Source organism: Aulonocara sp. 'chitande type north' Nkhata Bay, linkage group LG23 (genome assembly GCF_057382095.1).
Source record: "Aulonocara sp. 'chitande type north' Nkhata Bay isolate Kocher_YH1m ecotype deep benthic linkage group LG23, A_spYH_male_GT1.1, whole genome shotgun sequence".
NCBI lineage: Eukaryota > Metazoa > Chordata > Actinopteri > Cichliformes > Cichlidae > Aulonocara > Aulonocara sp. 'chitande type north' Nkhata Bay.
The window spans coordinates 16,102,870-16,174,958 of record NC_141365.1 but is presented as its reverse complement, the minus strand read 5'-3'; the positions used below and the strand labels follow the sequence as shown (position 1 = coordinate 16,174,958).

Genomic DNA, 72,089 nt, shown 5'->3' with positions numbered 1-72,089 from the left:
AGAAAAAGATTACAATTTTCCCCCCATGTTGTGGTGGCAGAGCTGCCAGCGAGAGGCTGAGAAGAGCAGCGAATGTAATGGTTGTATTACTGCACTCGGCGATGCATTATTAATGCAAACGTGATCAAGGCAGGTGGACAAGCCCAGGAGAGATAGCGCTGCTTAATGAACAGCCCCCTCTCTCTCGGCAGAACAAGGCCTGGCAGCTGTTAGTGTTGCACTGTGAGGTGTGAGCTGCTGTACCTATGTGGTTAAGGTAGCCCCTATTTAATTAACAAATAATCTGCAGCCGCTCCTAATTGACTCTCTTCATAGACCGGTGCGCGTGTCAGCGCCGTGGTCATGCCCACCTGCATTTTAAATGGAAACGGATGTTTAGTGCCGTTCATCATTTGTTTTTTCTCTTAAATCATTCATGCGGCACAAAGTGTGTGTGAGAGCATACGGAGTAAATTGGCTGAATATGTATATTTAAATATAAACGCCCATAAAAAGCATTTTGTGTCATACTTTAAGCGTACAATGTGACGTTAAAGGTATTTCTTGGATGCACCGGTTAGGCCCCCGCAGCCGTATATTTTATAATATAAAAGTTGTAGATTAAATGTGTGTGTATATATATATATATATATCTATATAGATATAGATATATATATCATTAATTGCACATTTATCTGCATCTATGTGGGGTCCATATGTTCTAAAAACTGACTTCTTACTTACAGTAGAGCCTGAAACAGAACAATATCTATAACTGCAGCCACTAATCCTGCTGAGATGCTACGCTTCTTTTGAAAGGAGTGCATGTATGGAGCCTCATTGAGAGCCGTATGATTATTTAGAGGCTGTTAAATTCACACGCAGTATACACGGCTTGTGGAAGCGTTGCTCATATGTGCTGTAAGGACTGCTTTTATAGAGAATAACATCGATTTGACTTAAAATTTTCATTTAATTTTTTTGGAGCGCGCACGCGGCCCTGTCAAAGCGCCGGCTTCCTTAGCGGATGTTTTCAAGTCACATACTGCCCCCTGCTGCGTGCGCAGAGTATTGCTGCACATCAGTTCCTGGCAGTCTGATCCTCTGGGAGAATCTGCTGGATTTAGAGATGCATTGTGGCAAACATGCAGTGAATAGGGTTAGGGAAATGCATGATTGTCCAAAAAGTGTTTTTGTTGTTGTTTGTGTGTGTTTGTGTGCTTCTGAAAAATACCACAATAGCAGCCTTTTTAAGAGGGGAAAGCTTGTCAAACTGAAGATTTTTTTTCTCCCCCAAATCTACTTTTATTGCAGTTAAACTCTGTTGAATATGTGCTGTGTCTTAATAAAAGGTAAAAGTCAGGGTTAGGATTGTGTAAATATTACGTTTAGGATGCGCTAAAAGTTCACAGAGTAAATGGAATGCAAAACCATTTTTTAATAATTATGCTCTACTGTATTTAGTAGCATGTACATATTTAATACACATTTAATACACTGTGGTGTTTGTAATAAATTCCTTTGACCCCTAAGGTAATGATGGTTCCAAGTAGGTGAACACCCCCCACCCAGAGCATCATAACCTGTGTTGTTTTGCAAGAAACTGCAGCTTGCAAAGGGCCTACATGGCCCTGCAGTAAAGAAGGAAAGATGTAAGGGCGTACATCCACAGCCAGTGAACACTTTAATAGGGATCTCAGTTCTTGTTTACAACAGGCTTATGAGGACCTGGCAGCAATAATGTAAAAACTAAAAAGCTGGTTGTACAGGTAGATTTCGGTCCCATTTGTCCAGGTATGATAAATTAACAGATCAAAGACACAAACAGACACACGGATTTATCCGTGTTCAGCTCTTCAGACCGGGGTTAATGGAATACTTATGGATGTAGTGCGTCTGAGGCTGTGGGAAAGATTGAGGTGGAGGTGGGATTTGGGGTCGCAGTGCAGATCACCGCCTCAGTGAAGCCCTCGCTAACCGTCAGAGCGCATCCCTTCGTCAGGCTGGATTAAGAGCATGTCAGGCTAGATGGAGCAGATAGCCGGGTTTATATATCACGAAGGACGGACATACCACAGCGACACTGACACACACATCCTGCCCTTTTACAGAGGATTTTGTCACGTAACAGTTATTTATGACTGTGGATATGAACAGACATATGGGCAAATTATTCTAGGATTACATAGATGATGCTTGAAAGCCATCATTGTTATGAATTTGAATTAGGCGATAATATATTTGGATGTGATGGGGTATTATTTTATAGAGGTGGGGATAGAGCAGTAATATGTTGCAGCTGTTAGCTCAGATGTGCGGGATTTGCAGTCTGGAGTGATTTGAATGGTTCAAATTGGGAGTGCGATTTGTATGTTCAGTTCTACAATAGGCTAAAGAAACCATGAGAATCCTCCACATTCCTCCATTTGTAATGAACAGCGAAGACTCAAAGTGTCAGTGTTTAGAACTTGTTTAGATTTGATCAGCTCTGAACTCATCCCAAACCAAGGTAAACCTAACTGCAGCGTCTGTAGCACCAACGCGAGCCAAGGGTACAATTGTATCTCAGAACGACTTGTCATTATACTTGGGCTGTGCAAAAATAAACATTTGGATACCGTGAAGCCAAGAATTGATTGTGGCTTTGGGGAGGGTAACATTGTAGCCCATGTAGCTTTGCCTGAGGCTGAAGCTTACCAGTGCTTTTATACATAGCTTATTCCTACCTGTTCTCTCTCCATGTCTTGGACCTGTATGATAGTATCTGCTTCAATTCCCCAGTCTGAGCAATCTGTTTGAATCCACAAGGTTGTGAATAAAACAAACCTGCTCTCCTGCTCAGCTTAGTGTATAATGCAGGACCTCGCCATTGGTCATGAATTGACAAAGTCCACGTAGAGCTATATCCCGCACCCTTACCTGCTGGAAATAGCCATACAGCAGATATGCTAGTATCAAGCAATGAGGTGGGAGGTATTGCATGACGGCAGAGCAAATTCCCATTGAGTAGGGAAGGGAAAACCGAGAAGATGAGCAGAAAAAGGGACATTCTTTTTGGAGGGAGTAGACTCCTGAATTCACCCCCTGAGGACCTCGGTTCAAGGTGCAGAGTGGACACTGGACAGGAGTGCGGGGTGAGGCATGCTAACAAAGCCACAGCCACCAGCCTGGTCTCAGGGAGGCACTAAGCCTGAATATTTCATGGCTCCTCCAAGCACAAAAAGACTGCAAAACTGACCCAGCTCATTTGGAGCCGTGTGCTTGCTGAAGGTCAGGACCTGAAAACAGAAAGGCAGAGGCAAAAGACTTGTTTGAGAAAAAGGCCAACTATCAACCATACTGCTCAATGATATAATTTTGTTTTTGCATTTTGGTTGTTTCTCTATCAGTGTAGATTTACAGCTGAGAACATCAAGTGCATGTATCATTGTCGAGCACTTGAGACTCGCGTTCTCTCCAGAATAAATCGAGTTGGTTCATTAGATTGATGTATTTTTCTTCTAGTTGTAAATGCATAAAGTTGCTTTTTTATTATAGGGAGCCTTGACAAGGTGGGCGTAAAATTCACATTCACTCACTTCTCCTAACAACACAAAAGAGAAAACAATGGGGTGGTTTATACCCCGCAGACCCTAAAGGGAGGCGTTTAGCTCCTTGTGACTTTGTGTGCAAAGCAACCCAAACTCCCCGCGCTGGTGCATGGCAGAGAACAACAGCAAGAACTCAAGGGCTGTCTCTGACAAAAGGGAGCAGGATAGCGGTGTCTGAAACCCTCGTGTACCTCTTCTCCTATTCCCTCCCTAATCAATATCAAAAGCAACAAAAACGCAGGCGCGAGGAAGACACAAAAAAACACACGCAAAAGCAAACAAATGCCTGTTCAGTGGGGGGAGAGAATTAGAGCATGGCGCCATCTCCTCGTCTTACCTGTCATTATCTGCTTTAGCTCTTAATGAGTGCTCCTCAACACTTGGTCACATCACATTTGTTTTATACAAGTCCCTTTGAACAGCTGAGAGATATTGAGCCTCCTTTGATCATAGAATCCGTCTGAATTTCAAATCAGAAATGAACCTCCCCCCATATCTCGAGCTAGGTCGTCTCCACATTTTCAGTCACTATTTTATTTGTTTATACTCCAGCAAAGGAAAAAACAGCGAGTGAAATAAAAAGAAAGAAAGAAAATGTGATAAAGAAAAACTGAAGATGTGGGAGCCGGCAGCATGTGGGCTGTATACATTTTGTTATTATTAATTAATGTTTATGAATTTAACAATGAAATCTTAAAAGAATGAAACAGAAGCGCTGCCACAAGATGCTGCCTATATATATATATATATATATATATATATATATATATATATATATATATATATATATATATATATATATATATATAATTTTTTTTTTTTGCTTTTTGCTTTTTTTGAAGGCAGCCGTCCTCTAATGATGACCCTTGGCATGCTGTGGCACCTGGGACCTCCCCTAGCACAAGGGAGGCTGATGAAAATTAGCCCATTCACATTTCAAACAGAATTCGGCCTGGCCCCTGATCACAGTGCTGGGGCCCCCCTCACGGTCCTGCAGAGAGAACACGCACCACCAAAAAAGATCTCCACCCGGCCAGAGCCTCTCCCCTGGCGATCATTGCGGGAACACATGGTGACATGACTGTGGGACGCGAGGGGTCTGGATGTACTCCGGCTGTTATTCCCTGTTAAAAGATTTAAACCATTGGGGTATGATAGGTCCCTTTGATGTTTGCTAAGCATAGAGCTAGGGAACAAGGAAGAAGGAGAAAGGGGGAGAGAGGTGGGGTGAGGTACAGTGGTGATGGTAGCGGTGATGTGGGGCAGAGGCTTGTTACTAGAAGGCAATCATCTTTGTGGAGTCACACCAGAGGAGGGAGGAGACGCGCAGAATCTCTGTTTCAACGCTGCTACGCCGACAAAGGGAAGATAAAAGACAGAGGTTGAAGCCGAGGCCAAGACCCACTGTGAAGCCAAGATTACTGCCAGCACAAAGTTTTGGCACTTCTACCACTACAGCAACTTTTACGTTCCTAATTGCCCCAATTTGGCTCTTGTATAGAAGTGGGAAAGGGTAGCAGACATCACAGTCATAGTGATATTTTTTTAAACTACAGGAAGAGTCCTCATTGGCTCTTCAGATCAGTATCAATTTCAGGTATGTACGTTTATGGTAAACCGTTACAACTTGTTGTTCTTGATTGTGTTGGGGAAAAAAACAAGTTCAGTGGGACTAATTATTCAACAGGTTGTAAACAAACATTTAGATTCATCTGGTTTATTTGGAAAAGTGGAAAAAATGGTAAAAAGCAGAGTTATTAGTAAAGTTTTTGTGCACCTCACAATTGAAAGCAAAATGTATTGCTATAAGTAAATGTTTCAGGGTTTTTTTTTTTCTATTTGTGAACTTTTGTTGGCAGTAGAACTCTAGCTTTGCAGCTATGCTGTCATTTTAATTTTTACTCAATAAGTTAAAAGTCTGCAGGTTTCGGGTATATGTCTTATCACAGTGTGCCATAAAAAATGAATCATTATATATAAATTTTTAAATAAATGTAGTTTTCATAATTTGTGTGGTTTAAATAACATTTTAGATCTCAGCAGTCAGTTAATGTAATATAACCATAACCCATAACCCAATCAGAAGCCTGGTTTCAGCACAAAAATGACTAAAATTAGTGCACTACTGCAGGCATCTAAAAGTGATTGTTGAAAAAGCTGAGTGTATAAGCATGTACAGCTGAGTTCAGCTTTTCTATAAGTAAGAGCTAGAATCAGAATGTGCTTCAGGTTTAGAAGAGGGTGGGTTTAAAAAAACAATCTCACCCACCAACACATCTAAGGCTGAATAATTCACACGGTGCATCTTGTTTAACTTGTGTATGAACAGAAATGTCAAAACATTCATCTGTGGTGTGTTCATGGTCAGGCCAGCGCTGTAGTTAGGCTAAGAATGTCACGACTTCAAAATGTAGAAAATACCCATATGTTCAGAACTGTTTGAACATAGTGTCAAAACTGGGTATCTGTGTTAATCTGTGTGCTAATTATGCAGCAAATCATGAATAAAGGATTTTAAAGTGTTATCGTCTTCTTCATTTGAAGTTCAGGTTCGTCAAAATTTATTCCAAGTATAGAACTTTTTTTTAAATGCTGGTAAAAAAAAAAAAATATATATATATATATATATATATATATATATATATATATATATAATGCCAGTTTGCATCCATTACAAGTTGGTTTGTCAAGGTAGCGAGCTTTTGGTGCTTAAAATGGTTAAGAAGAATAGGATATAGGAAGACATAGTCATTAGAAGAGCAGTAATTTTACAAAGAATGGAAATGTGATGGAAATGTTGGATTTGTGATGGTTTCTTGTTTCAGTCTGCTGCTATATTTTGTCTTCCAGGTGAAACAGATTACAAGAAATCCATATATCCACGAATTTACAAATGCGTATAAAAACACATATGTATACATATATACATGCCCATATTTATGCTGCAGACCCTACCATATCTATCAGCTAAGGTCCTTAAATGCAACACGAACCCTGGTTACAGGTAATTGATTCATATTTGGAATTTGTTCTTAATGATGCTCCTGTGCTAATGTGACGAGAATTAATCAAAGACGATGTGTTTGTCATCTGATCTTTAGCTTAACAGCCAATTAATAGTTGATATATTTATATCAGTAGGAGAACTTTACTCTCTGATGAATGAGTAGATCATAATTATTGGAGCCTTACATTTGTCCTGTGTGTATGCCAGCATGTGGTTGCATCCCCCTTCCCTTCATGGTGCAACGTTTGGGAGACAGATGGAAGACGGTCTCAGCAAAGGGAATACTAAAGATCTGAAAGCGTTTTAGGAACAATTAAAATCTTTGATGGTTTAATCTGTTCACATCAAAAGCACCAATCCCTCTGTTTGATTTTCTTTTGATGACACAGTATAAAACCGATTAAGCCAACGGTTAGCAAACACTTTTGTCAACCACAGACTGAGAAGAGAAATGCTATACAGTATACAACCATGGCGCAAACTAAACCATGTTGTAATCTGAAAAAAAAGATCATTTAATAGACAATAGATGCTTAAAACTAGAATTCCTTTAGCAATTTTCAAGTAGAAAGTCAACTTAAAGTACAGCACCATGGACTTAAAGTGATGTAAGTGTTTTCTTTTTTTTATTATGGATGCGTGGATGATCTTTTGGTTAAATGTTTGGCTTCACCGGACGGGTGGAAGAATTTTGAATGTTCACAACATCAGAGGATAAGGATCAGGAGCCTTATCAAACTGCCTAAGAAGCATTATTCTGACCTATTTCATTGCTGTCTTTGTGCATGTTCATTAGACAGTTAATCACAGGAGGGAGTACTTCATAGGCAAAGGGATTAGTTGAGTCAAGGAGGCTTTTTGACTTTCTGACAGAGCTCCACCAGGTCACACCTCCTCACTTTCCTCCAGAAACTTAGCCTCATTTGTTCCCGTGATACCCTCTCAATTTAACATTCTCCAGAAAAAGAATTCATTTACTCATTTCTAAATGAACAAGGCAGTCATTCTATACAGATATGAATGTGTCATTTTCTCCATGCGTGGATGCCGGTTTCAATGCAATCACATCGCTGTCATCAAATTACAGTCCAGTAAGAACTGTCAAACCAAAAGTGTTTTCACAGCTATTGTTTTGCGAATTTACTTTTCATAAAACATGTCTTTTCCTTTGTAATTTACACATTCTTTAGTTGAAGTCATATCAGATTCCTGCTTGTCTGCGTCAGATGACCTTAGACCACTGAGATTTGCACTTGTGCATTGCATGTGGTATGTTTACATTTGTCTAAAAGCAGTGTAAATTGAATTCTGCTGTATGTTCCCGACACTGACTACAAGTGTAAAGTGGTGTGTACAGAGATGTACATACCACTCCTCTGGGGCCCAACCCTCCCTCATTGTTCCATCAAGGCTCAGGATGATGGCTCTGAGAGCAGGAGGAAAATAATCAATAACTCACATGGCATCCTGCATCCAGGAAGACTCTGCTGTAAATTAACTTGACAACGGGGATGAAAAAGGAGAGAAAGCTCCTCTGGATATCTGTTTGTCTGCTCTCTTCCTCACAAGCGGCGGGGAAAGAACTACCAAACGGGGAGCAATTGAATGCAAAGTGCTCGTTTTCTCGCCGACTTTTCTGCAAGCGCAGCCTACCCCCCGACCCCTTGAGGCGAGACCAGCAGAAACCCGCATCAGATCAGAAGGTGACATATCAAAAACCATGTCACAAAAAAAGTCAGTAATGGTTGCCAAAGATGTGGCAGCAGTTCTAGTTTTCCACTGGGCTCTTTCTATTGCTCCCCTGTCTATTGGGGTTGTATGGTATCAGAGGGAAACGCACTCTCAGGCCTGCCATGTAGAAGCGGGATTTGATCTTGATGGCTTTGTGACAGTTTGGGATGAGGGATAGCGGTTAGTGCTGAACAAGAGACTCTGAGCTGATCAATGGGACTTTTCAGACAGGCCTATGTGCAGAGAAGTTATGGGATGGTACCTCTGTGCTGCTAGAAAGCTCCCTTTTCCACTTTCTCACTTGTTAATAACCACTCTATCTCTCTTCCTTCAGTTTTTAAGAGCACAAGAAGGCAACATACACAGGCAGCAAGTGACCTACTGTCCGCTTCTATTAAAAATTAAAAATAGGAAGCTTATGTTAATGACAGATGTAAAATAAAAGATCCTATCATTTAAAGAAGTAACATAGAGATATTAGTTGCATCATTATAAGAACAAAGGCTGTCACAGAAAGCATAGTTGGTCACGTTCAGTGGCTGGTGGTAGCTAGTAGCTAGCTGTAGTTTGGTTTAATTAGCTAACAGAAATTCAAACTGCTATGCTTCACAGTAGCATTTACCTGAAGCTTATTCGACAGTTGATAAATGATAACTTGATAAATATTTCCTGTTTTTAAGATTTCTTCCTAAATTTCATCAATACTTTACTGAAACAAACTGGTGCTTGGACACGTCTTTCACCCTCTGCTGGCAGTGGACAGATACAGTAGTGACCCTGTTTCATCCTCAACTGTGACTCATGAATAAATTACAATAGGAAGATGTTCTGTGACCAATAAATAAATGCATAAAAGTTCATATTTTCCATTTTTTTAATAAGATTGTGCCATCTTAGGAAATATTTGAAATAAAAAATGGGATATTCTTATTTTTAAGTCTACAACCAATTCTCTTGATATTAATTTTGCCACAAGGCAAAAAAAAAAAAAAAAGAAAAAAGAAAAAAATCAATTCTGCTAATATTTCTTTTTTTGCCTGTAAGACAAAAAAAAAATGCTGTGACCAATGAAGTGCCATAGATAGATGACATATCAAATATGACACAATAAATCATGCTCATAAATTATTCAAATTTTCTATTTTCTCATAAACAGAAAAAAAAGAGTGTTCTGCCCTGTATGTGTCAGAGCACATACAGCGCTCTGTAAGTACCTGCATCATTTTACATTTTTTCATGAATTCTTTCATGCAACATACAGTGGGGCAAAAAAGTATTTAGTCAGCCACCGATTGTGCAAGTTCCCCCACTTAAAATGATGACAGAGGTCAGTAATTTGCACCAGAGGTACACTTCAACTGTGAGAGACAGAATGTGAAAAAAAAATCCATGAATCCACATGGTAGGATTTGTAAAGAATTTATTCGTAAATCAGGGTGGAAAATAAGTATTTGGTCACCTCAAACATGGAAAATCTCTGGCTCTCACAGACCTGTAACGTCTTCTGTAAGAAGCTTTTCTGTCCCCCACTCGTTACCTGTATGAATGGCACCTGTTTGAACTCATCATCTGTATAAAAGACACCTGTCCACAGCCTCAAACAGTCAGACTCCAAACTCCGCCATGGCCAAGACCAAAGAGCTTTCGAAGGACACCAGGAAAAGTATTGTAGACCTGCACCAGACTGGGAAGAGTGAATCTACAATAGGCAAGCAGCTTGGTGTGAAAAAATCAACTGTGGGAGCAATCATCAGAAAATGGAAGACATACAAGACCACTGATAATCTCCCACGATCTGGGGCTCCACGCAAGATCTCATCCCGTGGGGTCAAAATGATCATGAGAACGGTGAGCAAAGATCCCAGAACCACACGGGGGGACCTGGTGAATGACCTGCAGAGAACTGGGACCAAAGTAACAAAGGTCACCATCAGTAACACACTACAACGGCAGGGAATCAAATCCCGCAGTGCCAGACGTGTTCCGCTGCTGAAGCCAGTGCATGTCCAGGCCCGTCTGAAGTTTGCCAGAGAGCACATGGATGATACAGCAGAGGATTGGGAGAATGTCATGTGGTCAGATGGAACCAAAGTAGAACTTTTTGGTATAAACTCAACTTGTCGTGTTTGGAGGAAGAAGAATACTGAGTTGCATCCCAAGAACACCATACCTACTGTGAAGCATGGGGGTGGAAACATCACGCTATGGGGCTGTTTTTCTGCCAAGGGGACAGGACGACTGATCCGTGTTAAGGACAGAATGAATGGGGCCATGTATCGTGAGATTTTGAGCCAAAACCTCCTTCCATCAGTGAGAACTTTGAAGATGAAACGAGGCTGGGTCTTCCAACATGACAATGATCCAAAACACACCGCCCGGGCAACAAAGGAGTGGCTCCGTAAGAAGCATTTGGAAGTCCTGGAGTGGCCTAGCCAGTCTCCAGACCTCAACCCCACAGAAAATCTGTGGCGGGAGTTGAAAGTCCGTGTTGCTCGGCGACAGCCCCAAAACATCACTGCTCTCGAGAAGATCTGCATGGAGGAATGGGCCAAAATACCAGCTACTGTGTGTGCAAACCTGGTAAAGACCTATAGTAAACGTTTGACCTCTGTTATTGCCAACAAAGGTTATGTTACAAAGTATTGAGTTGTATTTTTGTTATTGACCAAATACTTATTTTCCACCCTGATTTACGAATAAATTCTTTACAAATCCTACCATGTGGATTCATGGATTATTTTTTCACATTCTGTTTCTCACAGTTGAAGTGTACCTCTGGTGCAAATTACTGACCTCTGTCATCATTTTAAGTGGGGGAACTTGCACAATCGGTGGCTGACTAAATACTTTTTTGCCCCACTGTACAGAATAACACAAATACCAATCTGCAGTTATGGAATTATGATCATATAAAATGACTGTTAGTACAAAAAATTATTTATTTCCATTGAAATGATGGCACCACCAGCAGGTGAAATTTCTGTATTCTGTTTACGTGGGAGAAGGTACTCTTTGAATTACGGCAAGGTTAGTCTTCCACATTAAGGTCACAGGCTTGCTCCTCAGAGATGAGGTGGTCTTAAAGGTCCCTCCTACCTGTTCACAACACCTAATCAAAGAGCCACAGACAAAGCCACAGATGAATGAACCACGTAGGGCACCCAACTCCAGTGCCATGAAGGCAGGTCAAAGAGGTGAATGGTCACCAAAAGAGAAAACGCGTTAAGGATCAAATGCCAGTGACCACGTGAAATCAAAGACAAAGACATACAGGAAGGCACCTTTTACCATTTAGAAGCATCTGCAGAGGAAGTGCAGGTTTCATTATGGATGTAATGGAGAGCGGGCCAAGGTCAGAAAGCAATCATCATTCTGACACCTCACCCAGCAGGCAGCGCTACTCCTCAGAGCACTGCCATGCAGCGCCGGGAGAGCCATCTTACACATAACAACAACAGACGATGGAGGCCAAAGGCAATGTCACAGGCCACCCTTCCATCGATAGCACTGCAAAGGACCCGTAAGAGAGCTTTCTCTTAGCAGAAAATAGAGTCTGTCAGCGTGCAAAATTCTGGGGCTTCGTGTCAGAGATCTCAGTCCAGTAAGTTATTTTAGGTGCGGATATTTGTTGGCTTGACATACTGTACATCTGAACTAGCTGAAGAAGCAGCGAGTCAAGAATAAGTGCCTCTTTTATATAACCACATCAGAGCTCGGCATATGGCAGGGCCTGTGGTGGTGTAAAGTGAAGACAGGAGGCAGAAGAGTGCAAGCCTTGTCCCAGGCATGAGCTGACATCCCTGTAGAGGAGCCCTGTAATTAGCAAGGCTAATGAAGAATAGGGCCGAGACTAATGTCCCCGCTGACCTCTGAGCCCTGTTGGCAGGGCGAGAGGGTGGACTTCAACAGAGAAGAACATGATACTATGCTATAGCCATTAACCCTGACCCAGCACTCCCCTCAGACTTACATCTGGTGCAGGACTGGATCGGTACCAAGTCTCAGTGGGCAACAAGACTGAATACTTGGGTCCACAGGTAATGAATTGCCAGATAGGTCCTATTATATCTCATCTGCTCCAGTTCACTAACTGTAAATTCAACCTTTAGAAGACAGTGTGTTATTACCAGGTTGTGCTTTTCATGCCGCTGCTGTTGACTTAAAAACGCAATTCAAAAGTCCATCCGAGGCATCCTCAAGAGTGCTTGTTTAAAGTCTGCACACCGTGGGTATTCCATCATTATAAAAACTGCTGTTGTCTGTTTTGCACAGCATGGGTCCTCACACTGTGATTACATACCGGAGGAAGACACCTGTCACATGGAGCTGTTACTAGCTGTTACTAGCTGTCATGGCTTCTTACAGATTGGTTGCTGCTCATATGAATGCGTGGAGAAAAACTTACGACAAAGTGATTCTTGAAAAGTATTATTTTGTCTTTGTGAATCAGAAACAAAATGACAAATTCTAAAGAGGCAAAGCAATTACGGGGGTTTCACATCATCCCAAGTTTTTGGTTGAGGCTGTAATGTTGCTTGATTGATGATGAGATACAGAAGCTATACAATGCTGAATGAAAGGGCTGTCCTATATTATACATTCCCATTACATTAGTTGTGGTGATGCATTTAAACAACAGCAAAGCAACATGACTGACACCAGACACCATTACAAACAAAAGTCCCAGCTGATGTGTTTCAAGCTTTCCATCTAGAAGAAAGATAAACTTTGAACAGTGTAAAATAATTCTAGTAGGAAGCAGTATAAAGTCGTGATAGTTATTATGAGAACACCTACCATCGAAAAACATATGAAAAAGTTAATATTTTAATCTTACATAATGTTGCAATAGTCCATTTACTCCATGGAAAAACCTCTCATTTTGACCCCATCTTTAAAAATTTCGTTTTTTTCAAAGAAGAAGGTGATATTCACTCATTCCATGTTTTATTTTGGACTTCCCTTATACACATAGGCCCTAAACATATTGGAGTTTTAATTTATCAATAATGCAGTAATAATCGTTTCTTATTGTGTAATAATGTCTGCACAGGCAATTGGCTGTGTGCACTGCCCATGTCTGTATAGATTCACTGCTAATTGGGTAACAGCAAAAGAAAGCAAAGTACTTTAAAAACTGTTGCCCACTTTTTCACACCATTGCACACAATTTCAAAGAAACCGTCTAAAAAGTTGCACAACATTTTCAGGTTTTAACATTCTCCAGATGTGTGCACATTCATATATATATATATATGGAGAGAGAGAGAGAGAGATACCAGACAAAAAATATCATGCTATGTTTAAAAAAAAAGGTTAATCTCTGATTTAATAAGGTTATTTGCTTTAAAATATTCTAACAAACAGTAAGAGAATTAAAAGAAAATGGTATTATTAAAATTGAGTTTAAAAGTGTGCACACTTTTCCCATTTTTAACCTTTTGCTATTGAATATAATGAATTTAAAGAGGTTTTTTGTGGTTATTGTTATAATTACAGCTGCACTTTAAAGTCTTTAAACAGCGGCATTATGGGAAAGAAAAAATATTGGAGGATAATGAAGTTTGAAATAGAAATACATATAATGTGAAATAAGGCTAAAAAACACACTAGCTTTGTCTGTATGTCTGATTGATTAGACCAAGTTGAAGAAAAGGACGGATAAATATTGTATAAACGAATTTATTGTGTAATGTGAGCAATCAAATTAATTAAGGGGTCCACAGCTGTTGGAGGCGAATAAGGCCATAAATTTTTCAGTGCTACCACTTCTCCCTAAGATTTTACAATAAATATTTCTGGAGGTCTTGGATGAATTTTTCATGGCTGAGTGGGGGAGATGAAAGGCGAATGAGGGATCCAGGGGACGGGAGCTCTCTGCTGCTGACACACCACAGAGAGGTGCATCGGCTCCAATCTTTATCAATGAAACCCAACCCGGCAGTATTGCTTTAATTACCCTCCTTTGTCAAGCATTCCACTATCAATAAAGAAAGGCTAGGCCGCGCGGACGGCTAAAGGAGGAGCAGGAGGGGGAGGAAGAGGATGAGAGGGGGTGATATCATGAGTTCCTCTTGTTTTCTTGCCCTCCCACTTTAAGAGAGGAAATGATGTAACTGAGCAGTGATTGAACAGACAAACCTAGACCACCTCGTCATGCCACTGCAATACAACTGCAACCTTTTTGTTTTGGTGAGATTTCCTTGCGGTCATTTAAATCCCAGCAGTGTGGTGTCAAAAACAGCAGCAACAACTTTAATTCAAGTCACAATCATTTATTTATCTATGATATCTTTACAGGAGACAAATCAATAAAGCATGCAATTGCCATATATAGTATACTGCTGTATACTCACTGTATACTTTATACCATAAATGAGTAACAGATGCCATTGATTTTCATGCTGTTGTCTAGGCATGAGGTATAGCCTGGATGAATAAATCAGAACTGGGCACAACTTGTATCTTCCCCCTCATTTGGTATTCAGCGAGGCTCCAGAGGTAACTAATTCAGGGGAGACATCTGTTTGGTGGGCAATACACCAGCAATATTCCACCTGGAATCGCATCCATAAACAGCATCCTCATTTTCCCCCTGAACTAAAATACGCAGAGCAGCATGTGGCGGTAGTGGCAACAGTGTAGATTATATCCATGTATGCCCAGGGTATGACACTTATACCAGGTTTTTTAAAAAAAACAACAAAAAACCCATAGATTTTGAACATCTTTATGTGGAAGTAAAGGGGATGTCTGGTATCCAAGAACAGCAATTGGTGTTATTTATTATCATAAGTAACTACATTACAAATAGTACAGTACCTGCTGGAAATATGTTAAATCTTGTAGACTTTAGGTCATGAATATTTTTTCATAGTTTGAGCTTGGTGTCTTAGTCCCTGTTATGGGAAACTGCATTATTTGCTTACTTGGGGCTAAGTACGTGTTAGCAAACAATAGCCCTTTGTATGAGGCTATCAAGGAGAGAAACGTTAGCATTTTTTAGAGGCAACTTGAGTGAAAGATTCTTCAGTTATCTAGACTGCATATAAAAGATAGACAGAGCTGCCATGATAGCACCCTTTCATTTGTGGACAACCATGAGGCTTGGTTAGCAAGGTTCATCCATAAACTCTATGGTCACATCAAACAGATATAGATAAGTGCTAATTAGTGCTAAAAGGGTAACATTCAGTGCTAGAATGATACAAGTTCTGTAATCAGAAGTGAAGTAAATGTTGGATGGGCTATCACGGTTAACCCCAGTGTGAGCCTTTTAATCGTAGGGCAAAAATAATACAAACAAGAGGTCCAGATTAGTGACTCTTTTCCCAAGGTGATGCACGTCAGATAGCTAGCAGTGCCTTCCTATTATTCAAAGCAACCATACCCCTCACTAATGTATAGCTTTGAGTCTCAATAAAATTTAACTAGGTGACCCAGGATATATGCATGTTGATTTGGTAAAGTTGGACATTTTAACATGGGAGACTATGGAGATTAACTCCTTTTTGGAGCGAGCCTCAAGCGGCCATAGCAGTAAATTAATGCTCTCTGTGTGAAGTTTGGATTTCCAAATACTTTCTAACACATACCAGTGTATGGAAATTATATGCCAATAAGGTGTTCTACTTGCAATGGTGTTTTCTCTCCTATTAATAGAAAAGAAAGCAGGCTTACAGGCAGCTTCTTTCAGTAGCGAGGAGGACCGATTGTTTAATTCTGTTATATTCTCACCAATCAATGCATTCACTTCAAAGCGATGGGAAACGCTTGCATCCAAAGTAGATTGATCAGTTCTAATACAAGTCATTAACATACAAGTTGTTAACAAGTGAGGCCTCTGTACTGTATCTAGGAATCAAGAGAGTCATCGATAAAGCCAATTTAAGACTTTTAGCGTCTTAAAAGCGTGAGTACGCACTCCTCCACTCCACAACAGGATCAACCACTGTTAAACCGTTTTCTTCCTCTCTCGCTCTCCGTTTTTCTGTCTGTCCTTCGCTCACTCACTCAGCCTCAGCCACTTAGCTTGAAGCCTGTACTACTGCATGAGACCACTGGTATACTTTACTGATGTTAAATTTATAAGCCAAACTGAGGGGAAAGTATTAAACAACCTTGTGAATAGCCGGGGTGTGCTTTAACCGAGGCGGCGTATCTTTTTCATCAACAAAAATAACTCTTCAAAGGCAGTAAAAGCATGCTTAGAAAGTAAAAGGCCATTTTAGCAGACGAGTCCAGCAGTGGGAGGAGTGAAAACAGAAACAATTTAGTTCCTGATAGCCCCCCACACCCCCACTCCAGTCCTCCCTCCACTCCCTGCCATCCACAAACCCTGACCGCAGCACTAGCAACGCGGCACATATCCCACCCCTTAAAAAGCTAAATCAAGGCTTTGAAAAACATACAGTGTCTTTAATAATTCAAGCATTGGTGGGTTTGAATAGCCTCTTTAGCATGGAAATATACAGACTCCTGATATAAGATCAGTCCCTCAGGGGGCTCCCTCACCATCTTACTGCATTGCGCCCTTTCTTAACTGCAACTACCTGTCTGATTACATTAAACAGAAAAATGTAAGATACGGGATTGTACGGAGTGTACCAGCAGTTTGAAAAATATATATTTTTAATGGGTGTACATAATTTTTTTTAAAGGAAAGCATTCTGAACTTGTATAACACTCTGAATGCATGAATCAAGCTCAAAGTTTTGCAGTAAGGCAATTATTGCAGTTGACTAGCATTTTTACTGGGGTTGTGGACTAACACAGGGTTGTAAATATTTAACTATCTTTGCACCCAATGCACATTCATATTTCATCAGGTTTCTCTCAGTTTATTCTCAAAGCAAAGTGTTGGACTGCATAATTATTTCAGTTTAGCCATTTTTTTCAACCTATTACTTCTATAAATACAGGAATTTGAGTTAAAGCTCCTCAGAGGGCTAATTTAAGAAAAGCATGCATTAATTAATACAACCTAGATGGAAAGGAAGAAATCCCTAAGTAAGTAAGCTGTTGGCAGATATCAAGGATGAGTTTTGCCTTCAAAGGAAATGGGGATGGATTTGAGAGGATGCAGAGGTTTAATCAATACTGTTGACTCTGGAGGTTGGCAGGTGTGGTTGGTGTGTAACTCTCAACAGAAGCATTTCCATCATCCAGGAAGAAAAACTCAACGTGGCCACTGCGGAAATCTACTCCCAACTTCCTAAGCCCCTCGGATGCCATTCAAAGTGTTTAATCTTAGTGTTTAATTTTGCCATTTTGCTGTGCGAAAACACGGTAAACTTGTTTATTCATATTCATTTTTGTCTTTGTCTTTACTGCAGTCACGTCAGGGTACAGACGAGCATGTGACCTTAAACCTTTTGTTGCACGCTTCCATTTGTGTGTATGTCCATTCTCACATCCGATGTGTGGAATAATGAAATAAATATCGAACTCTTAAATATTTTAGTGCATTCTAGGAGTAAAGTGGAAGTGTTTTTCTGACAGACCTTGCCTGCATCCCCACGCCCCCTCCTCTCTATTTCTCTTCACAAATGCATTGTGTGCACCGGCCGGCCCAATCCATCATTCAGCGTCTGGCGGGAGAAAAAGCACTTTCCCAGGGTGGGTGTTTTCTAGTTCTGCCAGCGCTGCTGTTTCAGTGGGCACCCCTGAGACCTCGCTGATGGACACTCTGGTCATCACTGGCAGGGTGCTTTGGGACTCTCTTCAACCTCGCATCCCTCCCTCTGCTTTCCCCCCTAGTCCCCCTTCTCTCTCTACCTCAGCCTGTTCCACTCACCTCGTGTTTTCACCAGCACCTTCCTTTGTCCCAGCAGTGTTGTGCACTCCCTTTTTGACAATGATGACTATTGTACCTGTCTGAATTCTCTCTTGCAAAGTGGTTCGGCCTTCAGAGACCAGCCACACTTTGTTCGAGGGCTCGGGCCTCTCAGGATGAGATTTTGACCGCATGAAAACAAATAAGCTATAATAATGTTAGCGGGGAGGTAAAGAACCCCATTTCACCACGTAATTGAAGTACTGTTTAATCAATCATTGCGTTTAAGTAGATGGTTCCATTCTGGAGGGATTCTCAGTGGTACAGCCGAGGTTCTGTACTCAACATCTCTCTCTCAGTGTCTCCCGTTCAGCCTCATTTTGCATCACAACCAGGCAGAATGCATAAAAAGAAGGTTTTGTGCATGCATGTGCTCAGAACAATTATGTAGAAATAAATCTATTCAAATTGAAGTCTGCTCCAGTTTTACTCCGACAAACTGAGATTTGATTTCCAAAATGCTCACTCGTCTCTTCTACACAAAGAAGCCAGCGGGGAGAGGGTGCAATCGCTGGAGAAAAGTGGGCTGGAAGGCAAATCTAGGTGATGCGTATGTTAGAGTGCCCCTGGGTCTTCCATGGGTAGGTAGGATCTGACAAAAGAGATCTGTACAGCAAAAAAATCCTCCACTCTGCTAGAGCATGGGAAATTAAGCCCAGATAAAGATTCTCTCTTAAACATACTCCCTTCTCTCTTTTCATCCCTCTTTTTCCCCCCTCCCTCTGCAGTGGCAGAAGAAATTACCCATTGTACCATTAGATAAACCCAAACAGCCCTCTCCGTAAGACCTCCAGTTCCTTGTGCAGTCCCAGCTTGGCGTCCCTCGGGTGTTTGTTCAAAAGGAAAACTCCGCGGTGCCTCCGGGGGATGTTTAACTCATTGCAGTGGCAAGTATTTAGAGAAAACTCAACAAGTTTGAGGCTGTCAAAGCTAGAATCCAACTGTCAGGCTGAATTATGTCTCCAAGGCGTCTGATGTGAGGTAATGACCAATTGCATCATTTTGACAAACCCACCATCGATGAGAACTAGGGCAGACGGCGATTGCTTTTGCACAAGTGTTTCATTTGAATTTGAACTGCTGCTGCTAAGTGCATTAAATGATGCTGATTAACTAAGATTACGGCTGCAGCAGGGATGTGATTTCTGTTTTGATACGGAGCATAAATTGAGGCAGAGCAAACAGTTTTTTGAGTGGCTGATGAATAATTGAAAGTCAGCAGAGGGTACATCAATAAAGTGGTAATGAGGCGTATTTGTGTGAAATTTCTAATTCTCAAACTCTGTCCCTCTTCTAGCAGTCTAGTACTTCCATTATTACTGCTACTGTAACTGCTGCTACAGCAAATTATGACTGCTTATTGTTAGTGTTGTTATTAATTGCTACCTGTCTCTCGTGTCCGTGAGGTATTTTTAAAAAACATTCTATGTTTTCATATCTTTTCAAGACTAACCCAAAATAAATTGAAATAATTTAAATATCTTATGCAAGGTAGCTGTTTCTTCCATAATTAACTATCTCACATTTTCATTATCACAAATTAATTATTTCACCGTGCCATGGATATTATTCATCAAATGTAGGATATTTTGGACCTTAACCACTAATTCCCACTATTCCCAAACACTGTTTCATGCCCTGTGCCCATTTCTACCCCCCCAAAATAATGGTGCCGACTGTGGTTGCATACCTGCAATGATGCGTATCTATTTAAATAAATCCAAAATATATCCTGAATCCTACTTTGGTATCAGTTTTTCATCATATCGGTTGTCATGTCATGTTACTATCTCATCCTAAAACAGAATATTTCCAAACCCCAGCCTACACCCTCACCCCTATTGTTACTATCATTAATTGACACATGGTTCCTGTCGTGTCATGCAGCCATTTTATCCAGTGCTGAATTATTCTTGAACCTTGTCCTAGACTCTCTAACATATCCCTAAATCTGACAAGTGATGTCTCAGTAGAGGTATTTTTTCATGCCCAGTACCTGTTTCACCCCCAAATAGAAGAAATTTTAGTTCTTAACCAGGGTTAGTATTATGATTGTAATCATGATTTTTGTCATGTCATACACCCATTTTTTTTTTTATCATGACTTCTCCCAGTCTTCTATCCTGTTATTATTAGTAATAATATTTTTTAAAGTTTATAACAGAGCTGTTTTGTCATGCCGTTTAACTATCTTAATCAAAAACAGAGCTGCCACATTGCTTCAGCTATTTGAGCTGAACTTGTGCCGATTCAGATGCATTTTGTCCTTTGATATTGTCCGGTATATAATTTGTGTTCATGTAATTTAAAAGCTAATCCAGGAGTGAGTATTGAAAGCTAGCCTAGGCAGTAAATGCTGCAGCATTTCTTGTTCATGCAACATAATTCTGTCAATAAAGATATTTTCTAAAATATATAAATTGCAGATATCTTATTTTCACATACACCAAAGCTATTTTGTTGTTATAGATTTCATTCAAAACAGATTCTATCCTAAACCCGACCCCTATTACTATATTTGTAGTAGCAATAATAGTAGCATCAGTACAATTAAACCTGTTTCTTTTTCAGTTTACACAACCATTTCATTCAGACTACATTTCTTTATTGTAACCCTAAGTCTGGCTTAAGGGTTAAGGAGCTATTACAAAATTAAAATAGACACTAACCTTTAGGTACACAAAGCACTTCAGATTCTCTGTGTTACGTCTGACTGGCAGGCTTTCAAAAAGTGAGCCTGTGGTGCCCTCTATCTTTGAGTGAAAGTAGAAAAGAAAGGATTACTGGTCAAATGGAAGCAATTATTTCTTGACAGTTTAATTCGGTTGCAGTCATTTGCACTTCACTTAAATTTTTATGACAAGCAGGCACTAATCTACGATTAATATTAAACCGAATAAGAGATTATTTTCCCCACAAAGAGGTTTCTATGTATAACTATGTATAACTGATGCTGAATAATTTGCTTTGAGAAAATGACAAAAGCAACACTTTGAATGTTTTTATTTACAACAGTGTCTACGGGTCACTTTCTTTGGAGTAAAACTGTTCCTTTGTTCTGCCTTTTTCTAACACAGTTGTGGCATATTGTGTCCACCTGGAGTACTGTTGACCTTCTGCGAGGCAGCTAGCTAGTTAAAGAAGTCCATTTTCAAGGCTGTTCTTGCTCATATCAAAACTCCATTATAGATTTTACCTCCAGGGGAACCCAGGGCTCACAAGGTCCTTGGCAATTTTACCTGAGGAAGAAGCTAAAAGGATTTGAATCTCCAAGGATGGGTGAGGAGGAGGAGGGTGTGAGGACGAGAGTGAGGGTGGGATGCGCACCCCAGGACCCGAGCCCCTAATCTTTCTCTGCCAAGCAGGGAGCAAAGCAGAGCAAAAATGGAGATTTGGAGATGGTTCAGTGACACTGAACCCTGAACATCAGGGCCTCCAGAATTGGTGGAGGAGGCAGACAAACCTTGGAAAAACAAGAGGTGGAAAAGAAGAGCTGAGAGATTGTTGTCGAGGGATTGCCAGGGGAGCTGGTTTCTGCTCCCAGAAACAGAGCATCCAATACATTTAACATATATGAAAGAACAACAGCTCTCTCCTCACACCATCCTTAAGTATGTGTACTAACAAGACAGATGGAGGCCAAAGATGCAGACAGATCACATCAGGACATCTGTCACTTTATGGCAACAGCCTCCTTAATAAGTGACAAGGCTTCCTCACCCGTGGGCAGATGATGGGGGGAGGCGGGGGTTAGTGTCTGAGCAGTGGCTGTGGAAAGCAGCCGTCAAAGTCATGCAGTGCCCCCTTTTTTTTTAAACAACTTGTTCCAATTACAGCCAATCACATGCGATATGTGCCCTTGATTATCATCCTGGGCAATAGACATCAAAGCTCCCTTCTATGGGTGCTGACATGTGGCTGTGCAGTAATTAGTGGACTTCACTGGAGAGAGTTTCATCACCAAATGTTTTCAATATACTGAATGTCTTAATTTGCAGGGAGGAGGGGGGATAGAGGGGTGCATTCATGTTGGGAGAGAATAATGCCCCACAGAAATAATTAAAGCATAATTACAGCTCATCAGCTGTGCAAGTGCTCACAAAGTGCCGTCGCTGAAGATCTGCCGCTTTCCTCGGGCTATCAGACTAGGAGCAGGCCACATTCACATCCAAAACTCACAGCACAGCCCCAGTTGGACCAAATAGATCCTTGTGTCTTATTACCAGAAATACCACCAGGAAAATGACATAACAACCCAAATTCAAATTAATTTATCTTGCTGTTACACTGGTGCTTATTATCCTCAATAAACACCTGCTATTGCTGAGAATATGTTGTCTGCCAAGGACAAACCAGGCAGCATGCATCAAACCAGGAAGCCCAGAATGCATAGCAGGTCGTTAAAGCAATAACTTGTCTCCTCGGCTGACGTGTCAAACTCTATGCTCTGTGCAAGACGGAGATGCACAGATTGAGGAGCCAGTCAACCTTTTAAATTGACATCATGTTAGCTCTGTCCCCAGGATGAAGCATGGCTATGTCCCGTGATGACCACTTCATACAAATATGGCTGGCAGTGCAGTCATGTAAGGAGCAAAGTGCACGCTATGTGTTTGTGACGAGTACTAAGGCCATTGCTTGATCCCAAGGAAGTAATGAAGGCGGGACTGTAGGCCATGTGTTTTCTCCATCCACCTGATGGCAGACTTATAACAACCCGGGTGTCAGGCCGACTTAAAGTCATGCATCCTCTCTCTGCTGCTGCGCTCAGAGTTATCGTGACATATGTTTACCCCTCCCAGCCCAGAGCTGAGGATCCAAATGGCACAATGGTTGCCTTCAAGTCTGCTCTGATGATGTTACCCGCCCTCTATGTAAATCTGTGTTCATGTGTGAGTGTGTTTGTTTGCATGTGTGCATGATCTGTACAAATGCCAGGATAAAAACAGATTGCCCTCTAGAGGTGAAATACATGCAGAATGAACCATAAAATCACCATAATGATGCTGCTTCAAAAAAGAACATAATGGTAAACTGAAACTCTGCTGTTAAAATGAAAATTTACATATAACACATAATATGTTGTAATAACATGTTTATTATACATTATTTACATACATTTTTACGTTTTTAGTATATGCATCATAACATAATAAGTCGATGAGCACACCAAGAAACAGTTAAATCACAAATCACAACAATAGTCACCCCAAGAACCTTTATATTGTAAGGAAAATGCCCTACAATAATAAAGAGAGAACCCCAACATTCAGAAAACCCCATATGAGCAAGCACTTGGTGACAGTGGAAAGGAAAAACTCAATTTTAACAGGAAGAAAACTCCAGCAGAACCAGGCTCAGGAAGGGGCGGCCATCTGCCATAATCGGTTGAGGGTGAGGCGAGTAAGACAGGACAAAAGACAAACTATGGTAGCGAGCAAGGAATGAATAATAACTAATGATTTAATGCAGAATGTGGTATAAACACAGAAGAAAAACTCATTGCGGCACACCATTAGAAGCAGCCGATGCCTTCTGTTTACTAAATCCAAATTAGGACGTGGTTCCACAGAAGTGGGGCCTGAAAGCTGAACTGAAAATATGTGTTAATTTACCTGTTATTGGTTTAGTTAAATAAATGCATTCAGCTTATATCTAATTACCTGTTATGGCATCAAACATTCAGGAACTTTTTGTAAAGAATGTTGTATAGTACATATATGACAAATGCAAGAAAAACAAAACGCCCCTTTGTCATCATGTAATAACCCCTTAGTGATTCACTATATCTATATTATATCATTCAAGAGCATGCTGTTAAACAGTGTCACCAGTTAGTAAAGGTATTAACTGGGACAGTGACCAGCTTTCAGCAAGAACCTGTGTTGTTTTCTGTTTCAATCAGTTTTGATTAGTGATACAATGCTTCACATTGGTATCGATATTAATACTGATATTGGTATCAGTCCATTACATGACAAAATTACAAGTTTGGATATCAGAAGTAAAACGGTATAATCAAACAAAGATCAGGGTAATCAAAGATAATCAAATAAACTTTGAATGCACTAATGGAAGCTGCATCTCAGGCACAGAATATAAATGATGCTTGGAGCACAGATGTCTAACTCATAAACCATAAATAAAAGCTGGATGTTACACAGAGAGATTTTCTGATTACTTGAAGCCTCAAAGACAGTATCTCTATCATTATGTTTTAAAGTCAGGTGTGATTAAATGGTAAATGGCCTGTATTTATATAGCGCTTTACTCAGTCCCTAAGGACCCCAAAGCGCTTTACACAACATTCAGTCATCCACCCATTCACACACACTGGTGATGGCAAGCTACATTGCAGCCACAGCTGCCCTGGGACGCACTGACAGAGGCGAGACTGCTGGACACTGGTGCCACCGGGCCCTCTGACCACCACCAGCAACAGGTGAAGTGTCTTGCCCAAGGACACGACGAAGGAGACTGTCGAAGCCGGGGCTCGAACCAGCAACCTTCCGATTACAAGACGAACTGCCAACTCTTTGAGGGCTTTGAGGGCCCCACTGCATGGTCATAGGCCTGCACTAAACCCTACTTTACCATCTTGGGAATCATAATTTACAAATTAAAAATAATGCTGGATTGAGTAAGAGTTGAAACTAGTGACTGAGACCATGAACTCATCAGGATACTATTTACTTTACTGTACAGTCAGCCTGTGTTGGTCATTAGAAAGAACATTTGTTTAGGGCACTTTCACGTTGCTATCACTTTTCAGACCCAAACGATGCAATCATGTTTATTTCTATTTTCACAGTCTATAGTTGTGTCCACACACAACTATATCAACAGCTTAGCTCTTTAAGGGAGGGGGGAAACAATGTATTGATTGTGTATTTGCATTTGCAGATGTTCAAGGTTGTGATATCAGTACCAACAGACATGAAAAGGGGGGTGTCGAGCCAGCTGTAGTATAAATAAACCTTCATATATCAACATATATCCACAATGGGATGCTTCCTCATCTGAAGGTTTTTTTTTTTATATTTTTAGTTATATTGTAGGAGGCTATATTTTTGGATTTATATTCCATATACTACCCTGTAGCATTGCCCTGCTTTCATGACTTTTTGGAACTGACACAAGTTGCACATCTTAAGTAGAAAGCAAAATTAGGCAATTAATTTTGTATGCCTTAAACATGAGAGTCGTGCCTTATTGGTGCTCTAGAAAGACAAGCTGAATGTCAGGAAAAATAAAACTTAAAAATATAACATGTATAAGATAAAACTGCATATTAATATAAAATAATAAAATGGGCATGGAGCATTGTCATCGTAGCACAATGATCTGTGGCAGTGTGACATGATATAGTTCTGTGATATAAGAAGGTCTGTTTAACAGAGATGCTGAACTCATTTAGCTGGACCACCTACAATCCTATTTAATTTCAACTGGACTGGACCAGGAAAATACTGAATGATGACTTCTAAAGTTTGTTTTTAACCCTCTTAATCAGGGGCGCCACTAAGGGGGGCCCAAAACTTGCTGGCCCTACCAGTGCCGCCCAGTTACACAATTTAGAGATGATAAATGACACAGTTTTTGTTATTTATTAGTAAATTAAGTGCAAATCACTACAGTTTAATTTAACTGGTCCATGTTATTGTCTGATAAACATCTTAGAATAATAAGATAAGATGGATGTTTGAAAGCATATCCAATGTAGTAAATACTACTTGGAAAACAAAAACACACGTAGGAACAAATTATTTCCACAAGGGGGCAACACTACACAAGAAATGTATTATTATGTAGTTTCAGAAAGTCTTCCACATTTACAATGTTTCTTTATAGTATGAAGTGTATCACGTTTGACACCAAATTAAATATTACAGATAGATAGATAGATAGATAGATAGATAGATAGATAGATAGATAGATAGATAGATAGATAGATAGATAGATAGATAGATAGATCTATTTCATTACAGTTTTTTCTGAATGCTTAAACCCTAACTGTGATTCCTGTAGCACAATCTCTAAAACTATTCAGACTTATAGCAAAACCACTCACTGAGTTTGCAAAACTAAAAGCACAAAAACTGCTTTGCACTCAGTTTGCAATTTTGTAACACACACTTTGCAAAACTGTAGGCACAATTCACTGCACAACACTCAATTACCAAATTTCCAACACACTCCTAGCAAAAGTATACACATGTATGGCTATCATTAACACTAATTTGCCAACTGTCTGGCACACTTTCACATGTGAAAACTTTTTTAGATAATTAGTTCACTTTGCAATCAGCCTAAGCACTATAATACAGGTAAGCTGTGTGTGCGGAGTACAATGGTGGGAGCAGAAAGAGTGAGAAGTAGAGGAGGCCGAGGAAGAGGACGTGGAGGTGAAGAAGTAGGATGAAGAGGACGACAAGGACAAGGAGGAGCAAGAGGTTGACGAGGAGGGGGCAGAGGAAGATGAGGAGGGGGAGAGGAAGGGTAGGAAGAGTAAGAAATAGAATTGCTGATGACATCAGAGCTACAATAGTGGACCATGTAATCAACCGTGGAATGACCCTGAGGGTAGCTGGCCAACGGGTCCAGCCTAACTCGAGCCGCTACACTGTAGCAAGTACCATAAGGACATCTTGAAATGAGAATCGGTTAGTACAGTCACTTCGCACAAAGATTTGTAGCACTGCCATATGCCAATGAGAAACACACCAATACCATTGATGTAAAAATACGGAAATTGTTATTTTACAGAATTGCTAGATGACCAGATGCTGGGGGCAGAGGAAGCATGTTCACTGCAGACAAAGTAACCCATATAGTCATTATGGCGATTGCAAATAATCCTATACTTGGAAATAAACACTTGTGTTTGTTTTGATGTGTGTGAATAAACACCAGTACTTGAAGTTTGGATTCCTCTATGCTTATGGATCTATGACAGAAGTAGCTCAAACTGACATAGCCTACCTTGTGCACAGAGGAAGCAAAAGCCAGATGTGTTTTGTATTCATACCATCAGTGTGCAGTTGGCGCATTGTGTGCTTAGTAGATGATGGCTTGTGTGTACTGTTTGATACGGAAACACCATTTTTACGAAGGTGTGAAGAGTTAATCCAGCTGTGTTTGCTTTTGCAAGAGAACTACAATGTTTTGATTATTGGGTGACAGGTTTTCTTATTTGTGTGAAGAGTTTTGCAAAATTAGCCAATAGTTACAAAAAATGTGCTTAAGCAATCAGAAAAAACTGTAAGCAATCAGAAAAAACTGTAAGCAATCAGAAAAAACTGTAAGCAATCAGAAAAAACTGTAATTTCATCCTGGATAGCTTTGGCATGTTCTTCCTGTTATGAATCCTCTCCGCCTTAGCTTCCTCCCACAGTCCAAAAATATGTCTATTAGGTTAAATGCTCATTCTAAATGGGCTGTAGGTATGAATTTGAATGTGTGAGACTCTTTCTGTGTTGACCCTGCAATAAACTGGTGATGAATGTAGTACAGGGGTGGCCAATTCCAGGCCTCGAGGGCCGGTGTCCTGCAGGTTTTAGTTCTCACCTTGTGTCAACACACCTGAATCACATGATTAGTTCGTTACCAGGCCTCTGAAGAACTTCAGGACATGTTGAGGAGCTAAATTAGCCATTTAAATCAGCTGTGTTGGTTCAAGGACACATATAAAACTTGCAGGGACACCGGCCCTCGAGGCCTGGAGTTGCCCACCCCTGATGTAGTACATAGGCATTACTGGTTTTAACAGAAACTCTGTTAAAAAGCAGAAGGTTGTCAGGTAAAATGTGACTGTTGCATTTTTTCATGTAGCCCAGGTGTGTGCAGGTGTCTGGTAAAACAACATGTCAGCAGTTTTCTTACTGGTGGATGAGGAGAAAAACCTGTTCTGGCTAAGCAAAGAACAAACAAACAAAAAGAACAGTGAGATATGAGACATCAAGGCTTTCACAACACAAATATACAGAATAATTTCACATTTTTGTGCATAAAAGTATTGCAGTGCAATTTTATTATAATTTCTAGCATTTCATAATAGCAATAATAACTGTATAGCATTCCTTTATTATGTAACATAGCGCATTTTAGAAACAGGTTTACAAAGTGCTGTGCAGAAAAACACAGAAAACACAATGTAAGTACACAAAAAATACATGAGAAATATACTGATCAGAACAGTACAACATAACTAGACATAACAGTTAAAGTAAAAACAATAATTAAACAAAGCATCTTTGTGATTTGGCTGAAAGGAATATGGTGTCTATTGATTAAAAAAGAAAAAAAAAGATTAAAGACTGAAGCAGTAGCAAAAGAGGTTAATGGAAATTTCAACATATAGGTGTACATCTTCAAAATGCACGATAAGCCTAAAGAAGGTGGAATACGCTTAATGAGAATATACAGTTAATTGTGGTTTATTGGTTAGTAGTAGTACATGAGGAGGGTGAATAACAGTGAAGGTAAAGACTCAGCTTGTTGTGCATGAGAAGTGAGGTTCCTGACACTAACAGTTTTGAAATGTTTATAATAACAATATAGATGAAGTTGAGATTTTTAAAGGATTCAAATCACATCCTCATTTACAGTCTCCATGATAGATTTGGTTTTGTAGTTTTAAGCACATCTCTGTAATTGTAACTGAAATGCATTGAAAAAAATCCAAAAAGCGATGCCACTTCCCATAAACGGCACCCTGTTATCGCTCGTACAGATTCGATTTGAAAGTAGAGATAAAGTGCTTGATAAAAACAGTAAAACCAGTGAGCTCTGTTTATTATCCAGGAAAATGACAACATTGCTTCTGGAAAGAGATGCTTCTGTTAACTTTAAGTATTAAATATAAAATGTTTGTTAAAAGGGAAAACAGCAAAAACAACAGAAAATAAATAAGGCACACACAAAAACAAAGAAACTAACGTTATCTGATTAAAGTGCTGCCATTTTTGAGAAATAATACTTTTTTTGTGAGAGTTACATGAAAAGATTGATAGAACGTATTCATGCTAAATATAGAGCTACAGTTAGCTGAGCTCAACATTAAAGATTAAAAATACAGAGAAACCACTTTATTTTGTTCAACAAACAAGCTGAATACTGTATGCTACTTATTTAACTTTAAATATGCATGGATTTAATTTCATGGTCAGTTCACAGATTGTAGCGGTTTCCCCATTTTTCCAATCTTTTTGCTAAGCTACGCTAAGCTAATCATCTCCAGGTTGCAGCTTTATACTTCATTGTCAGATCTGGCTGGAGATACATGCAGGCATCAATCCTTTTAATCTCACTCTTTACACAAAATACTCATAATAAAGTTAATCTTAAAAAACCTAACAAATTAAGTCACAGCAGTAAAAGGGGTACACTTTCAATAATATATTTTTTCCCATTAATCTACTATAGATGTTTGTGAATACTATGATTAAGAAGTATAAGGTGTTTGAGGTGCTGCTATGCATTTACAGTAACTAAAAATAAAAGGAAAGGGGAAAAAATCAAGACAAGACACAAGCCATGACGTTTCCAGTGGTACCAACCCTGTATTTGCTATGTTTACTGTGTATAACCCTAAAAGCCCAACATGTGCACTAGCTGTTTTCTAGCACTAATGCACTTAAAAAACAAAGACTTGAGAGAAAATGGCCAACATTTGATGTCATATAGGATGTAACTACCGTCCATCACTTAAACATTTACATCCATTAGCAAAAGAAACACTGGTTTCCTGATTGATGCTCTCTTTTACTTCAATTGGAAGTGAGTCAAAGAGATGATCCTCCACAATCAGGCAGCTCCTGCGAAGGAGGGAACACTGACCGAGCTGAGCTGGGAGACGCTCCAGACAGTTTCCCTTCAATTCCAGATGTGTGAGCTGAGAAAGTTGGCCAATTTTCTCTGGAACAGAGGAGATACAGTTGTGGCCAAAGCATAAAGTCCTTAGTTTGGTGCATTTGAACAGTTGCTTGGGAAGTGCCTCGACTTTGTTACCGGTAATGGCAAAGTATAGGAGGTTCTGGAGAAAGCCCACCTCTGGTGGGATTACCACTATAGAATTATGGCTAACATCGAGGTGCCGCAACTTGAGAAGTGTGAATAATGGTGAAGGCAGAGATTCCAGCTTGTTGTGTGAGAGATAGAGCGACTCCAGGTTTTTAACATGGCTGATTGACAGTGGAATAGTGATGATCTTATTGTGCCAAAGTTTGAGACACGTTAGTCTTTTCAGGTGCTGAAAGCTGATGACCTCTTCAATGGTGCGAATGTTGTTGGATTTGAGATCAAGTTCCTGAAGGTTGTTCAAACTGAAGATGGCGTGAGGGATTCGTTCCAGTTCACAGTTATGCAGTTCCAGTTCTGCAAGGTTCATCATTTTCTTCAAACTGTTCAGCACTAAGAGCTTTGTACCATCATTATGAATAACCAACTTTAACAGATGTGGTGACAGATCGGTTATGTTTGTAGGGATCTTTGTCAGGTTGCTTTTGAGGTGCAGAATCTTTAGGTGCCTGAGATCTCGCAGAGACTCAAGTCCAATCAGTTTGTTGTTTTCGGAGTTCAGGTTACCCACCAAATAGAGTTCCCTTAAATTTTTCAACATGTATACCCAGCTAGGAATCTCTGCAACATCTGTGAATTTGACATGAAGGCATCGGAGGTGATCACGAAGGAAAATGAAAGCTGTCTGCTCAACTTTGGCAGGACAGTGGTAGAAGTGCAGGTCCTGAAGGTTTATCATTTGTGAGATCTTCGCTGTTATTTTGGCTTCTGGGATTAATTCTAGTTTCAGAATTTCCAAGTCAGTGAGATCAAACACAGCATCCGGAACTCCAGATAGCATGAAAAGATGAAGTTCCAACTTATCTTGAGGATTGCGCGTCACATGCTGGCGTAACTTGTCAAAGGTCCATTCATGGTTCAGGCTGATTTCGCGAAGTTTATTCTCACTCACCTCAGAGAGAAAAACCCCAAAACGCTTTGAATACAGCTGGTCGTATTGATCAACCATGTGGAGGAGGAATGCAAAGTCATTTTTAACATCAGGAATGTCACTGAAGCTGCTCTCCTCTCTGACCTTTTCAAAGGAATACTCTTTGAGTGGTCGCCGAAAAAGCCAGAACAGTGTGTATATGCAGATCACGCCATAAACGCATATGAGAGCAATATAACTAACAAGGAGCTTGTTTAACATAAATGCCATGTTATGTGTACAATGGAACTTGGTATATCCAGTCAAATGCTTTATTTCAGGCTCACACACATGGTCAAAATCTATATAAGCAACAAACGTCATTGTGTAGCACAGGATCAGAATAAATTTCACAGTTTTGATAACTGTCTGTATGGCATAGAGTCTATAAATCAAATCACTGTCTTCCACATGAGCACGGAATTTCCGAACTTTCTCAAACAGGGCCTTCGCTTGCTCGCCATCTTTCTTGTCCAGTATAGTCATGGAGGGAATTTCACTCACAAGCTTTTCAGCAGAAAAGGTAACCCCAGATTTAGTCAGCACCGGAGCGGACTGGTTCGGACTTCCCTCCTCGCTACTTGTGGACAGATGTTTCAGGAGAGAGGAGGCCCTGGCCAGCCTCTGCTTGTTCTCTGACGAATCCTCGCACGCAGTCTCAGACAGAGCTTTGGTAGTCCAAGGTGATTCAAAACACTTTCCCAGTATGGAAACAAAATGTTCTACTTTTGAGCTTGTTTTGGGGTATTTGAACCAGAAGTTGCTACTGACCATCAACACAATAGTGTGAATTAGGGCAAGGTATGGGAAATATTTTGAATACCAAGGTAGGGCGACATGGTAGCACATCTGGTTGACAAAAACATACTGCTGAAAATCCAGCTTGGTCCTGACGCCTGTAGGATAGGGCTGTCCGATGGTAGCTGGCTGTGTGAAGTGAATGGTAGGCGTGACGCTATCGGGAGGCCTTTTAGCCATGAGAGGAGCAGCTTGCTCCCCAATGGCACTCTCTTTGTTCCAAAAGCCATTGGTTGGCTCTGGTGCTTCAGGTTCCAAGAAACCCCCGGACCGCTCTGGAGTTTGCTCCAGAATGGGAAGACAAACCACTTGGTCCTTAGTTAACTGCATCGTTCCAGAAAATATGGCCAACATCAACATGACAATACCAAGATAATCCATGAAGACATCCCACCATGGCTTCAGTATTCTGTAAGTTGGCTGGATGTCATTCAGGGAGGCTACTTCTGTGAGCGTGAACATTCCTGCAACAGAAAACAACTTTAGTAAGAAAATGTGCATAGAATTATATAACAGTTGATGTTTTTGTACTGAATTGTTTTCACATAATGTCTCGGTCCATAATAAACCCACACATGAAGGAGTCTTAGATGTACCTTGTAAGCTGTTTACAGATATCCTCATCCCAATGGTACTCTGTAAAAGCGTTCCCTGACTTAAAGAATTAAAGAAATTGGGGAGGTGACATGTTGTAGATGTCACGCTGTAATGGACAATTGCAATTTAACTGGTCCAAGTGCAACCTTCTAACCGTTAATCCTGCCTTTTGTTCACTTACATTAAATTGACTCCACTGCAATCACATTTATTCTCGTAAAGCTGGATCCATTAGGGGTTTAGTGAAAAAATGCACAGCTAGTATCCCTGTCTCAAATTTCAGCTACAGCTACATTTCTCAGGAACATTTAGAGCAGACTCAGAGAAGACAGCCTCTTGGGATTGTAGCTTTAGAGAGGAGCCAACACTTGAACTGACACATGATCTGAGATGTCAGTGTGCAAAACAAACGGTGCTGTCTGCAGAGCAGCTGTAAATCCTAAGCATCTATTGCGTCTCTTTTCTGTGCCTGGTTTTCTCTGCACTTTACTCCGTGACACTGTCATAGTGGCTCTAGAGAGGCTCAACATGCTGAATACTGTTTGAGCACTGAAAACACGTGATACACAAACAGCTGCTTCGGTGTTGCTATTTAAAGAAAAAAAAACTAAATATAATCGTTTACCCCTACGAATAAATCTGTTGTGGTTAAAGCATGAAGGTCACTGTTTTCCATGGGGCTGCAGAGCAGGCTGAGACCGGCTCCAGCAGCAAGACGCATCCATGCACTCAAAACAAGGGGTGGGGGATGTACGTGACGCCTTTAAACGCAGCACAAAAAATCTTCGGCTGCAGAAAATCACCTTCACATTAAAACAGTACACTCCGTGCAGGTTTAATTCTCTGTCCAGCTCCACTAAATTTTATAACACCATACAGCCTGCTAACGTTATTGAGCCAACGCACTGCGGCTACATTTAAAGACCTTAGATGATTTACACTCAAAACAGCCGCATACTCACCTTCAGGGAGTCTGATCCGGTTTTGCGGATGCCAGCAGTACCGAACAACGCCTCTTCTCACTTGCCATGTTTCCCTGATGAGATGAATCCGTCCATTCTTCGCACTAGTTCAACCGTGGGCCTGCCGGCAGAGCTGTAAGCAGCTTATCTGACTACCCCTACTCGGCTTCAGATGGTACGGTCCTCTGCCCCTGACTGGGCGAAACAGCCCGGCACGGCAGCACCAGCTGCTGGAGGTGAACACCGTTTGTTTGATATGCTCGTTCACCGGGGCCGGACCACCTCAGGACTTTGCACCAGGTCCGCGAAACTGTGCATTTTTTATGCGCAGGTGAAATCTTCCCTAATATTGCGCATGTTTTCTGTTCCACATCAGGACCTGATACGACGGCACAGAGCGTTTTGAAGCCCTTGTTTCAATTGACAGCAAGTGCAGGATGACCCACTGAAGTTAGGGACCGTGGCAAAAGTGCAAATGCCACATTTAAAACTGGTTTACCAGAAAAGTGCAAGAAAACACTCAATTTTCTGATTGTCAGCCTTCACTTTCAAACGGGAACATGCGAGCCCTTTTTTATTACACCTTTTAATTAATAAAAAAATCTTTACTGACAGCTGCAACCAAGCCCCCTTTGTTTACAAAGGCACATTGCATTCACCAAAAGGAAAAAACATGTGACCACATCTTGTAATTACAGCTTACAATTTATGGGTAGAAGATTTCATGGGCTTGTAATTACTAAATACCATGTGATAACTGTGAGATAAGATTTCTTTCATTTTCCTTTTTTTGTAGATGCAAAGCATTTTCATAATTGCTGAATCAAATAACATTACTTTAAAAAATCTTACTGAGCTTGGATGTTTTTCCGAGATAACCATCGAAATTATTTTGTAGACACTTCATACCAAATACATATTTTTTTTATCCGAGGCCCTGTGCAATTTCAATAATAATCTTCTTTACAGTTATTAATCCTCAACAGCCAGCAGGTGATGCTTCATCCAACAACACAGTTGAATACAGGACATTGTCCTTTGTGCTGTTTCCTCTTTTAGACGCTTTAGATTTTGCATCACTGGTCAGTAAACCAATAAAATCAAAACTGTATTGCATTTTATTTGCAATATTCTGACATTTAAAAATTCCAAATGACATTTTTTTAAAAACTCAAATTTTATTGGTCAATGACATAAAAATACTGTTCATGAAAATGCATATTTCTTACGCTGCATATTTTTTGCTCACACTTAGAGACAAAGACAAAGACTAGTGTGACATCATCCTTCAGGCTTTTAATGCACTTTAAAATGACAGCTTCCTACAATAGAGAACTGTTTAATTCTAGTTTCATTCTAAGTTTCTAGATTCTATGTATATTCCATAAGAACTTTCCTCTTTTCCTGTGATCCATGTGAAGTAACAGTCTCTTAGATCTAAATATATACAGTACAGCCTAAGGCTACTGGCCTACACATAAATGTGTGGTCATGAATGTGAAGATTTACATTCAGTCATGACGCAGTGACTGGAAATAGGCTTTGCAGAAAGGCTTTAACAATATGGGAAATAAGCTTCTTCCTTCTCCACAGATAAAAGAGAAAAATCAATATCACTTTATGTATATAAAGCTAGAGGCAGCAGAGAGTTATTTTATCAGAGACTTCAGGGAGAAAGAGCTGACCTGGCTGTATCAGTGACTACTGATTAATAGACAGATGTGAGACTAAAATAAAACTTTTCTTAAAACTTTTAGAAAGAAAAGGAACACTTTCTCATAACGCGGAACTCTCTCTTTAAGATTGAGTAGTGGCCGTATAAAGTGTCCCTGCAGCAGCCACACTCAATGTGACAATAGATGAATATGTCATTTTCCTTCAGTTAATAAAACAAAAGAACAAAAAGATATCTCTAGCATGTTTATAATGCTTAAATATAACAATGACTTCATATTAAACAAATGCTCTGAATTGATAGACAGAACAAACAGCAGGCACTACGGCTACAGTAAGGCATCTCACTCAGCCTTCATTTGATCCCTGACATCTGAAGGCAGAGTTTCAAACAGTGTCTCCTCAACTATAAGGCCACTGCGCTTCAAAGCGCGACAGAAAGCAAGCTCCTGTGGCAGGAACTCAAAGTGGTTGCCTTTGAGCTCCAGGTAGGTCAGAAGAGCTAGATAGGATATTTTTGGCGAGAGTTTGGACAGCGAGTTCTTGCCAAGCTTTAGCGTTTTCAGCTTTTTGCAAAAGAACAGTTCATCTGGTAGATTTTCAATTTTGTTGCAAGAGACAGAAAGGTACTGCAGGCTCTGAAGAACTCCGATTTCTGGAGGAATGAAACGGATGTCATTGTTGGATAGGTCCAGGTAGCGCAGCTTGTTGCACAAGAACAGGTGTGAGGGCAATATCTCAATCTTGTTGTGGCTGAAGTAGAGGTGCTCTAAGCTGCCGAGTTTTTTGATATGCTCTGGGATGTACATGATGCTGTTGTACCAGAGTTTGAGGCAAGTGAGCTTCCGCAGATGCTGGAAGCTGACAATTTCCTCTATCGAACGAAGGTTATTCTCTTTCAGGTCAAGCTTTTGCAGACTTGTTAGGCTAAAGACTGCATGCGGAATGCGCTCCAGATCACAGCGTACTAGCTCCAGCTCTATTAGATTGGTCATCTTTTTCAGGTTGTTGAGCATTACTAGCTTAGTGCCATCGTTGTGTAAATAGAGTTGCTGCAGATGGCTGGAAACATCCACAATCGACTGGGGTATCTTGGTTAAGCTGCTCTTAAGGGAGAGTATTTTGAGACACTTCATTTCCCGCAGAGACTCAAGAACTATATTCTTGGAGGCATCAGAGCTGAGGGACCCAGTAAGATAGAGCTCCTCTAAATTTCGCAGGCCATACATCCAGTTTGGAAGTTCTCTGTTGTCATCGAACTTCACACGAAGCACTTTCAGGTTCTCTTTGAGGAAGGACGTAGCAGTTGTGTGCAACTTTAAAGAGCACTGGTAAAGAGACAGCTCCTGAAGATCTTGCAGCTGTGAGATTGAGGCAGGGATGGTGACATTGTTGATTAGTTCCAGCTTGAGTGACTGCAGCTCTGTCAGTTCAAAGACAGTGTCGGGTAAACCAGAGAACATGAACAGCTGTAGTTCAAGTTTGTTGTTGGAGTTGGTCTGGAGTCTCTGACGCAGTTTCTCTGCAGTCCACTCATGGTTGAGACTGAGCTGTTTCAGTTTGTTCTCACTGACTTCGGAGAGAAAAACTGCAAATCGTTTGGAATACAGTGGGTCATACTGATCAATCATGTGAAGCATGAAAGCAAAGTCATTCTTGACATCTGGGATGTCACTGATGCCCGTTTCCTGTCGCACATACTCGAATGAGTATTCTTTCAGTGAGCGGTAAAACAGCCAGTAGGAGGTGTAGAGGCTTGTTAATCCATAGACAGACACCAAGAACAGGTAACAGCAAGACAACTTAGAAAAGAGATGAGCCATGGTGTGATTGCATTCAAAGACTTTGTAGCCTGTCATGTTCTGGATCTCCTCGATACCGTTGCAACGTACTGTGTTATTTACGTTATTTACTAGAGCGCTGTTATAAGCAATGATCACAAGGAATTTAAACACCTTGAATACAGTCTGGCAAACATACATGAGGTAAAGGATATCTCCTTCCTCAACATGCAAACGGAACTTCTTCACCTTTTCGAACAGAGCTTTAGCTTGTTCACCCTCCTTTTTATCAAGAACACTTGCTGATGGCTGGTCAACAACAATCTTTTCGGCAATAGAACGCAGGGACTGCGTCTTCTCGAGGCTGCCTTCCCCCGGAGACATAGGAATGTTAGACCTAGAAGCGGTGCCCTTTTTATGATCCTGTTCTTCTGGATTTTCTCCAGACACTTCCGACAAAGCTCGTGTGGTCCAGGGAGAGTCGAAGCACTTGCCAAGCATAGAGATAAAATGCTCTATTTTAGAGCTTGAGCCAGGGAATTTGAACCAGAAGTTGCTACACACCATGAAAACTAAAGTGTGCATGAGCACCAAATAGGGAAAGTATTTGGCATACCAATGCAAGGCATTCTCATAGCACATTTGGTTGATGAAACTGTACTGTTGAAGATCTAGATTGGTCTTCAGGCCTGTTGGTACAGTTGAGGTGTTGGACTGCAGATGTAATGGTGACTTCAACCCTACTTCACTGCTGTTGTCTGAAGGCAATGATATTCTCTGAGGAAGGCATATAATTTTATCGTGCATTACCTAAAATGAAATAAAAAAATATATATATATATTAGAAAGAAGAAATGCATAATAAGGCTCAGTCAGACACAGAAATGAGTGTTTTTCAGATTTCATGCAATGAAGGGTCCACAGTTAAGCTTTTGTTAACTTAAAGGTGAGCCTTCGAAGGAACTACCAATGAAAGCAAAGGACACTGCTGATTGACGTGTGATAAATACCATTAGAACACTAGAATGTCCCCTAGCAATCAACCGTCAGGTACAATCAATGAGCAACAAGCCTTTGTGGCTTAAAGTGCTAAATTGTTTCTCAGTTACGTTTCAAGGGTAATTTGCTTTCCCGAAAATAATTCACAAGAACATTTATAATGAGCACATTTTGACATTTATATCCTTGCAGGTTTCAGCAAACCAGCCATAGGGCCAAAACTGGTAACCCCGGAAACGGAGGATTAATCATAGGGTGGCTACAGTTGTCAAACTGCCTATTGGGTCTGTTGTAACCTAAACCATGATCTTTTATAACCTATGCAAACCTAAACTCGGTAGTTTTAATGGCTGAGCAAGAAAACATTTCTCAAGAGTTAAAATATTTTATGCAAGAAATAAAATAGTGGTGCCAACCCTCGACTCAAGGACATATGATCCTAAGACAGCATCATATGTTTGTCCTGAAGCAAGTATTACAGTATTTTTTTTGCAGGGAATATGTGTTGAATTAGAACATGCACTGCCTCAACCCAGGAGACATTACGCAGTTAAGTAGTTTAGAGCATAATGGTCACTGTGATTGCTTTCCAGATCTGATAAGCCTTCAGTATCATAGATCTTTTCCTCAAACTGAATGTCCCATATCACGTGAAATAACAAAATGCTACCCTGCATCTTCCATGTTTTGCTGGCTGTTACTGGTCTGAATGTTCGCATGGATAAACACTGCTTCTCCAGAAAAAGAGAAGCAAAGTCTTTATGGCATTTCCCATCTTTGATTAGACAGGAATCGATGTCTGATCAAAACACCACACTCACTCCATTAGCTTGAATAACATAAGGAGGTCAAAACGAGTCAGTATTGACTGCTAAAGGTTGAACTATTTGTTAAAAATCAGACACATCTGCACTGTAAGGAGAGCCCTCTTCTGACTGCACCTGTAACACAGATACAAAAAATCCAGTACATCCCAGATACACTGCTGTTTTGATTTCTGTTTTTCTACCATTTAGCCTTGCTACTTTGTGCATTTTCACTAAGAGAGAGCCGTGCATGGATTTCAGTAAGCCACAAAAAGTTACCACATTATTACAGTGCATATAAAGCATTCTCTCATTAACTTTACTTGGGTGCTCTACGTAACCTGATTGCATGTAAACACACTGAGCGCTATCCACCAAATGGCATCAGTAAAAAACAAATGCCTTAGGCGTTTACTTGTAATGTAAATAATGAAAAACAGCTGCTTGACTAAGAGATGCTAATGACAGGAAATGGGGCTCAGAGGAGGAGATGTTATGTGGACTCTGTTTACCTGTTTAAAACTCAGATTCTCGACCCATTTTAGTGAGAAGTGAGGACATAAAATTAATCACTATAGTAAGCAATGCAGTTGCGCTGCAGATATCACAGACAGCAATGCAAAGTCAAGTCAGTGAAAGTCTCTGAAGACTGACTGATTGATCTGCAGAATTTTAAAAACTCAAACTATACAGTAAGTGACGAGATTTCTGTGTCAGGCAGCGTAATACGTTTACATAACTGACTTATAAACTAAACTTGGCTACAAAAAGAATTGTTCACTCAATTTACAACCAATCAGATCACGTCCAAACACTGTAATGGTGAGAATGGGAAACAATGGCAGCTTCCAGCCTGATAAATTTCCTGTTAACATTTTTCTTAAACTGTTTTGGTATCATTTCCAGGATTTACACTAAAGAGTTGTTCAACATTAAAAAAAAGTCCCTATTTCACACAGAGAGTGAAGTCAAGTAGCGCCTCACAGGAGTTAGGAGTCTTCTGTTTACTAAAAGTAGCTGGGCGGTTAAAGTTTCCACTGGTACACTCCTGATGGGCTGAATGCCTCCCTTGCTTTACACAGGCTGGGTTGTAAAAGCACATAATTAGTGCTTTTTTGAGCTGGTTCCAAAGCAGAAAGCAAAGCAGTAATGTTGCCATCTGGGAGAGTATAGACTTTCTCTGAGTCTAATTATTGTTAAATTTAATGAGAAAACTGTAGAAAAACTTCTCTTATCACATAAACAGAATGTTTGAATCCAAACTTGTGGGTTACTGTGTATTAGCTACACTTCCATTAGTCTCTTTCTTCAAGTAAATACATCACGGTGAGTCAGTCTTACTGACCTGAAGAGTACATCCAAAGACGCCAATCATGAGCATCATTACAGACAGATAGTCAGTGAACACATCCCACCACGGCTTCAGGACTCTGAACGCTGTCTGCTGTTCAGAAAACTGCCGGAATTCCATCACAGGAATCATGGTGCCTGTTACAAAACAATGGAAAAGAACACCACATAACTCTTAGAGAGTACAATTGGGAAATGTATTAGCCTCAGAGAGAACAATGACATTATTAAATTCACAGGGGATTCCTTTTTAAAGCCACTCACCACCAGTGACTTTTATGATGCATCTTACATCCCTTTTGTTGTTGTTGTTTGAACTCTGTCACATCTTTAATGTTTGGCTAACCATTTTAATTTGGCTTTTGAGTATTCTGCTTTTTGCTTATCAGTCAAAGCAGTTACTTTCCTTTCAAAGCTGCCAAAAATGTTCATTTCTTAGGTTCCATTAAAGCTCCCAAACATTTTTACCAAATATCAAGCCATTTTTCCATTGTTTTCTTTTTAGCCTTGAAATATCAAAGCTTTCAACAATATTCCAGGACCAAGCCCACAGGCCTGGGCATTCATGTCATCATAAAGTAGGGTGGAGAAACTGTTAAAGGACACAATATGTGGACTGCAGCCCAACGTTGTGGGGTAATCAAGGCAATCTACAAACTTGGTCCACATCAAGGGACTGAAACATTAAATGTCAAGGATTTGTGGTAACATAACTGGGTGTGGAGGCTTCCTTCAAAGTCATTATACTTTGACTAACATTTCAATTAACAATGTTAACACTTCACATTAGCTTAATACAAAAATACTGAAGTAAAATTACCAATTTAAACAATCTGCATTCACTAAAAGAAGATTAACCACTAAATAAAAGTATCTGGATATAGATGAGTTTCTTTTGTGCTTCCAGTGTTAACTATTGGCCATACCGGTATGGTATTGGTCCAGAATTTCACAATCAAAACCCTGTATTTTCCTACTTCCCACAATCCAGATAGACTAGTTTTGAACCCTGAACTTTCTCTCTTTGCCCAAACCTCATCTCAAGTGGAACTCTGACATTGTGCAAATGCCCATCTCAAATGTAATTTATTAAGAGCCATTCTATACATTGGACTATAAACATTACTCATTCTGACAAGTGTTTAGACATGAATTTCACAGTCCAAAAGCCCACTGGTTTTGCAGAGTCGGTTCACACCTGGCAACACGATGACTAACAAAACTGATCATAACCAATCACAGCACTTAGCTTGTATACACAACAGCAAGTTGTTGGAGCTATTAATCTCTTTACAGGCTATTTAAAGATTAATTTTGTTAAAACCAGTAGCATGAAAAAGAGCAGTCCCTCACACTGTCATTATGTGGTCACCTTCTTTAAAGTACTGCAGCTGCAGGATCCTGTTTCCAGTGTCTGTCTGGCAGTAGCTTGGTTACACTGTCATTTAAACTGAAGAGGCATGTGACAAACACTCTCCACACTGATTTCTGTAGTAAAACTGACTGAACGATCTAAATAGTCGTCAGATTATAAAGTGCAACATTTGATCATATGCAGCTCCACAGTGGTAAATAGCTACGGTCAATAAAACCTTGTCTTGCATTATTAATAAGTTTAGCCGTAAGGTATTCTTGAACATGTTGCTAAAAGACTGAAGCTTTTAGAGACGTCATGTTTTTCATAGTTCAATTAAGTTTTTTCACCTGGAGTGTCTTTATCGATTCTTCCATTTCACAATCATAACAACAGGAAGGAGTGAGAGAAGCTCTTCAGGAGATGTTTATACGAAACCGTGGCAGGCTTTAAAGGGTCGGTTAGGTCACACAGCAAAAATTATCTTTTCTCACTTAGCTCCAAATAACAATGCAAATAAGTGTAAGTTTCAGCGTTTTGAGATATCCATCTCAATGGAATTTTGTTTATTGCATTTTTTTTTATTTGTCTTTAAAGAATTCTAGCAGCTACATTTTTAACTCTGGTTTGGCCACATTTCTACTCATAAAGAAGTTTATGATGTTGACAATTTAATCGATGCTAAATTTACTCAAGTACTGCATGTAAGTAGCTTCTAGAGTCAGCGTAATATGAAACTGTCATTTATACTATGTCGCTATTTGTGGAGGAGTTTTAGAATTCCTGTTTCAGATCCATGGCGTTCTGGCTGGACTGCAAACTGGTAGAAGACTGATTCCATCTTATTGCTGTTTTATTGCCATCTTGCCACAATAAAGTCACTTTGAAGACTGCAACTTATTAAATTTCTGTTTACGTGTAAGGACTCTGGTTCCGGGATACTGAACAAGCTGAAGTCATCCTACTAACAAATGTATAATCCAGCAAACAGAGTGTTAGAATAGTCTAATGTGCTTGATACGAATGCACGGACAACTTTCTCAGAGTCAGTTTGAGATAAGAAACTTCTGATCTATATTTTTAAAGTGATAGAAAGCAGTTCTAGTGACTGTCAAAACTAAGACCATTCACCAAAACAGATTCCTGACTTGCTCGCTGTATTTCAGAGCAAGGGATGATAAATATGAACACATTTTCTGTCTGACTTTTTTGGACCACCAGCAAATATTACCGTCTGGTCTGTGTTCAGTTCTAAAAAGTTTCGAGACATCCAACAATTAATGTCATCGGTTCAGCTCATTAATTTGTGAAGAGAGGTTAGATCATCAAAGTAAACCATGTACAACTGTGTATCATCTGTGTAAGTATGATAGAATATATTAGGATTCTTTATGAAAGCACCAACTGGGAGTATGTAAAAGTTAAAGAGTTATCGACCAAGAACAGACCCCTGATGGACCTGCATGTGTGTGTGCAGAAACACAATGACATCATTCCCCGCAAACAACAAACTGAATGTGTGTAAAACCAGCAGCACATCCCTAATTTTATAATATGAATTTCAGGGATGAATTTCACTGCTATCCTAAAAGAAAAAGTTTGGCCTAAACAAATGTATTTACAAGTAAATTCAACTCAGCTGATAACAAGTAATTTGATGATCATTTGAAAACATGTAATTTGATGTAACTAATTTCTTAATAAATTATTTTACATAAGCACTGAATTTTATGGTATTTTGGGTTTGTTTTTTTTCTAGACCCTGAGGGCCTCCATAGTTTAATGGGGTGGGGGGAGGGTTGAACGGGCTTCTGTGAAGCCTACACTGTGTTAGGTAAAGGAAAAATACTGTCTTGGTACTGGATGAGTCAGCCATTGAATTGAACTGACCAGGCCATATCCTTGTCCCTTCCTGACAGGAAACTTGTCTGAATCCCAGATATCCAAAAACAGACATGTTTGGAACACACCCAGCCACAGGCATACAACAAGTCCTGTCTCATTAAGGACATGGGGGGAAAAAACCCGCCCGCACTGCGGGACTGGATTTCTCTTTTCTAAGGAGCTACTTTCAAGTCTTTAGACTTTAATGTAAAACGGAAGCGCCGGGAAAACCTTAAAACGTTTTTAGTGGAGATTCAGTGGTGCTCTCTTACAGCGGTGATGTCCACTTTCCTGTAGGCAGATTGCTCTGTAGCATATTCAGACCCTATTTATATAACCGGGACGTAAAGTAACGGTAATCGGGATAACTTGTAATTTGAGAGGCGCTCCGCCGAATATAACTGCGTTATTGTAGCTCCGCTGCGCGTTTGGACAGTGAAAATCCGTCTATCGCGTCGGTTCAACATCACTGACAGTGTTAACGGTAAATATTTACCTTCTCTGAGATGCGAGCTGGACTCGAAGATCTGAGTTGTCGGGTTTCAAGCGATGAAGTCTCCGATCATGATGTGCGTGGCCGCCTTTTCTCCTCTGCCTCTGACCGCCAACCTTCCTAGATCCTCTGCCAGAGCATGCAGGCATGTATACTGTGAGCCACAGGGGCGTGGACATCTCAGGAAACCCCAGCAGATGTTTGTAATGCATGGAAACTGCAGCTGGCTGCTAGTATTGATGACAATAGTACTAACATTAAGGCTTATTAAAAATGTATGCATTTATTTGACTTTCAATACAGCTGAAAAGTAAAATTCCTTTATTAAAACTCATCAGTATACTCTCAGAGTATCGGTCTCAAACAGTCAAGTTTTTTTTTTTCTTTACTCAACTGATTTGATCAGTCTTTTGTTGGATGTTTGTTACATTGCAGATCACAATTAAACAAAGTGTGTTTACAGCAACAACATTAAACTGTTCACGCAAGAGCAAATATGCCAAATTTAATTGATCAAAAATGAGATATGTTTTAACACGGGCCTTTCTAATGAATGCATGGTAAGTATGTAAGTAACATAATATAAGGACTGGCAGTAAAGTTTTTTTTTTTTTTTAAACTCCATAAAGTATTAAATGAAAGGTGCTCAGTATGCAAAAAAAAAAAAAAAAAAAAAAAATCCTTAAAGATGCAAAAACTTTACTTTATGATTCTACTTTATTTCCATCTGAAATGTAAGTATAGCAACAAAACTGAGGCGACAGTACAAATACATCAAATCCATCCCCCCCCCAACTGATGAGAAAATGTTGAACGTTTAAATTAACCTTGTTGCACTAAAATCAAGCTGAACAGCAGCAGCAGTTTCATCATTTGCCTTGAGATTCACTTTAAAAGTGCAGTCTCATATTGATTCTTTTATTTTTTTTGTTTGAGAGGTTCTTTGTAGGACATCAGATCAGGAACCAAATTGCTATTCATGCCGTAGGCTAAAAGGGACGGTAGACTTAAAGTGAGAGGAGTTAAAACAGCTCTTTTCAGGCACAGGGTGAACTGAGGAACTCTGAGTCATGCAGCCGTGCTTTACTCTGTTGCCCTTGAATAATTTAACAGTATTTTTATGCTAACTAATACGTGCAGGCCCATGCTCCTGACTGGTGCTTGCATATGCCCATCATCCTGCCTTCCTCACCTGTCTGCTCCTTATGAATTATACCTGCTGCCAGTTTCATTGGTCTGGTGCCTGGTAACATGCTGTTAATCAGGGCAGCTGTGATTTAAAATAAAAAGTCTGACCCATGCCTTTGTTGTTTACCGTTTTATTCCACTGCACTGCACCGCCTCCACCACCTCCCTACAAAATTCAAATAAAGTACTTAACTCTAACCCTTTTCATTCTGTTATTTAAAGTCACTCCTCCTCCCCTCCTCCCAGTGAGCTGAGGTCGTAACAAGAGGACTCCAAGAACAAAAACATGAATTTGAGGAAATGAGCACAACGGATCCCCATTATGTAAAAGCAGTGTAAAAATGAACCAGTTTGCCTTTGAAAAGCAATTAAGTAAAACACAGATTAGTGAAAGTATTTAAAAGTTCTGTAGCTTCCACCACTGAATTCCACTTTAGGAATTAGAGACTCTTTGTGCTATACTTCTGTTATCTTGCAGGAAAGCTTTTAAGTTGTTTTGAACACTGTTAGCTTTTGTGGCTGTTGCAGACATCAACTAACAAATATTACAAATACTGCCTCTGTTTCCTGCTGCACAGACTGATAGTGCAGTTCGAGTGAGCTGTTACTATAATGTAAAATATTAGAGTGCCATTAAGACATCGCCTCGTACTTCCCACTGCCATCAATTTTAGTCCAGCAGCACTTCCACTGCATCTTGTAGAGAACTTAAAGAGCAGATGCTACCCGATACCATCTTCTTGAAGGCTAATCTATTCACTTAGTGAATCACTTTGCAGCTTCCAAACCAGTATACACCAGTAATATTTTAATTGTTTTGTATTTTCAAGCACATACTCTTCTCAGTTTAGGTCCAGTTAATGCAGTGTAAAACAATTGGCATGATCTATGAGATAGATCATTTATCACGAGGGAATACATAGCTCAGAATAGTTTTAATTTTCATTACTTGAGGTGTTTTGTGTAGTTTATATCAGTGAGAGTACTGTTTTCATATCCACATAACCAATATGACGCTTTTTCATCATCCACTGTGAAATGTTGGTTTCTCTAAAGTGCTTGGCCTTCTTCCAGTCCTTGTGTATTGACACTAATGCTTTAGGACCTCTATAGATCTTTTTTGACAGGAGCTTTTATGGTTGGAACTTTCTGTTCTTTATTTTATAAAATTACATCTGTGATGAAGTTTCTTTTCTCTCTTTCTCTGGGAACAAAGCTTGATATAGTGATGTTGTGATGGTGTCCTAACATTTGATTTGTTTTTCAGCTCTATGCAGTGTCCCCTTAGAAACATTCAGTGTAGCCATGATTTAAAGTCGAGAAAGCCCCTCTTTGGTTAGAATAACATTACGACTTTTATCACTTTGACTTATTTCTGGTGCCACCTTTCCCACTCTCCCACTGCTACTTAACAAGAATTGCTATGTTGGAAACTTGAAGCACAGCCATATTTGGGTGAACAAAGGCTGCAAGTTTATTTACCTGACGATTTGATCTAATCCACGTCCACATTTCATCTGAAAGCTGTTTCCATGGAAGCATACAGCTCAGACAACCTTACCCTTGTACAAAGGAGTTTGGTTGCTAAATAAAAAATATTGCAAATTTGGAATTTATTTAAATCTGGGAAAAAAAGTTACTACATTTTTAATGAGGTCATTTAGCATATTTAGTTCTACACAAACTTTTTGTATTTTGAAATTTGAATTGGCAGAATTTATTCAAAATGCAATGAAGGAATAAAAAAATGGAAATATATTTGCACATCTTTCTTTTGATAATTTGGTTATGTATTCCTGATTAAATGTAATCCATTTGAAGACAACTCAGTCTATGGGTTTATTAGGAAAGAAATAGTTGGAAATAAATCCATGAAAATCAGTGGGGTTGAGATTTAAAAGTGATGTAACACAAAGTTTACTGTAACTGTAAAAATCATATGAAGCAATAAAAATCTGATCCGAAGGCAATGTGCTGTTGAAAGTGCTTTCTTGGCAGGTTTCTCAGAAAGGCGGTCAGATATTTAATGTCTTCAAATATCCCTACGGACATATGATTGAAAATTCAATAGGGATAAGCCAGAGAAAAGCTCTGGCAAGGCATCCCATATTCCTCTGTGTTTTCCTACCTTGATTTAATATAAAATATAGAAAATAATGTTGTTTTTCCAAATAATAACAGCAGTAAATAAACACTCATTTACTAAAATTTACAGAATTAAAGTATTACAGCCCTCATTTCTTTATATTTTCCTAGGAAAATGTAAAATAGGTGCACAGGTTTAGTTGAACATCTGCAAACATACAAAGAAATACAGAATGTAAGGCAAAAACTGCATTTGTACAAATTTAATGAGCTTAAAAGTCTATATATGGTATGACCACGTTTATTCTTCATCATAGCCTGACCTCTTAGACAAGCTTTCCGGTAATTTCCTCAGGAATAGTTCTCCAGGCTTCTTGCAGGACATTCAGAGCTCTTGTTTCGATGTTAGCTACATTTTGTTCCACTTTCTGTCCAGATGATCATAGACTGCTTCAATAATGTGAGGTCCTGGATCCAGGGTGGCCAACCCATGCCTGATTGTCTTCAGTTGTATGGTTTTCTATCTATGTATGCTTTTAGTGCATTGGCAGCGTGTTTGGGACCATTTTCATAAGGAACAAATTAAACTACTGCCAATCAGATGCTTTCCAGATAGTACTGCATGGTCGATGCTCAAAATGCCAACAATTTTGACAAGATCCAGAAGACCACTGGCTGACATGTAGCCCCAAACTGCATTTATTGTCCAATTCACCCAGAAATGTTCGATAACCTTGTTTCCAAATACAACCCTGCATATCTTGTTACACATTGCCACGGTGTCAGTCGTGGCACAGACTCATAAACAATCCACCCAGGACTGTTTAATTGGATGTGGTGGCTGTTTTGTTAAACGTGACATTAACAGCATCAACTGGCTTATAGATGCCGACTCATTTAATAATGAACTAATGGACAGAGTAAAAAAAGTGACCGCAAAGACTACTTAGGTGAAATCATTATTTGTTACCCCACACGTGACAAAAACGTCACCTCACAGGCCTGTGTGGTAGTAAAGTGCTGCCTTCACGTCCGTTACGTAAACAAATAATTGAAGACGAAACGTGAACTTAGGAGTTTTAACGGTCCTCATGCTGTTAAGTGACTTTCGTTGGATTTCTAAAAATTAAATAAAGTGTGTATTGCTTTTCCTCATGAGTCGAGCCATTTACTCATATCACCAAGTAGCTTTAAACGCAGCAGCAGTGACGTCTCCTCCTCCTCCTGACCGCTGGACCTGTTTGTAAGTGTTAAGTAAGTTCTGATCGCAGAGCCAGTGCCTTAACGTCTACGACTGCATGGTATGTGATGTGTGAAGAAGGGCTGATAGCATTGGTTGTCAGCAGAGGGTTATATAGCAAGGCGAAGCTAACGGAGCAGCTAATCCCTAAATCAGCATTTTTGCTACCGTTAGCTTCAGCTAGCTGGTGCTGTGTATTCATCTGCAGCCCACGATAGCACATGACTCAGATGTTTCACTGAGAACATCCACGTTTATGTCAGCCAGCAGAGCTGCATAAACCGACTGAGGGAAAATCAGCAGGTGAAACCGGTTCATGGGTTTTCAGCGTCTCCCTACCGGATAATATCTCCCCGGTATTGCCCAGCAGTACCCGTGATGGGACAGTGGGCTGAAGTGAAGAACATCTGCGCCACCTACTGTTGCAACTGTAGGCAGTTAGTTTTTTTATTGCAATGTATTGACCATAGTGCAGAAAATATCAAAGCCCTAAGTTGAAAGTTTGAAAATGAACTTTAAGAAGAATGTAAAGATCCGAGATAACCACGCAGATGTCTTGCTAAACTTAATGTGTATGAAACAAATGCAAAAGAGCAAGTGTTTTTAAAATTGTCCTTTTATTAATTTTGTTATGAATGTATTGAAATGATTTGTTAAAGAATAATTCTCCTGTTACAAATTTAAAAAGTATTACATTGAGTGCATTAATAGTTGTTACCACATTTGAAGATTGCCCGATCCAGTTACAGATAATTAATCTTATAATTAAATCTGTCTTGCCACATTTTTGGCTGCACTTCTTTGCATTGAAATCCTGAGGTTATTTTTTTCTTTTTAAAGTGATCTGATGAAAGTAAATTCACCAAAAGGCACAAAGCAAAAACAGCGTTTAACAGTTAATTTGCCAGACTACATTCTTCAGTTTGGGGTGTCGGTGATAACTGATGTCTTGTTTAAAAAATAAAAGAAGAAAAAAGCAGGACTTTGTCCTTTACTAGAACGATAAAACCACAGTTCATCCATGTGGAGGCATCTAACTCAGCACAAAGTCATAGTCACAGCAGCAAAGGTATTGCACAAAGCTACAGGTTATACTGGGAAAGCAGAAGTAAACTATCTCACTTTCTTTTAATTGCCTTTCTTTTTGTGCAGCATGAGCATTGCACGACAGGTCCTGAACTGCTCCAGGTTTACATGTCGATCAGCTCACGTAACCTGCAGAAAGACATTTACTACTTCACAGGTAACAGCACTTTAAAAAGATTTGAACTGAGCCACAGAGGGTATGTGATATGTGGTTGTTAATCGGCAGGATGCACTGATTGAACTGATTTGTTAGCGATGTTTGTAGATGTATAACTGGAGAAGCTACACAGCCACCGAGCAAAGTCCTGAAACGTTGATGTTTTCTCAAGATCGAGCTAGTTAACGATTATTTTACCACCACCCCAATTTCTTCTATGTTGGGTGACTGGAAATGATTAAGTAGTGGAACCTGTCATACTGTTTTGTATTTTGTTGCAGCACGTAATGATGTCACGGCACACACATGCCAAAAGAATTGAAGGACTGGACAAGAACGTCTGGTGAGTAAAGCATTTGTATGTCTTTGTAAGAGACGGCAGGAGTTCTGTTAACAGACCACTTTTGTACCACTTTCAAATATGAAAATATGCCCTTTGTTTGCCCGTTGGTCAGAAATATGTACTAATTTCTGTTGTTTCTAGTGAAGCTTTATTCCTGTGTTACTTTAGGGTGGCTTTCACGGCACTGGCAGCCGACCCATCTGTTGTTAACCTGGGCCAGGGCTTTCCAGACATTCCTCCACCTTCTTATGTCAAGGAAGCGCTAGCGAAGGCCGCATCAGTTGACAGGATGAACCAGTACACCAGAGGCTTTGTATGTCTTTGTGGATCACAATCTGCAGAGTTTCGTGTGTTAAAACTCCCATACCATCTTAATGAATACTGCATTATTATGGTTTTTCTGTTCTTTCACTTATGCTCTGTGTTTATTGAAAAGGGGCATCCATCATTGGTGAAGGCCCTCTCTCAGGTGTATGGGAAGGCCTATGGACGTCAGATTGATCCCTTAAAAGAAATTCTGGTCACGGTTGGTGGTTATGGTTCCTTATTTAGCGCCATCCAAGCTCTAGTGGAAGAAGGGGATGAGGTGAGGACTTCGCTCCCGTGCTTCATATTCACAAACGTTCATATTTACATCCATAAATGTTCTCCCAGCGCATTCACTGTGTAATTTCCCTTCTTCCAGGTCATCATTATTGAACCTTTCTTTGATTGTTATGTACCTATGGTTCGTATGGCCGGGGGCAAGCCTGTGTTGATACCGCTAAGACTTGTAAGTATGGCCATGTGTTTAGTTTGCATCCCCAAATACAACTTAAAACAACCTGCAAAAAAGAATATAACCTATTCTGTACAACATATAATTAAACTATTAACATGAGAAAAGAGAAAATTCACTGTTAGAAAGATGTGCTGTGCTGTAAAGAGTTCATCTGAATTCAGTGCATGGAGCACTGTCTACCTGCTGCTCCGGCCTGAGGATGTTAGCAGATGTCAGTACCTTTAACACAAATCAACATTTCAGAAGTCTGGAAAGAAGACGATCACAAGCGCTGACTGGTTTCTGGACCCAGATGAGCTCGCAGGTAAATTCAACTCTAAGACAAAGGCCATCATCATCAACACTCCCAACAATCCCATTGGAAAGGTAAGCACACAGCTAAGTTATCTGTCACTGTGTTTGAAAAAGCCACTGAGACGATGACCGTTGCTCTGACCAGTTCATTCCTGTCTTCTTCCTGCAGGTTTTCACCAAAGACGAGTTGCAGATGATCGCAGACCTCTGCATTAAACATGACACTCTGTGCTTCAGTGATGAGGTTTATGAGTGGCTCGTCTACAGGGGACACCAGCATGTCAAAATTGGTATGTGTATTGGTCAACAGGCATTTCTCCAGCTACAAACATGAAATGTAGTTAGGAGCGACGGCCATGTCCAGCTCGAAGAACGTAATCAAGATTGTGCATCAAAATGACGTTTTTTCACAAACTGGCGCCTGCTCCTATGTGTTTTTAAATTATTAATTCTACCTTTATGACTGTGAACCAAATTGTTGAAGCACATAATTACTTTTTACTTTGTATTTGACATTTCAACATTGTTTTCTCTCTGCAGCAACTCTGCCTGGAATGTGGGATAGAACTGTTACTATTGGCAGTGCAGGAAAGACGTTTAGTGTGACTGGATGGAAGGTAAGTCGTGTTAAGCCATGTTATTATTTAACGATGACTTATTTAATCACTAATCTGACCTTGTTGTGACATTTGTATCTTCTAGCTTGGTTGGTCTATTGGACCTGAGCAGTTGATGAAGCATCTTCAGACAGTCATGCAGAATTCCCTGTACACCTGTCCCACACCTCTGCAGGCGAGTCCACCAAACATCCCAGTTATGCTGGCTCTTGATTGTACTTCAGTTCTAAAGTTGTTTTTCTTGTCAGGAGGCAGTGGCACAAGGTTTACTCCTAAACTATGAGCTGATGGATCAGCCTGAGTGTTATTTCACTTCACTGGCAGATGAACTTGAAGGAAAGAGGGACCGCCTGGCTGCCATTGTGGAGGAGGCTGGCATGACTCCCGTAATCCCAGAGGGAGGCTACTTCATGCTCGTGGATGTCACAGCTCTTAGTGAGTTACTGCAATTTTAAACTGACATCGCAAAACACTTAGTTATATGTGACTTGTGTTTCTTACAGTTTGGTATTGTGTTCTAACTTCAGCTGGGTCTAGTTAACAATTTTCTGTTTTCATATTTATACTGTGTGCTTTGGGGTGGCTGTAGCTCAGGAGGTAGAGCAGTTCTTCTGCTAACTGGAAGGATGGTGCTTCAATTCCTGGCTGCGCCAGTCTGTATGCCAAACATGTGAATTTTAGATATAAAGAACCTCTATAGGAAAAAGTGTCTGTATGAATAGGTGTGGATGGGTAAATGAGGCTAGTTGTATAAAGCACTTTGGGTATCCAGGCAGAGCAGAAAAGTGCCTTATAAGAACCAGTCCATTTACCATTTCCTTTAACTCAAAAAAGAAAGTAATCTCAACCAACGGTTGCTATTGATGTAACAAAGACAGTTACATCATTAACCCTAAAAAATATCTTCCCCCAAAGGAGTTTTTAATATGCAGTGAGCTCAGTGAGTGACTCAAACGAAACTTCACACAACGAATGTCATGTACACCGTTTGTTTTTTGGTGTCCCCAAGTGACCAGAAAATCTATTACTGCAAGTTTGATAAAGTATGCATATGCAGGGATCGACGGGTGCTTGAAACCCTTAAAAATGCTTGAATTTTAATGTTGTCTTTTCAAGGTTTGAAAAGTGCTTGAATTTCAGATGTGGTGCTTAAAAGTACTTGAAACTGTATTTCATTTACCACAAAAAAACTGACCGAATAGTTTTCTTATCAGTTAGAGAAATAAAATAAGTCACAAAGTCTAAAAGTAAAATTTCTCCGCCTGGGCTGCCTAGCACCTCTCCATGTCAGTCTGTTTCAATGTGTGACCCCGCCCCTCCCCCCGGATAGTCGGGGATGAGTGCGCTAACGTGCCTGGAGATTGCTGTTTAAATGAGTGTTTGATGGAAACGACAATGGCGGAGTTTGCGCTCTCGAGTCACATGATAGGTTAGTCCTAGTAAATAATTTTTGAGAATGTGTACATAACACATGCAAATTTTCAAAACTATTACTATTATTTTGCTAGCTATCAAACTTGCTGGAGAAATGATTGAAATGCACTGAGTGTGATGCAGTACGTCAGCGCTGTTATGGCAGTTAGTTATGGCATGGTGATTTATGGAATATGCTGTGAATTTAGCTAACATTACTTAGTAGTAACAGTAATGTGAGTTCACTCAAGTAAAAGGTTTAAACATTAGTCCGATACTTAATTAACCAACTTAAGGCTTAAGGAAATAATGTAATAAGAGGGACTGATCCATATGGGCACAAAGAATAGCCACTTTTTTTGTGCTACCAAATTTCCCTGGTGGTGCATTTTTCTATGTTTCAACAAACGGGAACAAAGGACATTTTTAAATAACATTTTTTGTTTTAATTTTTACATGGCCTTACTGAGGTGATGCTAAGTTAAACATGCATTCTTTTTTTGGTAATGTGCTGGAAAAGCTTGAAAATGGACATTGAAAGTGCTTAAAAAGTGCTTGAATTTGACCCTGTAAAATGCGTATGAACCCTGCATATGTAGACCGTCATGTGGATAACTTATGAATACTAGATCGAACAGATTCCCATGCCTGTGTGACAAAACCAGCCCAAACGCCATCCCATGAATTAGCCGGTAGGCATAGTTGGTAAGGCCAGACAGGTACAGTGGTTGGAGAGTATTACAACATGTTTTGTGTGTACTTGATCACCTGCAATCAGTTAAGTGAGATTTGAGTATAAATATATTATTCATTAAATGTAATTTTCATAAGAAATAGGCTGGAAAAACCCCCAAGCTGCAGCAACTAGGGCTGAACGATATATCGCATTTGCGATAATATCGCGACATGATCAAGTGCAATTTTCTAACCGCAAAGGCTGCGATTATACTCTGGACATGTCCAAATTCATGGGCTGCATCCTCCTGAGGCCGCATTTGTAGACCGATTACGTCACAGCGACGCGCCGAAGGCTGTCCAAATTACTACCATATCCCAGAATTCATAGCGCGGCCCAGCCAAACTCCAGTTTCCAGCAATGGCGGCCGCTACTAAGTTTTAAAATTACTCATACTAATCTTTCTGGGTCACAAAATAAACTTTTAACATATTTTCAGGCGAGAAAGTAGTTGTGTAAACTAGGGCTGGGCCATATTATACCGTTCACGGTAATACCGGTATAATGTTAGGCAACGATAGGAAAATGAAATATCGCGATAGAATGGGAGTAAAACGCGCATGCGCAGTGCCTTTGTTTTCATACGCACATGGCCGATTGTTGAGTGAAACAGATGAACCAGAATTGGTTTGTAAAAATGGTGCAACTTCCGTGATGTGGAACTGGTTTGGTGTTTGTCCGTCAGATACACAACAAAGCACATTTTTTTGCAGAACATGCAAGCGGCCGTTGTTATTGTCATATTTGTCGGACTAAGATGCTCTTAAATCTGGGAGTAATCTGGGTCCTAAACTCCGTATTCTTCAGGTCAAACAACACTGCAGCATCACTTAGAGTTAAAAACTGTCTAAATTCTTTCATCTTTAATAAAACGATCAGCATTGCTGCTTTACCAGGTGTAACTATAAAGTTTAACTTCCAGGCATCCATGAAAACAAAAGTTATTACATTTAACGGAGTTAGAAGTTAGCAGGAAGCTAGCGGAAGTTAGCTCGCTAGTTTCGCTAGTTACCTAAGCATGATATTGCATGTTCTGACTGAGAGATTTCTGAAAAAAAATCAAACGTACAGCTCTGCTATCACTTCCAACATAAATGAAGACAGGAAACTAAACAGCAGTGACGTTTGTAGGGTTACTGAAGTTGGGCTAGCTGGTATATAATGATGTGCTACGTGATCGCTAGCGACACAGCTATGTTAGCATAACATAAACAGTGAAGCTGGAGGACCAACACTAACACTTTTCCACTTATAAAAGTTAACGTGAAGGTTCTTCATGGTTAGAGACAAATGCAATCGCATGGCAGGATGCTGTAAACGGACCAAACTTCAGTCAGGAGAACAACTGAGACAATCCATCCACAATACGAGGTTAGTCATTAATATACTGCAGCAACATGGGAATAGAGCAGCTGCCAGAGAATTCAACATTAATGAATCAATGGTACAGAAGTGGAGGAAGCAAGAAGAATGAGTTTAATAAAGTTTGATTTATCGGACTGCTTTGTTTCGCTTAATGTGCCTTATAATCCTGTGCACCTTATGGTCCGAAAAATACGTACTGCACACTGCAGTTTAATGTTGCAAAGCACCTCTTTTTAACTTCAGTGGATATTATACATGGTTATGCTCAGGATATGTCAGCCCATTTCTACTGGAAATGCCTTTTGGTTAAACTTTCAGCAAGGAATTTGCATTTGCACTGTTACATTTTTATAAAGCTTTAATGTACATAAAAACCAGCTTCTTGTTTAAGTGAAAATAAATGGAAGGTTGTCTTTTTGCGCTAGTAATGTTGTGGAGTTGTATTTTGTCTCGCATCAATTATATCGTCGGTTATATCGTTATCGCAAATTTTCAAATATATATCGTGATAAATATTTTTGGCCATATCGCCCTGCTCTAGTGTAAACATCAAATATCTGCTCGGTTTATCAAGATATCCCATATTTGCAAAAGTGCTTCGACGTTTTCAGAGGCGTCTGCTACCCACCAGCTCGACAGCTAGCCGGGAGCTCGAGGATTACTGATGCAGCCGAGAACGGCACAACTCCCGGCACATCATTTTCAGATCACCGCGGAGTTTCGCTGCTCGGGTTAAACGTAATATATAAGTCACTTAGACAACCTAAAAATGTTATTGTTGGGCTTTTTTCAGTGTTTTGTTTGTTCGTGAGTAAATCGGTTTGGCTGAGATTAAAGTTATTAGATTAGATAAAATAAAACTTTATTAATCCCCCGGGTGGGTTCCTCCTTGGTTTTCACACAGCTGACTAAACGTCAAACAGAAAACTTATTAAACAGAAGTATGAGACAGTCGAGAATTTACACCAGTGTCTGGTTATATTTTAGATAGCAAGAAGCAGACGGCCGAGTTTATTAAACTCCACCGAGACAGCGGTGACGCTAATCAGAAGGCTAGACCGTCCAATTTCACGCCTTTAAATTTTAAAGGCGTGTTTGTGTGTGTGTTTATACAATTGCTATTATGTTTGCACTTTATGTGTAATGTTACTGACTGCAGAGATCAGTAAGATGTGTGTATTTTTTATTTATTAGTTTTATTTATTTAATATTATTTTTTAATTGAATGACTGTCTAGTAGTTCACAGATGTCGAAAAACTGAGTGTGGTAAAGCCACATTGCTTGTCTTTGTTTAATAATACAGAAGACAAAGACCTTAAAAAATAATCGCATATCGCATCGCAATCGCAATATTGGGGCAAAAAATCGCAATTAGATTATTTTCCATAATCGTTCAGCCCTAGCAGCAACACCTCAAAAATAACCCAGTAAGGATCTGCTGACCTGACGACTGGTCAGTGAGACTGTTCCTTACCCTTAAAATGTATATCCCCCCTCTCTGTGTTCATTATAGATCAGGACCTTTCACATATGGATGAGGATGAAGCCTATGACTACAAGTTTGTGAAGTGGATGATTAAAGAAAAGGTAAATATTTCTTCATTCTACTATATTGGAAGCAACATGTTTTTAAAATGTTGGGTTTTTTTGTTGTTTTTTTTAAATGGAAATATATATTTTACACAGAAACTAGCAGCCATTCCAGTTACAGCATTTGTTGGAGAAGAGTCTACGAAAGACTTTGAGAAATATATTCGCCTTTGCTTCATTAAGGTAAACACACAAAGTGTCAATAAACACAGTACCTCTAAAATTATCCAGTGAAGATGAATCTTGGCTGAGGTGCAGTTTTTATTTTTCCTCCGTTTCTCTTAACAGCAAGATAGTACTCTCGACGCAGCGCGGAGCATCTTGAAGAGCTGGACGAAGGTTTAACGGGAGGTGCTTCGGAAGACTTCTACACTAACTGGAAATTAGCCAAATGTATTAGAAGAGTTGAATATAGAGTACATAATTTGAACTGTACAGTGTGTTAGGAGAAAGGAAACCCAAATATTGAATAGATGAAAAAACCTTAGTCAGTCATTCTGTTTTTGGCTGTTATTTGTAGAGGGTTAAATCGTGAAACACAACAGAACAGGAAGAAAGAATCTGCTGTAACTGTGCCTTTTCTGTGTCCTTTCCACTAAAGTCTTTCCACTAAAACTATGGGACTGGTTTGTTAAAACTTTATTGTTATCAAATGTTTTGTAAAATTTTAGTGCTAATCATTGGATTAACAGCAATCTGCTGGTACCAAACATCCATAAAGGTTTAAGACTCCTTTTAAAAAGTACAGTTATTAAATGTATTGACAAGGATGCTGAAGATGTAGCTCCCAGGCAGGAGGAAATGGGAACGATATCAAAGGAAGGAGATACATGAATATAGTGAATGAGGACGTGCAGAGGGGTTGATTTATTAGAAGTGGATGTTAGGGATGGAGTGAGCTGAAGGCCGATGATGCACTGTGGCGATCCCTAAAGGGAGCATCCCAAAGAAGCTTGAGAATTAATGTATTGACAAAATTTGGTGTTATTTTGTTTTCTGTTTCTCTGCTTAAATCATTTGATTTGTTCTCATTGGTGCAGTTTGTTTTGCAGTGCAGGCATGCTCACTGTGAAAAAGAACACATTAAGACATTACTAAAAAATAAATAAATAAAATACAGTTAAAAGCTTTATGGAATACATAGAATTCAGTTAACTAAAGTACAGTAAAACCACTCAGAGGGAAAACCAGTTAAATTTTTTGAACCCGTACCAACATCAGCTTTAATGATCCAGGAACAACACCAACACAGGGATACGTTCTTACCTTTTACTCCTAGTTTTGGATGTAAGATAACATTTGAGGACTGTTTTCAACTGTTGGATTAGAAATTCTTTTTGTAATGTATGGGAACAAGTGAATCTCTAAATAATCCTGGCCAAAAACAAAAGGTCTCATACAGCATTGTGATACCACTTGCCTTTGGCATCACAACCATTCAGGTGAGTTCATAACTATCTAGGAGCCAGAAAGAAAAAAGAAGTCCAATTAGGACTCCCTCTTAGTGAAGCTTTTAGTGAAGTCTTATAAGATTTTTTTTGCAATCATTTTCTCATTTCAGCGTAATGGACTGAGATTTTAATTTTGTAAAAACGGACAGAAATGAGATTGCATGTCAAACTGCTATTCATGCCACGTGACTGTAATCGTGTTGCTAGCCGTGTAGCTGTGTTACGTGGCTGCTAAGCTACAACTTCAGCCCTCAATTGACAAAAGTTCAGTGTCAGCTTGAATACTGTTAGATTATAATATTATTTTATGCCATGTTATACCCCTAATTAAAGATTGTGAATTATTATGTAGTTTTAGTTTGCATTATTCTCCTGAATTAGAAGAAGCTGATAACTATTGCATTAGTTAAACTGATTTGCATTACATTAAACTGCTGACTTGTTGTGAATGAATGATATTGTTTTATGATGCATTATACTGCTGAGTTATAAGAAATCTAATTTGTCTGAGTAGAAGAGAACAGAGTGTGCTGGAGTTTTCTGCCCCATTTCAGCAGGAGCAGATAAACAGGGAGCCAAGGTCGTAGCTTAGGCGCTGTGTGAGAGAAAGCATGTGAATGTTTAGGCTTTGTATGATAAGGTGGAGGCACCAGAGGCTATAAAAGTTTGAGCAATGCTCCACCATTTTGAGATTTTGAGGCTGTCTGCATCAGTGTCCATCTCCCACGTGTGTGATCATTAAATCATCGTTTGACTCAACCCGACCGGACCAGTGTTGTTATTGTGGTTTTTCTCTTGTCTCCATCCCCAATATTTTGAACCTTAACATTTTGGGGGCTCGTCCTGTGGTATTGGGGTGGAATTTAAAAGTTTGGACGGTCCGAGGTTGTCGAACGGACAGGCACGAGCCAGTGGTCTGATTTGAGTGGACAAAAGCCGGCTTATCTAAAGGTAAGGCACTACCTGTTGAATTATTTCCAAAATGTGCCAAATTGGATATGACTAAATTAAAGTCTACTCACTGAAATTACTGGTAGAGTGTCTGTTTTGATTTTGATGAGAATCACCGTGTGTTATGCAGTTAAAGTTGCTTAAGAGTATTTAATGAAGTTGAAGAAATATGAAACTGTTCCCAGAAGTAACAGAGAATGTTGGGTTTGAGTCCCTGGATATTGAGCTGAAGGCTCAGGTAGTTTAGTAGGGAAATTAGGACAGAAACTGTTCCCAGAAGTAACAGAGACTGGTTAATAGTTTTACAAATTAGGTCAGAAACTGTTCCCAGAAGTAACAGAGACTGTTTAATTGGTCGTAAAAAAGTTATCTTTCTTCGGTGAGACCCGTTATGGTAAAATTTCTCAAAATCGGTTAGGTGAAAATTATTATAGGACGGCAGCCCAGAAGTCTGCTAAGAAGCACATAGCCCGGGGGTTACGCCCCCTCCTGGCCGTGGACGCGCGGTCTTGACCTGTCGGCGAACAGGGTTAGTTCAGTTTGGCTTATCTGTGGGGTACAGGGCATCCTGAAATAAGCTAGGAGTTACCGAGTCTCCTCATCGTTTAAAACGGTGTCATGTGTTTGTTTGGACAAAGTTAAATTGAGTTAGGGATTTAGAAGTTAGGTCAGAAACTGTTCCCAGAAGTAACAGATACTGTTTGATTGATTACAAAAAAGTGAGACTTTCTTCGGTGAGACCCGTTATTTTAAATTTGTCGAAATTGTATAGGCGCTCTTTAGAAGTTAGGTCAGAAACTGTTCCCAGAAGTAACAGATACTGTTTGATTGACTACAAAAAAGTTGGACTTTCTTCGGTGAGACCCGTTATTTTAAATTTGTCGAAATTTGTTAGGTGCTGAATCTGTCAGGCCTGTCAGTGATTGTAAATACAAGACGTCTTTTGTAATATAAAATAATAGAGTTTTGCCTGAGCTTGGTGTGAGACTCTGTGTGACGTGCAGCTGCAGCGCTGCGAGCTATTTTTAGACGGTGTGTGAACATGCAAATGAGCGGTGACACGCACAGAGGACTTTTGTTGCTGTTTAGCGTGTTTTTGAGTTTTATAATTTTGATTTGCAAACAATGATACATGCCTGTAATTAAAACGCTGATTTTGCTGATTATGATACTACAAATAAGGTTTTGAATGACTAGGGTGTGAATGAGGTTGGGTTTTAAAGCTGAAACTCAGAGAGGAGTGTGTTGGGAGACTGGCATGTAGTCTGCAGTGCAAAGGTGGGCGTCTTGCCTGCTAGTCTATTTAACAGTGATGAAAATGATATTAAATAAATCTCTCAGTGTGTTGATACAGGTGGCTATGGGGCTGGACCAACTGCCCCCACAAGCACGGCGGCCGAAGCAAAATTATAGTAATGGAAACCAAACTCAGCAAGAATCAGCAGCTGTGGAAAAGACAGCAGCTAGCAGAGAATTAAAGGAGAAATTAAGAGAAGTTTTAACACATAAAATTGCGGCCAACAGACTTGTGGAGGTTGGGAAGGCGCCTGGAGCATCACAACAAAAAGGTGAAATAAAAACACACACAAGCAGAGAAATGTGAGAGAGAGGCACGTGCTAGAGAAATGCCTCGTTTGAGAAAAAACGTTAAATTAGCCCATGTACAAACGCACATACACGCAATGAAGAAACAGCTTACACCCATGAACATGTGAAGATTTTCCAGCAACTTTAAAGCAGTGAAGCTTAACATACACCCGCCGTTACACAATAAAGTTTATCCACTACTAACAAATAAACCCTCTGGGTTGCAGGACAACAACTTAACTTCAAAAAAAAAAAAAATCACAACCAGTGATAACACGACAAATTTAGTGGTTAATAAAAGTCAAATTGTGACATGTTTTCTTCTGATTGATTAATACAAGTGATTACTGAATGAAAGAAAATTCCATTTTTGTGCTTTAAACATGATCTTAAGAATTTTAACATGTACCTGTGTTGTCCTGTCAGCTTGGTGGGTTATGAGAGGATTATATGGTGAGAAAAAACAAAAAAAGGGGGAGAGAAGGCTGACACAGGGCCTGGTCCCGTTGTTTTTCCCCTCTCTGAGTAACACAGCCAATACAACATGATTTTCCTGTTCGTTTGTTTTTGTTTTTGTTTTGTTTTGTTTTTTCTCTTTATGCTTGATTACAGGCTGCTTTGTCGGCCCGGAAAAGCCGAGGCTGACCCTGGACTCCTGCTCTCCCCTCTACCATCGTTGCTCTCTCCTTTACCATCTTCGATGTGACTCTGACCAAATGCTAAAGCAGCTGGACCCACAACAACTTGAAACTGTCAACAGTGCTGCAGGAAAACGATCTCAGGCAGCAGAGACGGAGAGAGTTAAATCCAAGGCCCGTTTCACTACACGGGGAGATTTCCGTCAGCGTCTTTTCTTTCTGAGAAGACTGAGAAAGGCCCGGCTCCCACCACCGATTCTGACCACCTTATATAAAGGAATTATTGAGAGCATCCTGAGCAGCTATATCACTGTCTGGTTCGGGAACAGCACCATGCCGGACAGACAAGCTCTACAGAGGGTTGTGCAATCAGCTGAGCGCACCATCCGCTCCGAGCACCCTGACCTGCACTCAATCTACAGCAGGCAGTGCTGGACCAAGACCAGGAAGATCGTGAAAGACCTCAGCCATCCCAACAACAGACTGTTCTCTCTGTTGCTGTGTACGTGACAAATAAACATCTGGATTTGGAAAACGAGGCACTCGCAAAGCCACCAGCATTGTGCCTGATCGGACACACCCCTCTCACACACTCTTCACACTCTTGCCATATGGAAAAAGACAGCTTCAGCTGACAGAGCTGTGACGAGACGCCCATTAAGCCCAGATGAAAAGTGAGGCCGAGCAAAACCATGCTGACCTTAACCACTCTGCATTAAAACTGTGCAGGACAGTGACGGACCAACAATGACCATCGGGCAGCAAAAAGGGCGTGCCAGAGACAGGAGGAGTAACTGAGGTCAGGAGGCACCTCAGAATGGACAAAACACCAGGAGAAAATAAGCTGAAGGCACAGGTGTCGGGGCTCGGCCAGGAGCTGACCTCTGAGAAGAGCCGAACAGCAGAGCCGCAAAAGGCCGTGGAGCAAAGCAAGGAAAACATCAATGGACTTTAATCTGATTTCTACGGAAAAGACTCTGAGGTTTCTGCCCTCAATAAGACCTCGAGGCATCAGAGCAGAAACTGAGCATGGCCCAGGAGGAGCTAGCTGAAAATCGAACCCATCAGGCTTGGAGTCCAAGACACCGGACTTGAAATCAGGCCGGAGCATCCTGGAGCTAGATGAGCAGTGTGATTTGTCCGGTCTGCTATGGAGCAAACGTTAGGGGGATGGCTTCCTGTCGCCTCTGCCGTCCTCCGATCGTTCAGCGTCCTGGGCTGCCCAGCTCCGGACTGAACGCTCGGGCCGAGACACCCAAACAACCATGGACTCCATTCCCCTGGAATGGGACCACGACTACGACCTGAGCCGTGGGCTTGAAAGTGCAAGCAGGGATCCCAGAGAGCCTTGAGGCCTGTGTTAAACTAACAGAACAAAGATTGAGGTCTTCCACTGGGGAGGTGGAAGCTGCAGACTCTCCTATACACCTTCTGGATGTCAGCCGTTCCACCTGCAAACAAACGGACAGCAGTCGCACTTCTGCAAGCAACAAACGGACATCCAGACAATTGAGCTGCGTATCAAAACCCTGAAGGAAGACCGAAGCAAAAGGGTCAAGTTAAGGAGGAGCGAAATAAGGAGAAGATGCTGGACACTGGAGAAAAGGACTGCCTCAATTGGGGCCAGAACCAGTATGGACAGAACTCTGAGCAGCAGCACCAATGGATGCAAACAGACTGAAAAGGAGGAGGGCAGGACCCAGGGCACGCTTCAGGCCGTGGTTTACCCAGAACACTACAACAGGAAAGTGATGAACACAAACACCCACACAAACACACACATCTACATGCACCGACTCAGAGTGAAAAGAAACATACATATGAACATATGCACTCGTTGATTGAGGGAGAAATGACACACACACACACACACAAATTAAAATGTTGATTCAATGAACTGAGAAGTGATCCACACACACACACGCTGATGCAATGAAGAATGCTTTACTAACAAATGCTGCACACAAACATCCAAATACGGAGTTGGTTACAACAGCAAGAACTGATTGATTATTTATTGCTTAAATGTATTTCATGCCACGCAGAGGGCATTTGTGTAGATTTAGAGGACATGGTCTGAAGCACTTTGATAATGAAAACAATGTCTGTGCGTGATGTCTGTTTATGGCTCAAAGCCTCCACTGAATTGTTTACTGTGCTTCACACAGTCTAACAAGGAGCAGTGGTACAGAGCGAAAATGATGAATGAATGGTGTGAGTTTTATTTCGAAGAGATTATGAAAAGGTTGTGTTGATTCAACTTAGTTGTTTACGTTTTTGCCAAAGTAAAGAGTTGGTGTGTAACTAGTGTCCACTATTGAGTCAAGTAAATCCAACATGTTTTGTTGGTGCAAAAAGGAGTTTTGGTTGATCTTTGGGTTTTGTTTGATACTAGGTTGATTCTATCAGTGAGGTTTGGATTGTTTTCTTTCTCTGAGAGAGAAAAGGATGGTTTTATGCTTGGGCATGTTTGTAATGGGCCCCAGTATCTGTTATTATATGAGTGTTTAATTGGTTACGTCTGTGTTTGCCTTCGTTACAGTGCACTGAGATAAGAACATCTGAGAGGTGTGATCCACCGGTGGTGATATTTTGGTATTTTGTGAGCTCCTGATTTAACAAATCGGCTCCTTAATCCAGGCCTGAGAGAGTGAATTTTAAAGTGTTATAAAATATTCTTACTGAAAACAGTCGCGAAGTATTTTTCTCCATGATTATAATGAGCTTGGGAGAAAATTCACTTATATGGGACACTGATCCTGAAGCCTAAAAGGATTGCAGCGAGTCAATCCAGTCCAAAGAAGGAAAAACAAACAAGGAGCTGTTTCCTTTAAAATGATGACGTCATCTTGCTGGTGATGGAGCCTCGAATAGGCTGCGCGTGAGACTCCATTATCAGCAATATCTGGTATGAATGTGTGTGAATGTATGCATGTGACTGGACTGTGACGGACTGACGACTAAAAGTTTTAACTGACTTGGTACTGAGACAAAAACGGTGCCGACTTTAGGATTATTAAATATCCACAGACAATTCACCCAGCCTGTAAAAGAAGGGTGGATGTTTTGTTTTGCTTTGTTTTGTCTGCAAGAACAGAAGAATGACAGAGACTAAAGAGCTGTAGCTTCACAGCAGTGTGAACTGCAGACTGAACCCTTTGGTTGCTAATTTTGAGCTACTGATGTTTGCATTAAGGAAATTGTGTTTTAGTAGCTGTGTTTTAATTAAGGTATCACATTATATTGTTGGGAATATTAAATGCTAAAGTGAAGAAAAGGTTTGATCCCACTCATGACTGAGCATGTTATTATTAACCATAGTGGGTCAATGTAGAGAGTGAATTAATTTTAGAGAAATAAAGAAAAAACAAACAAAAAACCCTCCACCGAGGTCTATGAATAAGAGGGGAATGATAGACAGCCACACTCAAAATGGAGATATGTAATGATAAACACTGGTCCCCGTCTTTTGGGCGCTTTCTTGAAGTAGTCAACATTTTAAAAGTAAGATAAAATAACAGGGGCATGTGCTGAGGGGTGGTGCTGCACAAGAACAAGAGTAAAATAAAGAAAATATTGTTTTTAGTTTTGAGAAGTGCAAATTAAAATGTACCATTACACTCAGAGGATCAATATGAAGCTTGATATTTGTTAATTTTGAATGAAGTACATGACTGGTGACTGTTCTGTCCTGAGCTTTTGTTTTTACAGCACCCGCTTGATCACACCAACAGTTTCTCGCCACCGAAGAGGGGTACTTGCAAAAAAATAAAGAACGGGGAGGAATATCATCAAAACTGGAAAAAGGTAATCCCCAAAGGGGGTGATAACGCCATAACTTTCACTATGGTCAAATTCTCAAAATTTGACCCTCAAAAATTCTTCAAACATTTAGACACAAAGTGGAGATTTAGATAAATATAATGTCGTAAACCACATAAGCATGAAGTATTTGATTCAATAAGATGGTGAAAAAACAAGCAGCAAAAGGTTGATCATGTTAATGGTGTTTATTCAAGGGTGCAGAGGAGATTATTATTATTAAAGACAACAAATGAAATAACGAAAAGTAGAAGTGGAAAGAATTTGCGTTAACGGTAATAAAATCAAAACAAAAAGGAATACTAACTAAAACTGTACTGAATGTTCACAAAACTAACTAAAATTAACTGGATTTATAGCAAAATGTGTTTGGTTGCATTGATGTGTGCGTGCCCTGCTGTAGTGAAATTAAGGTAGTACGTTAGTCGAGTCGTCTGTGTTGCTGCTCCGTCCACGCGCAGAATCAGGTCAGGAAAAGTCGGGAGACAGCGCCAGAATAGAATTGAGGATGATTTTAATATGACTGTTTTGTAGACATAACAAGAGTCTTGTAGTGGAGAGGGACGTAATGTCCTCCTGAGACCCAGAGAATAAGAAAAAACAGGGAGAAAATATTTTCGTTTTTTCTTTTTTCTTTTTTTTCTTTTTTCTTTTAAATGAATCAAGTGTTATTAAAATAACAATCTCATAAGATGAAGATCAGGGACCAACCCAGAAGTCACTGACACTTCACTAGCTGTAAACTATTGGTTTAGGAATAAGTGATGGCACTGAACTTTCTATTTCACAAAAGTCAATTTATTTAGGATATCTGAGGAAGTACTGATTTTATTTGGAGACACAAAGGAACATTTGGCACTTCCCTCATCTCACATCTGTTTCATTGTTGTACCCAATCATTCTACAACTGAAATGCCTTGGACTGCTAACCATTTCAGGCAAGTGGAGTGAACCATATTTTGCTAGACTCTCATCAGATTGGGGCTTCCTTTTATTGATCTTTGGAGAGAAGTCTTCATTACTGGTATTATTCAGGTCTTGTTCACATGTTTGTCCCAGGTTTCTCAGCTAAGAGGAGCTTAAACCCCAGATACTGTGAGTTCTTTTCACACATTGAGATCACTGATAACTCTCAGCAACGACGTGATCTCGTAGAAACAATTAGGTGTTATGGATTCAACTATAATTGCGACTCTTATTTTTTACTTTACTGGAAAAGATTTCTGCATTTTACCCATATTTTAGTTTTAACTCAAAATCAAAATTCCAGATTCTACTACATGTTGGTTTTGCACCAGATAGGATGACAGATTTCAGGTGGCCCTGTGTCTTTCTCTATTACATCTGCCACTGTATCTCGATAATCTTTGTGTGGCTTCTAGTGGGTCCTGACCCTCTCATATTTTGAAAAATCTATGTTTGAATCTCCCTTAATAATTGTGTTAAGAATTCTCTCCGCCTTGGTCAAAAGTTGGGTATTAGGAAAAAGTGAAATAAATATAAATATAAAGTCCCAATGTGTAGAGCACACATGAATAAATTAGTCATGTTCCCTGTGAAAGTAAATGAGCCTAATTCTTAAAGACCCCTGAAATTATTTACTAGATGTTTATTTTTTGAATAAAATAAGAATCTGAGTTTAACAAAACATTTTAATTGTAAATATCAAGCTTACCTTTCTCTCTTCCATAAAATGTGCTTGTGGGCACGCCAGCCATTTTGAAAAGGTGGGAAAAACAATTGGCAAGGCCACACCCCCACACATGTGACATAATTTTAAAGGTACTGTTGTCCTCTCTAAGAAACATCAGGACTTAGAGGAGTGGCAAGTAGAGTATGAGAGCTACAAGCAAAAAACTAAATGTGTACTACAGTGCGCAAAAAATGAATTACTGGGCCATCAGGGGGTCTTGAGGGACATTTATAAAAAAAAAAAAAAAAAAATCCCACAAACCTTAAAAGTGCACTTGAAAAGCTCACACAAGAAGGTTAACCTAGCTTACCTAGAAGACCTCATCAGGGGGAGCACACTCCCCCTCTTTGAAGAGCTCACCCACTTAACTCGCATTCCAAGAAAATAGCTAACCCCAGATAAGGCAGCGTGATGTATCCCGAGATAACAGGACTGGGACATCTAAATAAAGGTGTGAAACAATCGCATGGAAAAGGTTATCAATTGACTTCAACCAAAATTAGGAACACTCGGTGCGGCAAGAATTAATAGCTATTAGTCTCAACACCCAAGGATAAGCAGAAGAGCATGATTGATATGATGGAACTGAGAGTTTGTTACACTTAACTTTTGCAAAACACAAATAAAACTAAATTGAAACTAAGGATTTTCAGAAAATAAAAACTAGACTAAACTAGCAAAGAATTGGTAAAAACTAATTACAACTGGCAAAAAATTGAAAATCTGGAGTCGAAACTAAATAAAAAATAAAACCTAATGAAAATGGCGAAACGTTTAAAACCCTGGTGCAGAGATTGGCAAATCTGACCAGGAACGTTATAAAATGGATTGTCAGAACAGTCAGCGTTAAAGCCACATTTGACAGTCCATACTAGGATGGCATTGGACATCTTGGGGGTGGAAAGGGGTTGGTGTGACCAAGGTGTGGTTTGGCTTGTCGTATGTATATTTGAGATCATATGGCTCTGGATGGACCAGTTACCAGGGCATGGAAGGAGGACAGACTCATTAAAGGAGGAGAAGGCATTTCCTGGGATTGGAGATCCTCTGGGTGAGTGGTTGATTAAAAGCATGCATAAAATAGAAGTTATCTGTTGTTATTGATTGGTAATAGATTGATAATTGGCCACATTTACAGCTGTATTGACTTGTTGTGGACGTAGTCGACTTCAGGTTTAAACACTCTCATTAACAGGTTGAAAATAGTGACATTAAAGGAAGAGTATGCAGCGCCACCCTGTCAGACGCCAGTGATGGTGGAGCTCACTGATGAATCAGGTGAGCTGGATTCATGGCTGATTCAAAACTAAGATCCCCCTGCTGTGGTCAGTAAGGGGAGAAAAGGGGGAAATAAAATCAAGAATAAAAGAGGCATTTATAAACGTTTAGGTGTCAAGTGAAACGGGACAAAAGGGGGTGTTTTACTGTTATTTTAATGTCAGCATTATTATTGTATGAGAATCATGCGACAAGCATTGCATCGATGATCATTTATTGAAGCTTTTGACCTTATACTAACATCTGTGTTCCTGTGATTGTTATAACCTCTGATGAATCTTCTATTTACAGGTGTTAGGATAATGATATAATTTTTCATTGCAGGTGTAACCATGATCATTTTCATACATATTGCAACTTGTTGCTCATTGTAGAGTTGTGCTCAAGTTAATAAGGGTTAAAAGCTACAGTCAGCGCGAATGTCTGACTGATCTATTGAGGGGACAGGCTTCGAGCATAGAAGGCCACACGCGCTTACATAACATTGATATCATGTTATTCTTTGTGATCTTTTCTTCAATTATGTCTTTAAGGTTAGTTTAAATAGTGGCAGTTAATTAAACGACATTTATTAAAATATTAAATACCTGAGTCAGAACGTTACACGCGGATCACCTTAAGAGTCTGGGAACCTTTGTAGCTGCCTAACTTTTTTTTTGAATGTTCTAGCTCCGTTGATTTGACACATTGGAATGTGTCAAAAAAGGGGGGGAAGGTTGAGCTTTAACATCAAACAAGGATTATTTGAACAATTTATAACTTCATTTGTGTCTTTAATAATTTAGGAATGGTAAAGCTTAAGCTAATAGCGGTCCGAGAAGACGGACCTTTTAGAGAATCAGTGAAAAAGCATAAACTATCACTTTCATGTTTAATCATTACTCATTGAAATGAACTGAATAGCGTTTAGAAGATTTGTTAATTTCTTTGTCTTTTGTTAAAAAGAGGGGTTTCAATAATTTTCAGACACACCTTGCAAATGTGCTTATAACGAGTTGGCACTCGGCCTTTTGAAGGTCAGAAGCTTCGTTCGGCGTGACTGTCCGGACTGATAAAGTGTAGGAAACGCCTTGAGTGCAGAGGGCTAAATGCAAACACGTTTACACACACATAAGATATGATTAGAATAAGTCCCTGGGACATTCTGAATGTTTTAGACCAATTTTGAATCACTAGAAGGTCAGTAGTTAACAACATTAGATTATTAGGGTTAGGAAGAGAGGTGTTTTGGTTTTCTGTCTCTTACAGAGAAAGGAACAGACACCAGACGAGGCCACAGAGATACGAGGGTCCTTCGCAGCAGAGACAGATACAGTGACTGCCGAGACACCAACTGGGTCCAAGGGTCATGGCGTTTGGGCTCCAGCTAGTCACTTCAAAAGGATGAATCCCATAAATACAGCAATAACCATGAAGGGGTTGACGGAAATCCGAAAACACCAGACCAACGAGGTTCGAGGGGCTCTTGGGCAAAAGGGGGACGCCTTCCTGTTCTTTTCTGGAGGATACACGGGAGACACAGGACCCGAGGATACACAGATCGTTGTTTGAAATAGGGGCAGAATAATCCCCTGATCTGTGTCACGACTGAAGGGTTGTCTAACCCCTGAGGTTGAAGTAAGAAGAACAGAGGATCACGCAACTGGACGACACTGGTAGCTGCAGCAATAAAATAAAGGTTAAGAGCTCTTCGGACAGAGGTTCTAGTCTACGTCTGAATGGTATAAGGGAACACCAAATAAAGCTGTGGGAGAACAGGGGAGTGTCATCTGGACCTGCTATCCTTGTAGTAATAGTTTGTCTTGCACCTGACTTGCGCAAACACAGAGGTCATCTTACATATGGTTTGCCCGTCAGGGGGACAAAGGACCTCAGGAGTGAGAAGAGATGAACCTGGCCACACTGGGCTACAGGGTGTTTGTGAGGTCATTATTCTAATGACCTCATCAGGGGGAATTGTTAGATTATAATATTATTTTATGCCATGTTATACCCCTAATTAAAGATTGTGAATTATTATGTAGTTTTAGTTTGCATTATTCTCCTGAATTAGAAGAAGCTGATAACTATTGCATTAGTTAAACTGATTTGCATTACATTAAACTGCTGACTTGTTGTGAATGAATGATATTGTTTTATGATGCATTATACTGCTGAGTTATAAGAAATCTAATTTGTCTGAGTAGAAGAGAACAGAGTGTGCTGGAGTTTTCTGCCCCATTTCAGCAGGAGCAGATAAACAGGGAGCCAAGGTCGTAGCTTAGGCGCTGTGTGAGAGAAAGCATGTGAATGTTTAGGCTTTGTATGATAAGGTGGAGGCACCAGAGGCTATAAAAGTTTGAGCAATGCTCCACCATTTTGAGATTTTGAGGCTGTCTGCATCAGTGTCCATCTCCCACGTGTGTGATCATTAAATCATCGTTTGACTCAACCCGACCGGACCAGTGTTGTTATTGTGGTTTTTCTCTTGTCTCCATCCCCAATATTTTGAACCTTAACAATACTTATAAAAATGTGACGTCCTGTGTCGTTTTAAAGCTGTTAATGCAGAGACCGTGTACGCAAACTTATATAAAATGCTTAAAAAAATTTCCGGGATCCCCATGAATGCAACATTTATTGCCATGCTCCTCAGCACCAAAACGAATTGCACTCAAATGCACTTGGGGAAAACACCTGCTCAGCCACCACCTTTATCCTACTCTATAATCCGCTTTCAACATTTTTACTCACCCCTCTTTTCTTTCTCTACTTATTTCTCAACAACCAGTCCTTTCTCATCTCTGCTTCCTGCCTTTATTACATCCTCTTAGCTAACACCAACAACAATCCCATTCCCTCATATTCTAGTTCTTCTACATTTTTTTTGTCTACCCTTACATCATATCTTTGGCTCTAGTAGTGTCACCTTCTGCTATGACATGGAACTACATCAACTTGACAACAAATACTTCCTGGTCATTGCAACCCCAACAGGTTCACTTTTTTCCTTTCATTTACAACTGCTTTTAATTCCATTTTTCATTCTTTAGCAGTTGAAATTACAAGTTACAGTGCGCTGGACCTGGATGTGAACCAGCAGGCTGCTTCACAAAAAGGATACCCCTGTAAGCGGGCAATACAGTTTTATACCACAACAAAAACAAGTATTCTTATGACTCTCTTCTTCTGGGTAGCGACGTGGAAGTCCTGCCATTTCCCCCTGGGGATCTTCTGCTCCACTCCATCCACGTGTAAGCTTGTCTGAATCTGTTCCTTTCCTGGAAAAAAGACAGAAAGAAAAACACCCCCTAGCCTAACCTGGATTATTAATATTATCTAGCAATTCTTAGCCTGCTATTTTCTGCTTTTTATCTTAAAAAAATAAATAAATAAATATCAGCCTGACTCTAACTCCACATATGATATGTATGTAGGTATGTATGTTTTCAGTGGTTTCATTTATACTGACACCTCTATTTTATGTATTTAAGTTTCACCAGTTGTTACTTTAGTACCCTTGCTGTGTATGATGCACTCTTGAGTATGTTTGGTGACTCATAATGTGTAACGGTAATCTTCTGCACATGTATTGGGCTTGAGCTTCCTTATGCAGGTAATCTGGAGATGCCATTATAGCACACGTTTTTGAACAGGCTACCCATATACTGAAATGCTACAGGGTTTGAGTCCGTACCAGATCACTCCCCCCTGCTTTCTCCCTCCTGCCCTGTCTACTCTCTACTGTCCCTGTCCATAGCTATAAACGTACAGTTAAACAAAAAGGGGAAACTAATTATTAGAATTACCATTCAGATATTTTAACTTCTCAAAGGTGTAGTAATCATGACTTTCATGAAACAATTCCACGAAAAGATATAAGCATGCAATCATGTTAGTGATACAGCAAGAAATGTCACAGCTTAATTGTTTAAATAATAAAACAAGTGCTGTACATACATTGTT

General features: G+C 40.0%; 3 protein-coding genes across 6 annotated transcripts; 1 reads left to right on the top strand and 2 right to left on the bottom strand.

Moving 5' to 3' along the window:
- Window positions 1–28,152: 28,152 nt before the first annotated feature.
- On the bottom strand, window positions 28,153–33,899 carry lrrc8db (leucine rich repeat containing 8 VRAC subunit Db). The gene is made up of 2 exons (XM_086283375.1): window positions 33,488–33,899; window positions 28,153–32,392 (listed from the first exon to the last, which is right to left on the bottom strand). Exon 2 carries the CDS (start codon window positions 32,388–32,390, stop codon window positions 29,835–29,837), a length of 2,556 nt encoding a protein of 851 aa, XP_086139501.1. The 5' UTR covers window positions 32,391–32,392; window positions 33,488–33,899; the 3' UTR covers window positions 28,153–29,834.
- A 751-nt stretch (window positions 33,900–34,650) lies between these two features.
- On the bottom strand, window positions 34,651–43,973 carry lrrc8c (leucine rich repeat containing 8 VRAC subunit C). Its single transcript, XM_086283424.1, has 3 exons — window positions 43,832–43,973; window positions 40,093–40,235; window positions 34,651–37,752 (listed from the first exon to the last, which is right to left on the bottom strand). Exons 2-3 carry the CDS (start codon window positions 40,228–40,230, stop codon window positions 35,506–35,508), a joined length of 2,385 nt encoding a protein of 794 aa, XP_086139550.1. The 5' UTR covers window positions 40,231–40,235; window positions 43,832–43,973; the 3' UTR covers window positions 34,651–35,505.
- A 4,214-nt stretch (window positions 43,974–48,187) lies between these two features.
- Window positions 48,188–67,629, top strand: LOC147301460 (kynurenine--oxoglutarate transaminase 3-like). Of its 4 annotated transcripts, XM_086284618.1 has the most exons (15): window positions 48,353–48,402; window positions 49,340–49,410; window positions 49,494–49,584; window positions 49,866–49,927; window positions 50,096–50,240; window positions 50,364–50,513; window positions 50,613–50,699; window positions 50,952–51,074; window positions 51,172–51,292; window positions 51,543–51,619; window positions 51,705–51,794; window positions 51,868–52,054; window positions 56,648–56,721; window positions 56,821–56,907; window positions 57,013–67,629. In XM_086284618.1, the coding sequence occupies exons 3-15, from the start codon at window positions 49,495–49,497 to the stop codon at window positions 57,067–57,069; spliced, it is 1,350 nt and encodes a 449-aa protein (XP_086140744.1). In that variant the 5' UTR covers window positions 48,353–48,402; window positions 49,340–49,410; window position 49,494; the 3' UTR covers window positions 57,070–67,629. The 4 variants fall into 4 exon arrangements, with proteins under 4 accessions (XP_086140741.1, XP_086140742.1, XP_086140743.1 ...); XM_086284615.1 differs by lacking the exons at window positions 48,353–48,402; window positions 49,340–49,410 and adding an exon at window positions 48,188–48,344; XM_086284616.1 differs by lacking the exon at window positions 49,340–49,410 and having other exon boundaries at window positions 48,201–48,355.
- The last annotated feature ends 4,460 nt before the right edge of the window (window positions 67,630–72,089 follow it).

Coding starts and splice junctions, on each gene's coding strand:
- lrrc8db (XM_086283375.1), bottom strand. CDS start 32,390: ATGTTCACGCTCACAGAAGTAGCCTCCCTGAATGACATCCAGCCAACT.
- lrrc8c (XM_086283424.1), bottom strand. CDS start 40,230: ATGATTCCTGTGATGGAATTCCGGCAGTTTTCTGAACAGCAGACAGCG. Junction 37,753..40,092: donor TCTTTGGATGTACTCTTCAG/GTCAGTAAGACT, acceptor ATTTCATTTTAG/GTAATGCACGATAAAATTAT.
- LOC147301460 (XM_086284615.1), top strand. CDS start 48,256: ATGAGTCGAGCCATTTACTCATATCACCAAGTAGCTTTAAACGCAGCA. Junction 50,514..50,612: donor TAGTGGAAGAAGGGGATGAG/GTGAGGACTTCG, acceptor CCCTTCTTCCAG/GTCATCATTATTGAACCTTT. Junction 51,620..51,704: donor TTAGTGTGACTGGATGGAAG/GTAAGTCGTGTT, acceptor TGTATCTTCTAG/CTTGGTTGGTCTATTGGACC.